This window comes from Pleurodeles waltl, chromosome 10 (genome assembly GCF_031143425.1).
Source record: "Pleurodeles waltl isolate 20211129_DDA chromosome 10, aPleWal1.hap1.20221129, whole genome shotgun sequence".
Lineage (NCBI taxonomy): Eukaryota > Metazoa > Chordata > Amphibia > Caudata > Salamandridae > Pleurodeles > Pleurodeles waltl.
The window spans coordinates 358561376-358633464 of NC_090449.1; positions in this window are offsets into that span (position 1 = coordinate 358561376).

Consider the following 72089-nt stretch of genomic DNA (forward strand, 5'->3'; position numbering starts at 1 on the left):
CTCCACAGCTGCTACAACACCACCATCTGGACCATCCTCCTGCAGAAAAGGCACCTGGCGGCGCAAAGCCAGGTTGTGAAGCATACAGCAGGCCACGATGATCTGGCACACCTTCTTTGGTGAGTACATTAGGGATCCACCTGTCATATGGAGGCACCTGAACCTGGCCTTCAGGAGGCCAAAGGTGTGTTCGATCACCCTCCTAGTCCGCCCATGGGCCTCATTGTAGCGTTCCTCTGCCCTGGTCCTGGGATTCCTCACTGGGGTCAATAGCCAGGAAAGGTTGGGGTACCCAGAGTCCCCTAATAGCCACTCACGGTGCCTCTGGAGTTGACCCATCACATACGGGATGCTGCTATTGCGCAGGATTTAGGCATCATGCACAGAGCCAGGGAACTTGGCATTAACATGTGAGATGTACTGGTCTGCCAAACAGACCATCTGTACATTCATCGAATGATAACTTTTCCTGTTCCTGTACACCTGTTCACTTTCTCTGGGGGGTACCAAAGCCACATGGATCCCATCAATGGCACCTATGATGTTGGGGATATGTCCAAGGGCATAGAAGTCACCCTTCACTGTAGGCAAATCCCCCACCTCAGGGAAAACGATGTAGCTCCGCATGTGTTTGAGCAGGGCAGACAACACTCTGGACAACACCTTGGAAAACATAGGTTGAGACATCCCTGATGATATGGCCACTGCCGTCTCAAGCACCGCTGAACTGATGAAATGGCCACCGCCGTCTCAAGCACCGCTGAACTGGGCCCTTCATCTCAAGCACCGCTGAACTGGGCACCGCCGTCTCAAGCACCGCTGAACAGGGCACCGCCGTCTCAAGCACCACTGAACTGGGCCCTTTCAAACAAGCACCGCTGAACTGGGCACCGCCGTCTCAAGCACCGCTGAACTGGGCACCGCCGTCTCAAGCACCGCTGAACAGGGCACCGCCGTCTCAAGCACCGCTGAACGGGGCACCGCCGTCTCAAGCACCGCTGAACAGGGCCCTTTCAAACAAGCACCGCTGAACAGGGCACCGCCGTCTCAAGCACCACTGAACAGGGCCCTTTCAAACAAGCACCGCTGAACAGGGCACCGCTGTCTCAAGCACCACTGAACTGGGCCCTTTCAATCAAGCACTGCTGAACAGGGCACCGCCGTCTCAAGCACCGCTAAACAGGGCACCGCCGTCTCAAGCACCGCTGAACTGGGCCTTTCATCTCAATCACCGCTGAACTGGGCCCTTAATCTCAAGCACCGCTGAGCTGGGCACCGCCGTCTCAAGCACCGCTGAACAGGGCACCGCCATCTCAAGCACCGCTGAACAGGGCACCGCCGTCTCAAGCACCACTGAACTGGGCCCTTCATCTCAAGCACCGCTGCACTGGGCACCGCCGTCTCAAGCACCGCTGAACTGGGCCCTTCATCTCAAGCACTGCTGCGCTGGGCACCGCCGTCTCAAGCACCGCTGAACAGGGCACCGCCGTCTCAAGCACCGCTGAACAGGGCACCGCCGTCTCAAGCACCGCTGGCCCATTGGCGGAAGGGGCAGTGCCGCATCTGTGTCGGGCAGGGCTGCACGAAGCACTCTGGGCACCAGTCCCCCTCCAGAACCAGTGGACACTGTCATCCACTTGAGAGACTGTGGCTTTGCACTCCAAAGGATGGCACAGTGGGCAACCCACCCACTGTAGTGACTTGAGAGACTGTGGCTTTGCACTCCCCAGGATGTAACAGGGGGCAACCCACCCACTGTAGAGACTTGAGAGACTGTGGCTTTGCACTCCCCAGGATGTAACAGTGGGCAGGCCACCCACTGTAGAGACTTGAGAGACTGTGGCTTTGCACTCCCCAGGATGGAACAGTGGGCAAATCACCCACTGTCTGGATTTGAGAGACTGTGGCTTTGCACTCCCCAGGATGGGACAGTGGCCATGGAGGCCCCTCGTGGATCTGGCGTTGTGTACTCATGTGGCTGGGGTGCCCCCCCTTCCCTTCCCCCTGAGGTGCCTGTAGTTTTTCTATCTGATGCCCCTGCAGTGTTCTCTCCGTTGGTGTCAGGTATCTTGTGTGGGCCTTGCCCATGTGATTTGGGCCCAGTGTTCCACGGACAATGACAGCTAGAATTATCGGACTTTTAATATTTATGTATATATTAGTTTTAAATGTGTGATATTTTTATAAGGCAATACTACAATATATTCGACTGTTTATGATCTATTCCTTTTGTCTTTGCATTCGTTCGGGGTGGTTTGGGGGTTGTAACAGTGATGTATTGCTATGCATTGACGTGTGTGTTGTAGTGGGTGGGGGTGGGGGTGGGTGTGTCGCGTATGTGTGTCCCCGTAATATTTTCTCCTCCCCCCTCCCCTGTGTCGTAGGTGCAGTACTCACCGTTGTCTTCTGCGCCGGCGTTCGTGCTCCTGGTAGAGGAGCAGGAATACAATAGCTGGTAGGATGTGTAATTCGGGCTCCATGCTGTCCAGATTCCTCGTGGGGTGTATGGAGGTGAGCGTTTTCGGTTTGAAATGTCTGTTTCCGCCGTGTTTTTATCGGCAGGGCTACCGCCCCGGAAAAGGTGGTGGATTGGTGGGTTGTGATAGGGTGGGCGGTACATTGTCTCCCGCCTGTCTGTTGGCGGTGACCGCCGCGCTGTTTGTTTGTCCCGCCGTGGCGGTCAGAGTGTTAAAGTGGGGGTCTCTGTTGGCGGTTTCCGCCAGGGTCAGAATTCCATTTTTTTAACCGCCAGCCTGTTGGCGGGTTAGCCGCCGCTTTAACACCGACCGCCAGGGTTGGAATGACCCCCTAAAAGTCTAAACTTTGACAAAAGTCTAACTTTACTTCTAGTAAAGTTAGACTTTTGTCTAAGTTTAGACTTTTTCTCTGTTTGTCTAAATTTAGACTTTTGCTCTGAACTAAGGGGCATATGTAAGAAAAGTGGTGCTGCACACAGTTTAGTGCCATTTTTCTTGCACCCCTTAGCGCCCCACTTAACCCCACCATGTGTGCACCATTTTAAAAGTACGGCACAACATGGCAGTAGTTAGGGGATGTGAGAAAGTAGCCTCTTTCTAGCATGGTTACCCCCATTTTTGGCCTGTTTTGTCAGTGTGTTTTGACTGTGTCACTGGAATCCTGCAAGTCAGGACCCCATTGCTTATGATTGTGGCTTATTTGTTAGTATATTTCACTGTTTTCGTCAGTTTGCTCTACTGTGTCACTGGGATCCTGCTAACCAAGACCCCAGTGCTTCTTCTCTCTCGGGTTTCAAATTTGTCCTTACATACTGGTAACCCAGTATTTCACTCAAAATTGGCATACTGGATGCCCATTATAAGTCCCTAGTATATGGTACCTAAGTACCCAGGGCATTGGGGTTCCAGGGGATGCAGCATTTCTTTTGCCACCCATAGGGAGCCCATTGCAAGGCATCTACAAGACTTGCATTGCAGCCCGTGTGAAATAGTGAATGCACTTTTTCACAGCCATTTTTCACTGCACCAGGTCACTTATAAGTCACCTATGTGTCAGGTATTCAGATCCTGAAGGCTAGGTGCAAAGTACCTGTGTGTGAGGGCACCCCTGTAGTAGCAGAGGTGCCCCCACATCATCCAGGCCCATTTTAAGTGTGCACTGTACATAGGTCAATACCTATGCACAGCTTCACAATGGTAACTCTGAATATGGCCATATACGGTGTTTAACAACTGGGATTTGAACCCCAATGCTGATTCCAGTATTGGTTGCACAATTGCATGCACTCTGGGGGCTCCACAGTGGACCTCCAGTACTGCCATACCAGTCTTCTGAGGTTTTCACTGCAGCCCCAGCTGCTGCCACCTCACAGGCAGGCTTCTACCCTTCTGGGGGTTAAGCAGCTCAATCCCAGAAAGGCAGAACAAAGGATTTTCTTTAGGAGAGGAGTGTTATACCCTTTCCCTTTGGAAATAGGCATTGCAGGCATGAGAAGGGTATCCTCCTAGAGTCTCTGGAAATGCTTTGAAGGGCACAGATGGTGCCCTCCTTGCATAATTCAGTCTACACTTGTTCAGGGACCCACAGTCCCTGTTCTGGCGCGAAACTGAACAAAGGAAAAGGGAGTGGCCACTCCGTTGTTCATCACCACCCCAGTGGTGGTGCCCAGAGCTCCTGGGTTTTGCCATCTTGGATTCCAAGGTGGTGGGGCACTCTGGGAGCATCTGGGTTGCCAGTACCAGCAGGTGACATCAGAGACCCCTCCTATTAGGTGCTTCCCTGGTTAGGTGACCATTCCCTCTCTCAGGGCTATTTAGGGTCTCTCTTCTGGGTGTTTCTTTCAGATTCGGATTGCAAGACTCCAGCGGGAATCCCCTGCATCCTTTACTTCATCTTCTACCAACGGATCAACCACTGACTGCTCTAGGAACTCTACAGAACTGCAACAAAGAAGCTAAGACGACTTCTGCAACATTATGGGGGTCATTCTGACCCCGGCGGTCTCAGACCGCCGGGGCCAGGGTCGGCGGGAGCACCGCCAACAGACCGGCGGTGCCCCGCAGGGCATTCTGACCGCGGCGGTTCGGCCGCGGTCAGACAAGGAAAACCGGCGGTCTCCCGCCGGTTTTCCGCTGCCCTTGGAATCCCCCATGGCGGTGCAGCTTGCTGCGCCGCCATGGGGGATTCTGACACCCCCTACCGCCATCTTGTTCCTACCGCCAGGAACAGGATGGCGGTAGGGGGTGCCGCGGGGCCCCTGGGGGCCCCACTGTGTATTTCAGTGTCTGCAATGCAGACACTGAAATACGTGACGGTGCAAACTGCACCCGTCGCACCCCTGCAACTACGCCGGCTCAATTCTGAGCCGGCGTCCTCGTTGCAGGGGCATTTCCTCTGGGCCGGCGGGCGCTCTTTTGGAGAGCGCCCGCCGGCCCAGAAGAAATGTCTGAATGGCCGCCGCGGTCTTTTGACCGCGGTGCGGTCATTTGGCGGCTCCCTCCAGGCGGGCGGCTCCCGCCGCCCGCCGGGCTCAGAATGAGCCCCTATATTTTCAGCTCCTGCCAGCACCTGCAACAGTTTCCAGATCATGCATCCTCCGAGGACTGCCTGTCTGTAGCCCCCACCAGAAGAACCAAAGAAATCCCCATTTGCACCTCCTTTGTCCCCGTGCTGTGGTACTCCTGTGCACTCTCCCTGGTCTTCTGAGAGCTTTCTGAATTGCTGGGAGCCTCCTCTGTCTCCCCCTCCTGGGTAGAGGCCACCGGGTTCCTCCTGGTCGATGCCAGCACCATTTTCTGCTAACCGCAAGCTTTGCGTGTGCCAAGGCTTGTTGGCAGAATCCAGGGACGCAAACCAGACTGCAGTCATCCATCCAGCGTGGGACATCTTCTACACCAACCAGGAACCCGCATCTGTGTTCTTTGGTGCAATAATGACTTTGTCTTCTCACTGGTGGTTCTTCATTTGCAACGTCATCTGGGTTAGCAAGGGCTCCTGTCTCCCTGGACTCTTCAGTGCTTCTTGGACTTGGTCTCCTTCTTCCACAGGAATCCATCATTGGTGTTTTGCTGTCTCTTCTCGTTCTTGCATTATCTTCTATCACAACTTCTATTGTGTTTTATGAAACTTGCTGTGTTTTACTCCTGCTTTCCTGGGCTCTGGGGTGGGTTATTTTACTTACCTTTGGTGTTTTCTTGCACTCCCAGTGCCCCTCTACACCATACTTTTGCCTACGTGGGAAACCGACTTTTGCATTCCACTATTTTAGAATATGGTTTGCGTCCCCCCAGGCCCATTGCAACCTATTGTGATTTTCACTGTTTGCACTATTTTCTGACTATTTACTTACCTGTTTTTGGTTATTGGTGTATACATTGTGTAATTTACTTACCTCCTAAGGGAGTATAGCCTCAAAAGTATTTTTGGCATTGTGTGACAAAAATTAAGTACCTTTATTTTTGTTACACTGATTATTGTCTTTCGTGTGTATTGTGTGACTACAGTGGTATTGCAAGTGTTTTGCATGTCTCCTAGTTCAGCCTTGGCTGCTCTGCCTACAGCTACCTCTAGACAGCCTGGCTTCTAGACACTGAATACATTTCACTAATAAGGGATAACTGGACATGGTATAAGGTGTAAGTACCTTTGGCACCAACTACAAACCAGGCCAGCCTCATACAGGAGATTAGCCTCAAAATGTTTGACACTAGTCCACGTGCTTTGCAGGATTAGCGTCAACAATTTTTACGTTAATCCTGCAAAACACCCAGATGCCCATTGTAACCAATAGAAGCCTCCTTTTAACACCTGCTCCATGCAGGCATTAAAAGTCCTGAAAAATCTCTCTTAGATTTCTTTGCGTCATTCTTTTGCCCCGCCCCCAAGCAGGGAAATGCCCCCTTTGCATACATGATGACTGGTGCAGGCATAATGTAGCGCAAAGGGTTACAAAGTGGTGCAATGCATGCACTGTACCACTTTGTAAATATGGTGTGGCGTTTTTTGCCTTCTAACGCCACATTAGTGTAAAAATGACTCTAATGTGGCCTTGGAATGGCACTAGGGACTCTTAAATATGCCCCTTAGACTTTTGTGAATCGAGCCCTATTTGTTTATTTCCCTTCTTGTAGAAATACCATGTCAAGCTTTGTACAGTAATTTCTGCCTTTTTCGTTCTAAGCACCTGGAGCAGGCAACTAACAACTTACATATCTCTGCACCAACGCCACTTGTTTCGGCTATTTTATGGCATGAGGGCCTGGAGATGTCAAGTAGAAACTCAGTATACTGGGGATATCTGAAAGAAAAGAGTACCTATGTGATACTGTAAAACTGGGGTGACAAAAGCAAACAAACACAAATGATGGCAGGAACGCAGAACCAATCAAACATTCACCCCAGTCCCAGATCTGGGTTTAATCCAGCATTCCTTTTGCTAACCATGCAACCCAAGTTTGGACCCAGCCATATGCAAATCAGTCTTGACCCTGTTCTCCATGGGAACAATCCAGCCTGAACTGCCAGGCCAGGTCCTCCCCTGACCGGAAACAAGAACCTGGGCCCTGTTTCAGAGTATCACACTTCATCAGCCAGGCTAGCTTGAATCAGCCAGGCTAGCTTGAATCCAGTGGCATAGTGAGCACGGGACCCATGTCTGGGCATACCCGGTGAACTTACAGCGACAAAAGCAAACAAACACAAATGATGGATGGAATGTAGAACGAATCAAACATTCACCCCCAGTCACACATCTGGGTTTAATCCAAATGTATTTGCTCACCATTCCACCCCAGTTTGGACCCAGCCATATGCAAATAAGCCTTGACCCTGTTCCACATAGGAACAGTCCAGCCTAATCTGCCAGTCCAGGTACTCTCTGGACAGGAAACGATCATCCTGGGACTGGTATCAAGGTATCACCCTTCATTAGCCAGGCTAGCTTGAATCCAGTGGCATAATCTCTTAGATTACTTTGCTCCATTAAAATCAAATGGAATACATTCAGATCAACAATGGTTGACAAAATCCTCTAAATAATTTCAATTTAACCAAATCATAAAGTACTATGCACTCTAAAGTTACAGTACAAATCAATAACTACGGTTTTGTGGAGTAATTTGCTCTCTAAAGAGTCGGCTTATATATGTTGGAAGAAATCACTTACTTTTTTGTTTGATGCAGTTAAATCGGCCGCCTTGAGGAAGAATCACTATTAAACGATTCATAGAGCTTACATTTCTCCTAAGAAACTGTCTAAAATGAAAGGAGGGGAGGAGGTGAAATGTCCAAAATGTGGCTCAATACAAGCAACTGACATTCATATGTTCTGGGAATGTCCGGATATTTGCCTTATTTGGGAAAAGGTATGTGAGACTGCTTCGAGCATATTGGAGTGGGATATTGTAGCATCTCTCCCTTTAGTAATATTTGGTCAACTACAGGGTCAGGAGGGGAGGAGTAAAAGAGGCACAATTTTAAAATTTAAATTTTTATTTTATGTAATTTTGTTAGGGAGAAGAGAAATATGTAGAAAATGGATGTTGGCTTCCCCTCTAATATATTCGGAGTGGCTTAACGCTGTGTTTCGTACTGCAGATTTGGATTTAATGTTACGGAAGAGTAATAGGACTGGGGGGAACCTTTGGGCCCCATTACTGGCTTGGAAACATCGATTTAGGTAATGGCAAAATGCTGCAAGCATAATGTAATAATAAGCTATTTTTTCTTTGTCATTGGTCCAATGATTTTACCCCCGCTCTGAAATCCTCACGGAAATCTTGGTAGATAGAGGATTGTTTGAGAGTTAAGGGCGTCCCCTGGCCTGGACTACTCTATTGCTGGTTAAGTCAGAAGGGTTGGTTTAACGGCCACGGTGAATGAGGACAAAAAAAAATAACACAAATAATTGTGCAATAAAAATAGCATACATTTCAATTCAGCAACTGAGTAACATCAATTATTTATTAATAACAACCTACTACCATTTAGGCTCATCCTTCACTAACCTTCTGATCAGAATATCATGTTTGGACTTCATGCAAAACAATTTAGTCAACATAATATTGGAAAACATCTAGCTATGGCTCTATCAAAATAGCGGTTGGTACCTAGAAACAAAAGACAAATTACTTTAAAACAATAGTATTTAGTATACCTAGTTGGATCAGCAAGCTGTAAATGTCTTCGTTAATTGGACATCTGTTCTGTCAGCATCAGCATTGGACCATGAGAAGGAATGGTTTAGAATAGGGGTCTCATAGCTATCCGAACCATTTGTAAGCAAAGTCAAAGGATCACCATTCAGCATCAAAAGTTTAAGCAACAAAGTTAAAGACAGAATTCTCTAAGTAAAAGAATCAAATAAGAATGAGCCCACCTCTTCAGCAGAAACTGAAAAATCAAATGGGCGTGAAAGATGAGAATAATTGCAATGACGTGCTTTTCTTTGATCAGTCGGGCTAAGTTAAAAAGCATCTAAAACACTTCCCAAGTTGACTTTGGTAGAGAAATTGTACGTTTACATTTCTTCGAATGAAAGCAGAACTTCAAATCTAAGTTATAACTAAACTGTCTTTCACATGTCGATGATTGGCTCCTCTTCTCCTGTTCCCATTGTCGGACTCGTCAGGTACCAATTTTGTATCTCTCTGTCCTTCAGTCAGTGCTTCCATTGTTAGTTCCTGGGCACATTGCTTTCTCACACACTAAACTTTACATTGTATCAGTAACTATCAGTGGCGGTTGGTGAAGTTTGAGAGTGGTGGGGCTGGGCTTGGCCCGGGGTGGGGGGAGGAAGAGGTTCACATTTTGGGGGGTGGGGAGCATGGCAATTTTTGGGATGCTAGTTACCATTTCAGTGTTTTCAATTTGGCACCAACCCATTTTTCTAAGTACAATCGATGTTATTTCCACATTATTGTGGGCTACTTAACACTGATCAGCGGATGGGGACTAGTGAAGAATTAGCCTTCCTTTGCAATATTACGTGATTACTTTAGTGGTTGAGTCCTTCTCCACCCCCACACCCCCTACATGTTATCGTATAGCGTATTATGTGCACTACAGTGGCTAGCATGGTTTTAAATCACATATATCATGTTAATTGTACTGTCTGTTTTTACACCAACACTAAGATGGTGTCTGGAGAGAATCTGTCTCCCTGGCCACACAACATGTTTGCACTAACAGATGAATCCATCACTGCCCCCTAAACATGTTAATGGGCAGTTTCAACATATACCGTGTTTGGCCTGCGTTTCGGTCACAACTGTGCGCACACTTGGCACCTTCCCCTGCAGGAGTTTTAATGGGTTTGCATGCCCTTTGGGGACTTCTGGCCCAGCGTTAACTATATCTGCTCTGTGGCTGGTTCAAGGGAGAAGCCAGAAAATTGAAACACCACGCACTTCGAACAAAAGCTCTTACTATATGGCACCAAGCAAACAAAGCAAGTCATCACATCCCTTCCCAAAAGAGCGCTCCTGTTTTAATTGTATCCATTCCCCATTTCCTCCTTCCATTCGCCTGCTGATATCCACCATTTCATTCTGTCATTTATTCATTCTTTCATCCATCATTCAGTCTTTCACCATTCTGTCTGTCCACCCATACATTTCCAGTCTATCCATTCATCTCAATATGTAGACATCAAACCTATCCATCCACGCACCTATCATTCATCCATCCTTTCACACATCCATCTTTTCAGTCACTCACTCATTGATCCATCCACCCTTTCATCAATCCATCGACCCTACCTTTCACTCATCCATCCGTTATTTCCCTCATCCATTTATCCATCCTTTAATCCATTTATCAATCCACCTTCCCTTTCACTCATCCATCCATACTTTCACTCAGCCATCCTTTCACTCATCCATCCATCATTTTATCTCTCGTAATCTTTCCACCCATCCCTCATCAACCTATCCATCCACCTTTCACTCACCCATCAATTCACTCTTTAATCCATCTATCTACCCTCCCTTTCAATCATCTATCTATTTTTTCACTCATCCACCCATCCACCCTTTAATCTATGCATCAACCCACTTTCACTCATCAATTCATTCGTCTACTCATCCATCCTTTCACTCATCCGTGCATTCCTTCGTTCATCCATCTATCCACACTTTCACTCCATCTATCCATACCATCACTCAACCATCCATACCTTCTCTCATCATCCATCCACCCTTTCATTCACCCATCCATACTTTCTCTCATCATCCATCCACCCTTTCACTCATCCACCCATCCATACATTTACCCTTTCACCCTCTCTTTCATGCATCTATCCATTTTTTCACGTATTCATCCATCCACCATTTTATCCATCCATCCACCCATCCACCCTCTCTTTCACTCATTCATCCTTTCTTTACTCACCAATCCATTCTTTTACTCACCCATCCTACATCCATCCTTTCACTCATATACCCACCCACCCGTTTACTCACCCATCCATCCACCCTTTCATTCATCCATCCATCCTCCCTTTCACTCACACATCCATCCATCTGACTTTTCACTCAACCATCCATACTTTCACTCACTCAAGCATCCATAATTTCTCTCATCATCAATCCACACTTTCACTCATCTATCCTCCTACCCTTTCACCCTCTCTTTCATTCATCCATCCATCATCCATTCTTGAACTTAATCATCCATCTGCCCTTTTACCCATCCATCCATTCTCTCTTTCACTCATCCATCCATTCTTTTACTCATCCATCCTACATCCATCCTTTCACTTTTACCCACCAACTGTTTTACTCACCCATCTATCCACCCTTTCACTCATACATCCATCCACCCACCCTTTCACTCACACATACATCCATCAGCCATCCATCTATTCACTCACACATACACCCATTCACCCTTTCACGTTATTTATGACCCCCAGCTGACATTTTTGTTGCCTCACCTGGTGACATGGAGGGAAGCTTCAAGCCAGGCGAGTCGGGACTCAGGGATGCTGACTAATTCAAATAAACACACGCACATGCAATGTGCAACAACTTGCTCTTTGCTTCACTGTCCCCACGAGTCTGCTTGCTGGCAGTAAATATAAGGCATACCAGAGCTCAAAAGGCATCCAGCATGAACTGCAGCGTGGGAAGCAGCACCTCGAGTCTGCGCAGTGTGTCTTCAAAAGTCCAGCTCACACACTGCGCACACTCAATTTCGTGGCTTCCTGCTTGTAGTCTCTACCCCACTCGTCACAGGGTCTGGTACCACCCCACACTGTGACGAGTTGGAAAAGGGTGTGGTGACAATGGTCTCCTCTCACTGATTGACGTGGAGGCCGAGAGCTGCAGGGCTTGAATCTGAAACGCCCAGAGCTAACTCTACCTCCACGTCATCACGGGGTGGAGACTGAACCTTTGATTTAGTGTCTTTGCCGAGTTGTGACTTCACAGGCCTCAGTGCTGTGAGATTGTCGGCCCAGGAAAATTCTCTAGACTTTGTGCCTGCCCAGGAAAGCGTCACTCCACTGTCACCACTGCAAGGAGTACGGTCATTCTGTAGTGTAGAGCAGCCTCAGAAAGAGAATTCAACATGTATATACACTGTGTTCATTAAGTTGTTTTAAGGAAGCAGTTTCAGATTTGCTTCCATGCATTATTTTTCACCGAGAATGTAAAGGGGGCGGAGCCCCGACGCCCTTGAAGAGAAACCGCCACTGGTAACTATTACACAATGTTTTAAAAAGCAGTTCTCTTGGGAAAAGAAAAACATTAGCTAGCGCTTGGTCAATTCAGTGGAAAAGAACAATTCATGTATTAATTTCTTCAAGTGAACATTTTCTCACAGCCTTATCTTAACAGTGCATTTTAACATGAGGCTGTGCAACTAGGCCCAAGACCTCGCTAACCTTAGGCCTACAATTAATAAAGCAAATACATGATGTGAAATCATCAATATAACCTACTACTACATTAATCTACACATGAGTACATCAATTCATTTTAATGAGCAATGAATAAGGACACTTCTTGAGTAATTGCAGCCACTCAAAAAGGCACATTTTCCAAGTCGTGCATTATTTTCCATATTAAGTCAAACTTCCTTGCAGATTCAACATTCAGTATACATGAATATTTATTAGTAAAAAATCAGCGTTCTCACATCATTGTGCCACTTTGTAAATTTAGCACCATGATTTTGGCCTCTTTGTGCCTCATTAGCATAAAATAAATGATGGTAATGAGGCGCAAGGAGGCGCTAGGGGCTCTTAAATCTGCCCCATTGTGATCAGAGCAGTTCAAATTGTGTGTAGGTATTTGAGTGTTTCCTTTCTGTTCATTATCAAAAGCACCCACTACTGGCTCCACATCTGTTTGCACTCTTCTTTCTCTATGCGAGCAGCCATTGGCTGGATTCATGTTGCTTGCATCCATGCTCTCTGCCCTACTGTTTTTGTCTTCCTGTTGAGCTAAGGACCAGCACTTATGTTCTCATGGAAATTCTGCAGAAGAGAAATAACTCCCCCAGCTACACCCTTTTAATTCAGAGCACCTCTCATGCTGCATAATTGAACACAGAACAGTTTTTTCTAGTCAATGTATTGCACCATTACTTCCACGAACGAGCCTGTGTGAGAAACAAGCCGCAAGAGGCCTTTGTGATGTGTAACCATGCTGAAACATTTTAAAAGGTGGTTGTAAAGTATGGTTCAAACTGCGATTTCAAGCTACTCTCATGAAACCAAGCAAGATTTACCTTTACAGAATTGCAGTTGCACAAGTGCGCTAAGCAGTTAGTTTTACGCGAGTGTCTGAATGTGATTTTCCCCTATGTATACTTGATACACAAAACAATCATCCTGTAAGGCAGAGTTTAATTTGTAAAAGGAAACACATACATAATAAACCCTTGTAGAAAGCCCTTTACAGGTGCTGCCAAACACCTAGCCTGATTCCACTTCATGCCTCTTTCTTCCACTGTCCTACACTTCAGGTAATTTTTCTCTTACAGAATCGTTTTCACCATTTACCACAGTTTCTATTTTTCTTTTCTTTCCTACATTTCGGTCTTGCTCTCTTGCTCTGGTTCAAGCTCTGATGAAAATGGCGGATCTCCAAGATCGCAGGTGTCCACCACATTCAACCACTGGCACAAACTTTACAAGGGGAGGATGGTGGCAGTGCAAGTGATGCACAGCCACATTGCAAACTAAAGAAGCAATGTTTAATACTCTTTTTTGATATCCAAGACTTGTTATAAACGGCAACAGGAAGGGAAATGGGCCTATTGATGTCAACACCACAATGGATCTCCATGTGCATTATTTGGGGAGTGCCTTTCTCTTGTCTTACAGGCTGGCCCCTGATATACTTTTACCTGGGGTGGTTCCTCCACAATGGTGAAGGAACATCACTCCACTGGATAAGCACCAGCAGCTGAAAAAAACAACATTTCATTATTCTTTTGGTTTTCAGCTGCTGGCTGAGCCAGCATTTGCAGGGAGGGTGGAGCTGGGCCATGGGAGGGGGAGAGGGGACGGGGAGTGCAGTTCTCTTAAGTGCCATTGTCAGTTTGGCCGGGCGTCTTAGGCTGGCCAAACTGACATGCACACTTAGGTCTTTCCAACCTGGCTGTGTTGCACAGTCGGGTTGGAGAAACCTTTCAGACTCCCATGCACTGTCTAAGAGGCAGACCAATACTGGTGTGGCTCTCATGCTAGGTGTAGCATGAGAGCTGCACCAGGATTGCATGGGGGGCCTGCGCTGGTGACCCAGGAACTGCTGGGACACCATCAGGAGAGGAGAGAAGACGAGTGAGGTGTCCGGCCGCGGCACAGGGAACTGTACATTTTTAAAATTATTTAAGTATTTTCACTGTCTCCGTCGTTGTTCCCCCAACCCGGCCTTGAGATTTGTGGCAGCTGCCACTGAATTTTACCCCCCATTTAAGGTTCCCTCGTTTATCCCAAAACTGTTTCAGTGCACAGTGGAAGCTAATTAATAAAGAGAAACTATTTGTAATTTGTGTGCCTTGTGTCTTCCTCTACTGCAGTCCAATGAAGATGGAGAAGGAAACAGAAGGGGTTGTGCTTAGCCTGGTGTAGTCCACTTGTAAATGAGGGATTAGACTTTCCTTGTACTGGCCTCATGCTTGGTCACTCCTACAGTTATTGTTTGTGCAGGCAAATTTCATAAATACAATTGCACATATGCAGCACATTTGTCCCTCATGCTAATTTAGTTTGTGCATTAGACCACATGTATAAGTCAAGTGCACAAAATACCGCCCACCATATCATGACACAGGAAACCATCACGATTTACGGGGCGGTACCAACGCCATCAAAAGCCCGGCTTAAACACATCACAGAAGACGAAAGACTCACCATCGCAGACACAGAGAAGGACAAAGCCGCCATGGAACCGGAACTGCAAGTCTTCCCCATGCTCATCTACGCCATGCTCCACCTGGAACACCAACAGCGATGAATACAACGACGGTGACTACAGCCACCTAGCACACAAGGGAGGGAGGGAGGAAAAGGAGAGTGACACACACACGCACAACACACACCATTCACACACACCATACACAGAACCAGCTGCAGACGAAAAACAATGGCACAGGACACACGTCATAATAATGCAAGGACAATCAGAATAGAGTAATGAGAATGTATTGAATGTGAACAGCTACCAAATGAACCAATTGTATGAAATACAGATATGTACAAATGTACACAAAGGGCGAATACCCAGTCCAAAGTACATCATCCGGATAGAACTCTACAGGGGCATCAGTTTGCAAGTAGGCATGCACCTCAGGGGGTGGGGGTGGGGGCACCTCAGCCGAATACGGGAACATGCCCACTGGTTCTGGAGGGGGCTCCACACCCATTTCTTACTGCCGGGGAATGCAAGGTCACAGTCTCTCAGGTGGATGACTTGCCCACTGGTTCTGGAGAGGGCTTCATGCCCATTTCTCTCTGCTGGGGTCACAGTCTCTCAGGTGGGTGACTTGCCCACTGGTTCTGGAGAGGGCTCCATGCCCATTTCTCTCCTGGGGAGTGCAAGGTCACAGTCTCCCAGGTGGGGAACATGCACACTACTTCTGTAGGGGGCCCCTTGTACAGCAGTCCCTGGAGGGTGGCCTATATGCCCTCCGCTGGTGGTGAGGTCTGCACTGTCTCATCTGGAGGTGAGGGCTGCACTGTCTCAGCAGGTGAATGTGCCTCCTGGGCAGCCTCAGCTGGTGGGGAGAGCACTGTGACCACTGGTGGTGGTGGTGCCACCCTGACAGCCTCTGCTGGAGGTGAGGGCTGTGCTGTGTCAGCAGGTGAAGTTGCCTCCTGCGCAGCGTCTGCAAGAAGAGTGGGCTGCACTTTCTCAGCTGGTGGTGAGGGCTCTGTGACCACTGGTGGTGGTGGAGGTGGTGTCACCCTGACTTCCTCTGATGGAGTCGAGGGCTTCTTCCCCTTCATGGCAGGAGGTGTGGAATCCTTATCCTTCCTGGCAAGGGCTGAGGGCTTCTTCTCCTTCATGGCAGGAGGTGCGGGTTCCTTACCCTTCCTGGCAGGAGTCGAGGGCTTCTTCCCCTCATGGCAGGAGGTGTGAGCTCCTTCCCCTTCATGGCAGGAGGTGTGGGATCCTTTACTTTCCTGGATGGTGGAGTGGGATCCTTCACTGGCTTGCCTCCACGACTAGGAGGTACCTCCACTGTCCGCGTCAACTGTTTGGATGAGGTGCTGGGCTGGGTCATTGGGACCCTGCTGTTACGGGCAAGATGGGGGGAGGGGGAGGGAAGAGTTCAAGTTGGGCAAGGAAAAGCTTCCTAGGAACGGTGGGGTGGGATTAGGGAGGAGGGATGGGAGTGGAGGTTGAGGGAGTGGTTGTTGGAGGTGTATGTGTGCTGGACTTGGGTGCTGGTGCATGGGAAGTGTGCTGATGTGAGGTGGATGGCTGTTGGGTGTGTGAGTGCTTGCGTTTATGTCCTTTAGACGGGGTAGACAGTGTGGGAGATGACACAGGGGACACGTGGATGGATGTAGTGGAGGTGTCTGCTTGTGAGGTGTGTGTGCTGCTTGGTGTGGTGATGCTGGTGGTGGATGTTGATGCAGTGCATGCAGGTGTGAGTGACATGACTGTGAGGGAGGTGGAGGAGGAGGAGGGGGAGGCAGTGGAGGCAGTGGATGTGGTGTGTCTGCAACTATCTGGTGTTTGCGTGAGTGCTTGTGGGTTGAAGTGTGGTACCTGTGTTTGACTGTGCCACTCATGTGTGTTGTCTTGTGTGCATGCTTGTCTGTATGTGTGCATGGGATGGGTTGGGGTTGAGGAGAGTGGGACTGGGATGTGGTAGATGGAGGGGAGATGGTAGGAACCGGGACAATGGCTGCCATCAGAGAGGAGGCCAGAGCCTGAATCGATCTCTGTTGGGCCGCCAATCCACCATGGATGCCCTCCAGGAATGCATTACATTGCTGCATCTTGGATGCCAGCCCCTGGGTGACATTCACAATGGTTGACTGCCCTACAGAGATGGATCTCAGGCGGTTAATAGCCTCTTCAGTCAGGGCATCAGGGCTGACTGGAGCAGGGTGTGAAGTGCCAGGGCGAAGGAGATGCACACCCTCCTGGGTGAGCGGGCACCGGCAACTCGCTGAGGGGCTACTGGAAGGGTGGTTCTGGTACGGGGGTGGCGGCTGTACCTGCAGCTGAGGTGTCTGCCACCACCAGGGAGCTTCCATCGGAGGAGGTATCTGAGTCTGTGTTGTCACCTCCTGTCTCTGCCGTGTAGCTCCCCCGGTCCTCCGTCCCACTGATTCCCTCTGCGTAAGTGGACTTTGCCTCCAGGGTCCTGTGGAATGCAGCTCCATCTGTCGCCGGTGCCCCTGCTCCTCTGCCAGATGATGCTAATACACACATAGACAGGACGACAGAAGAAAAAAGTGGGGGAGAGAGAGAGAGGAAACACTTGGTCAATTACTGTATCAACACCATAGTTGGCATATACAGCACCGTCACACACAGGGATCAGGATTGTGCACTATGCATTGCACTGCCAGTGATTTGGCTAGATGCCACAGCAAGATGAGGGCCACACATCGCCAACTGCACCCCTCCTGGGACCGACAAAGCTTTGACCGACATGGAATGCTAACAAGCTAGGTTACCTGCATTTGCCATACACCCATTACCCTTGAGCTGGATCATGCTGCAATGTCTGACCTGGCCTTAAGGGGCACCCACTAACTCACACCCACCATCCAGATCCCATGCCACCTGCCAACTATAGTTGTAACGCCCACTGTACTCACCCCCTTGTGGCTGATGTGATGCCCTCAAGCGCCTATCCAGCTCTGGGTAGGCCACCACCAGTATGCGAGCCATCAGGGGGGTCAGGTTCCGACGGGTACCCCTTCCTCATTGGGAGGCCATCCCCAGCTGGTCCTCCGCAGTCTTTGGGGCCCAGCGACTCAGGTCCTCCCACCATTTCCAACAATGGGTGCTCCTCCTGCCATAGACCCCCAGGGTCCACATGTCCTTGGCGATGGCACGCCAAAATCCCTTCTTTTGATGGTGCTGACCTGCAGAGGTAATACAGACAGAAGGACACAATTACATATACAATCCAGCCTGTCTTACATATGGCCACCAATCCCGTTTCCATCACCATTGTCACACACATTGCCAAGCGCACACCATGTACACCACCACAAGACATCCCTCCGATGACACAAAGCTTGCACACACGTCATCATGTATCCTTCACACATGCATTGTGTCAAAGGTGTACTCACCTGTTGGTCTGGAGGCCCATACAGCAGTATGTACTGGGGTAGGACCCCATCCACCAATTGCTCCAACTCCCCCACAATGATGGCAGGGGACCTTTCCCCGGTCACACAGGCCATGGTAGGTTCCAGACACAGGCCACAGCAGCACACGCAGTGTAGGAGTTCTCCTGTTGACGGTCAGGAAACAAGTGAGGAATCTGATGGAAAATGGCGATCACGTCAGCGGCAGTATACACCGTCACTGACGTCGCTGATCCCCATTGGCCACTGTACTCCATAGAGCCACATATCATCCAATGAGGAATTGTATGGCGGTGCAAGACTGCCTTCCGCCATGGCGCCCAGTTTCGGCAGCGTTACCTCACTTCCACTTATTTCTACATACAGGACAGGCGGTCGCCATTCCATGGTGGTGGACAATGATCATATCAACCTTAACTGCATCACAGCCTAGATTAGCACATACCTCGCCATTTCCGCTGTCACATCACATAAATGCACTATTTACACTGAGGTGGTGGTTCCATTGTTCAAATTGTGACAGCCTACTCACTCTTGTGTCCCTTAGATACCTACCGCTGTGGATGAATAGCAGGAGGAGACAACCCCCCATGTACATAGCCCTTGTGGACTTGGCTACACTGGAGGACAGGCACATTATACTCACCTATAGACTGGACAGGGCCACAATCACAGAGCTGTGTGCCCAATTGGAGCCTGACCTGATCTCAGCTATCCGTCATCTGACTAGGATCCCCCCTCTTGTGCAAGTGCTATTAGTGCTCCATTTCCTGCAACTGGTTCTTTCCAAGTGACAGTGAGCTTGGCAGCAGGAATGTCACAGCCAATGTTTTCAATCGTGCTGGCAAGAGTTTTATCGGCCCTGGTGAAACACATGTGCAGCTACATAGCTTTTCCCCAGGTGGAAGAATTGGCCACTGTGAAGGCCGCATTCTATGCAGTGGGACATATCACCAATAATGTTGGGGTGATTGACGGGACACATACAGCATTTGTCCCCCCCGCCAGAATGACCAGGTGTTCAGTAATCGTAAGAGTTTCCACTCAATGAATGTGCAAATGGTGTGCCTGGCAGACCAGTACATCTCCCACATCACTGCCAAGTATCCTGGGTCAGTGCATGACGCCTTTGTCCTGAGGAATAGCAGCATCCCAAGTCTGATGGCCCAACTACAGAGGCATAGGGTGTGGCTAATAGGTGAGCCAGGGTCCCCACCCACTGTATGTTAGTGTATGCCTTCAGGTGTCATCCCCATAGCATTGTGTGAGACTAAATGTTGTCCCTCAATACTTGCAGGTGACTCTGGCTACCTAAACCTATTGTGGCGCCTGACCCCTGTGAGGAATGTCAGGACAGGGGCTCAGAATCGTTACAATAAGGCACATGGGCGATCCCATCAAGAGGACCTTCAGGCTCCTGGAGGCCAGGTTCAGGTGCCTCCATCTGACAGGTGGATACCTAGGCTACTCACCGAGAAGGTCTGCCAGATAGTAGTGCAATGCTGCATGCTGCACAACCTGGCCCTCAGACAGCATGTACCTTCCCTGCAGGAGGTGGAGGAGACTGGATATGCCCCTGTGGCAGCAGTGGACCCTGAGGACAGTGAGGATGAGGAGGCAGAGGATGAGGATGAGGACAACAGAACATCAGTTATATGTCAATACTTCCAATGACACACAGATGAGACAGTACAACTGACCATTCCTCTGACTATTTATGTTTTCTGTGCGGCTGTAGCATGAGGGCATTACATTCCTTTGCATCTCATCTTACTGTCACCTATGGCTTGTCATTTTACAGATGTTGGTGATATAACAATTGTGTACCAATGTTATGACTACAGACAGCTACAGGTCATTATTTCTATGCTCTCACAGTGCTCAGCACATTTGCACTAGATGTGACTGTTTCCATAAATGCACATTTTCGACACATAAAATACTAGTAGTCAAGTTGTGTTCAAGGCTGTTTATTGTAGTGCTATGAAATTAAGGGAAAAGTGCAATGGAATGGGGTGATGATGAAAGAATGTTCAGGGTATTGTTCTAGTCTGTTTGTAGCACAGGTCCAGTGTTCAAGGGGCCATAGGAAAGGGAGCAAAGGCAGTTCAAAGTGGACAAGGTTATAGTTTAGGAAACAAGGGGGACAATCAGGAGAGTCTCATTTCCTGGTGGTGGTCTTGGCAAGTGTCTCTGGCTTCAGTCTGGGTTGCAGGGAATGTTTGCGGGGTGGTTCACCTTCTGCAGGGGGAGGGGTGCTGGTGGCCTGTTGGTCCTGTGGTGGGGCCTCCTTGTCCGCTAGCTGCAGCAGAAATGGAGGGCTGTGCTGTTGCTTCCCTCATGCTGTTGGCCATGTCTGTCAGCACCCCTGCTATGGAGATCAAGATGGTGTTGATGGCCTGCAAGTCCTCCTTGATCCCCTGATACTTTTCCTCCTGCAGCCGCCAGTTCTACTGCACGTTGTCAAGGATCTGGCCCATCGTGTCCTAGGAATATTGATAGACTCCCAGGATCTCGGTGAGTGCCTCCTGGGGAGTCGGTTCCCTGAGCCTGTCCGCCCTCTGGTGCACAGCGGTCCTCCCAGTGTCTCTGTTGCCCTATGCCTCTGTCCCCTGAACGGTATGCCCACTGCCACTGACCCGAGGTCACTGATTATCTTGGGGGTGAGCTGTGGACTGGGGTCCCTGTACAGGTGGGCATACTGCTGATTGATGTGTCCTGGGGACAGAGGTGTGGGTACACTGGGTGGGTGCAGTGGCGTTCGATACTGATGGGGGAGGCTCTGTGGTGGACTGTGAGTGTGCTGGGGTGACCGACTGTCCAGTGGTCCCTGATGGGCCAAGTTGTTGATCCAGATCCTGAAGTCCAGAGTTACTGTCATTACTGGGGGCATCTTCTCTTGGGGGACTGGATGGACATAGCACCTCCACTCCGCTGACATTGGCTGGGGCACCTGTTGGGATGTAAGTGATGTATTGTGCTTCATGTCTGTGACATATTGTACATCCCTTGCTTCCCCTCTATCATTACTGTTGCCCTGCTACCTTTGTTTGTGTATTGTGGTGTATTGTGGGATTGTTCGTTTCCCTATGTTGTGCACACTGTGCATGCTTTAGTGATGGGTGTCCATGCCGGGCTGGGGGGGGCTGTCCATGCATTGGTATGGCATGCAGGGTTGGCATTGGGGTTAGTCATATGTGTAGGTGCAGTGTGTGGGATGGAGTGAAGTGATGGGAGTGAGGGTGAGGGGGTGTGATGGCATGCAGGTATTGGGGGTGATAAGTAGTAAATATTGACTCACCAGTCTCCAGTCCTCTGGCTACCCCAGCGAGTCCCTCAGGATGCAGTAATGCCAAGTCTTGCTCCTCCGATGCTGTGAGATGTTGGGGAGGAGATGGGGGTCCACCGTCAGTCCTCTGTATGGCGAGCTGGTGCCTTGCTGCCACGGAACGCACCTTCCCCCGTAGGTCATTCCACCTCTTCCTGATGTCGTCCCTTGTTCTTGGGTGCTGTTCCAAGGCATTCATCTTGTCCACGATTCTCCGCCATGGCTCCATCTTGCTGGCAATGGATATCTGCTGTACCTGTGCTCCAAACAGCTGTGGCTCTACCCTGACTATTTCCTCCACCATGACTCTTAACTCCTCATCAGTGAAACAGGGGTGCCTTAGTGGACATGGGTGTTGTGTGGTGTGTGTTGGTGAGAGTGTGTTGAGTAATCTGGTGGGGTGTGTGATGTGGGGTGCGTGAGGGATCTATGGGTGTATGTGAGGTCTGTGTCTAGTCATCTCTGTGCTGTTCGTGTCAATCTCCTGGCAGTAACTGTTGTTCGTAAAGGGCTGTGGGTAATGTGGGTGCGTGTTTTATTGTGCTGTGGGTGTTTGGTTTTGGTGGGTCTATGGGTGTCAGGTGTGTGTTTTTGTTATTGGCCAATGTAGTGTTTAATTTGGATTTGAGTGTCCATTCTGAGCGTGGTGGTATGTACTGCCAATGGTTTATTGCCATTGAATGTCCGCTGTGGTGATTCGTGGGTCATGATGTGGTGGGTGTTGTTTTGTTGGCATAACGAGGTGGGTGTTAGTACCGACAGTTTAACACTGACCATTGGGTCGACGGATTTGTGTATGTGCCAGTATTCTGTCAGATTGGTGTGTGTGTTCATAGTAGCGGGATTTACCACAAATGTTCAAATGAGGGCTGTAGTGTTCTTCAAAGATATGCGTTTTCAGCTCTTTCCTAAATTGAAGCAGAGTTAGGGCAGTCATGATAGATACAGGGGATGTTGTTCCACTCAAATCCAATGCTAATAACTAGTGCCTTTAAAAAGCTCTGCTGTACTTATTAATTGAAAAGCAGAAAGAATGCAGACTCAAACCTGTTAACTGTTAGTTTTACAAAGATCTCTACCTGGTTGTTTTGTCCAAATGAGCCTCCTTATTTATTTATACAACACTGCTATCAATCTGCTTTAAGGTACAATCCAGAGTCATTCCCACCCCTTTATGTGTAGCTCTTTTGCCATTCTCACATTCCACACCATTGAGGAACATTCTTTCGATGATATGTGAAAGCCGTGCGTTCAAAGTATGACTCATAAAACTCATGCTAAAATATTTCATCAAACTATATAATTTTAAAAAAACATACAAATCTCACCGTCCAGCAGGTAGTCTAACTTGAGCCACCTAGTAGCCATTTGAAGTCATGAGCCATCTTCTGTGCCAGGGGGATGAAACTGTTTGGTGTAAAGCACCTAGGTTGTTTCCTCCATTTCTAGATTGACTGGCAGCCTTGCTCCACTCGTGGGAGTGGATCCAGGTCTGACTCAGGCTCTTCTGCTTGGATATATGCTCAGCTGTGATTTAAGACAGGCCTTAATTGCCCCACTGACGAGAGAGAGTGAACCTTTTAACCAACTAGCTGAATGATTTGCTATGACAATTCTGCCAACGTGCTTTCTCTTAATTTGCCATAAATCAACCCTTCAATAAATCATTAGTATAATTACACTTGCTCGAGTACTTCTACCCTAGCACATTAGATCTGCGCAGGAAGGCCCCTTTCTTATTCCTCTGCTCGCAGCCTGGATGCATCTGGCCCAGTTGGCTGCACGTTTTTCCTCCTCTGTGAGCCTTGCAATATTACGGACAGAAACTGTTAATTATTCATGGTTCTGAGAGTTTGCTCAGGTCTGCTTTTCTGTCTCACTTCAGTGCTCCTGCTCCAACTTAAAATAAACATTGGAGCAGCTCTGACTGCTTAATTTCTCCAGCCTTTTTTTAATCATTTTTATTCCCTTACTGTGCCACTTTTCTAATTACAATATCTCCCCAGGTGAGCAATAATTCCCTTATCACCATATATCTCAAGCACAGATTATTAAAATAATATAGCTTCTGTCATATAAATGTAGCACAAAGTATCTTAAAGATGGTTTATTGAAAGCCAGTAAATTGCTTCAAAAGAATAATGTTTTTGGGGTCCTGTGTTCAAAGTGTTGCAGGAAGGGTAATTCACTGATATATTGCAGAGCATTTCTTCAAATGTGTACCATTATTTTCAACTCCTTTCTAAAGGAACTAAGGCTTGTGCCATGTATTCCTAGAGCATGAGCTATTAAAACAAGATTTTTTTCGTACGGTCATCCAAAGGGTTTCCTCAAAATCTCAGAGATTTTTTCAAATCAGACTACATACAGAAATTATGTGTAACTTTCTGATTTATAGTATGCCCACCTAAACCGGCCGCGAGAATTCCAAGGTTTGCTGGAGTTTTTCCAACGAAACCAAATCCAGACGTGTCAAAGTCTCCTATTTTTCTTTATTAAATAGAGAGTGAACTTGGTCCAAGGACATTAGCGCCCTTCGCTTGACAGCCAGATTACAATACATGTTTTCAGGCATGGAGAGATTCAGTGAGGTGCCTAGAGTCACCAAATGTTGACCCAAGAAAGTTACATGATCTTGGTTCCCCAGTACAAAAGAGAGCAGCCTTAGGTAGTAGGCTATATTTCCTGTAAAGAACGATTGTATCCACTTCTGATATCAAATAGAAAAGTTAAACTCCTAGGGCCGGATTTACACTTTTTTTACACCGCATTAGCGTCATTTTCTGACGCAGAAGCAGCGCAAACTTACAAAATACCATTATTTTGTACGTTTGCCCCGCTTTTGCATCAGAAAATGACGCTAATGAGGTGCCAAAAAAGTATAAATCAACGCCCTAGTCTTGTAAGCAGCATGGGTGAAGATAGGAAGCAATCTGAACAATCCTAACAATCGAAAACATTGAGGAGATAAAGAAATCAAAACCCAAAGATAAATTAAAAAATAGCTAACATTTCGGACCATATTTTGCCCGCAGTGGAGTTGGCAGTCACACCTCCGTGTGCCCAGTGGAGAAGACCACCATATCACAAGTTCTGGGCAGGCACTTGCAGAACACAGCCAAGTTACCATTCGGACTACCAGTGCGGAGGGGCCGGCGTGGCTGGCGGCAGCCATCTCCAGGCAGGCAGTCAGGCAGTATCCCACTACCACATTACAAGGTAGCACACTGTTAGAAATGTTTTTTTTTGGTTGGCAGTCAGGTTACCCCCTGTCCAAGCAAAAGCCCTCACTCTAGTCAGGGTAAGTCACACACAATCCAAGATTATCCTGTGCCCACCCTCTGGTAGCTTGGCACGAGCAGTCAGGCTTAACTTAGAAGGCAATGTGTAAAGTATTTGTGTAATAAATCATACAATACCACCATATAGCACCACACAAATACACCACACATTGTTTAGAAAAATATATAATATTTAGCAGGATAATTGTAGGTCAAAACGAATAAAGTTGCAATGTGAATTTGTAGAGATATCACTGAAAAGTGATACAAAGTTTCTTAAGTCTTTTAAAAAAACAAACAAAGTCTCTTTCAAGCACAAAGTACCTGGTTTGGAGTGGAAAATCTCCTCAGAGGGCCACAGAAGAAGAGATACGTGGAAAAAGGGTGTGTGCGTCGATTTCTCCCCAGCACACACAGACTTGCGTCGTTATTTTTCATGCGGGGAAGTCATGCGTCGTTTTCCGGCGCGCGGACAGTCTCTTCCTGTGGATCACGGGGATTACCAGATGTCCCAGGTCTGTGCGTGGATTCTCCTGCTTGTTTACCAGCTGCGCGTCGTTCTGCTGCGCTGTGTGTCGAAGTTTCGCTCTCACGGCAGGCGTCGCGTCGATTTCTCCTCTGGAGGTCGGGCGGCGTTGTCCTTGCGAGGCCGTGCGTTGAAGTTCCAGTCGTCCCGAAGGCGTTGTGTCGATCAGCGCCGGTGTGCGGCGTTTTTCTCGCCGTGGAACAAGCTGTGCATCGAAAATTTCAGCGCACGAAGCGTCCAAGTGAAAAAGAGAAGTCTTTTTGGTCCTGAGACTTCAGGGAAAAGGAGGCAAGCTCTATCCAAGGCCTTGGAGATCACTTTTACAGCCAGACAAGAGTTCAGCAAGGCAGCAGGGCAACAGCAAGGCAGCAGTCCTTTGTAGAAAGCAGTCAGGTGAGTCCTTTGAGCAGCCAGGCAGTTCTTCTTGGCAGGAAGCAGGTTCTGGTTCAGGTTTCTTCTCCAGCATGTGTCTGATGAGGTAGGGCAGAGCCCCTGTTTTATACCCAAATGTGACTTTGAAGTGGGGGAGACTTCAAAGAGTGGCTAAGAAGTGCACCAGGTCCCCTTTCAGTTCAATCCTGTCTGCCAGGGTCCCAGTAGGGGGTGTGGCAGCCCTTTGTGTGAGAGCAGGCCCTCCACCCTCCACCCTCCCAGCCCAGGAAGACCCATTCGAAATGCAGATGTATGCAAGTGAGGGTGAGTACCCTGTGTTTGGGGTGTGTCTGAGTGAATGCACAAGGAGCTGTCAACTAAGCCCAGCCAGACGTGGATTGTAAGGCACAGAAAGATTTAAGTGCAAAGAAATGCTCACTTTCTAAAAGTGGCATTTCTAGAATAGTAATATTAAATCCAACATCACCTATCAGCAGGATTTTATATTACCATTCTGGCGATACTAAATATGACCTTCCTACTCCTTTCAGATCAGCAGCTACCACTTCAATACTGTATGAGGGCAGCCCCAATGTTATCCTATGAAGGGAGCAGGCCTCACAGTGGTGCAAAAACAAATTTAGGAGTTTTACACTACCAGGACATGTAAACTACACAGGTACATGTCCTGCCTTTCACCCACACAACACCCTGCTCCAGGGGTTACCTAGGGCACACATTAGAGGTGACTTATATGTGGAGAAAGGGGATGTTTAGGCTTGGCAAGTACTTTTAAATGCCAAGTCGAGGTGACAGTGAAACTGCACACACAGGCCTTGCAATGGCAGGCCTGAGACAAGGAAAAGGGGCTACTTAAGTGGGTGGCACAACCAATGCCGCAGGCCCACTAGTAGCATTTAATCTACAGGCCCTAGGCACATAGAGTGCACATTACTAGGAACTTATAAGTAAATTAAATAGTCCAATCAGGTATGATTCAAGGTTACCATGTTTTAAGGCAGAGAGCATATGCACTTTAGCACTGGTTAGCAGTGGTAAAGTGCGCAGAGTCTAAAAGCCAGCAAAAACAGTGTCCAAAAAGTGGAGGGAGGCAGGCAAAAAGTTAGGGGTGACCACCCTAAGGCTGTCCGGTCTAACACACACCACCAGGGTTTCCGGGGCAGATCTACCGCCACAAAAAGCCTGACAGAAACGAACAATATAAAAGGGAACACCCAAGTTCAGGAACACAGGCACATGCGTAGGCGTCATGGCACATGAATTGCACTCTTCCCAATGCTCTAACTGGCCATGCAACTCCTGGACTAGCAAGGGCGACTAAGACACCAACCGTAAGTACACCAGCCTTGCACACACTGGAGGGAACAACGTCAATACACACACACAACACACACATGACAAAGGAAGCCATGCCAATACACATATGCAAACAAACACCCGTACCTACACACACACATACACACACATACACGCAAATACACACAACCGCCACAAATACATGTGGAAGGAAAGCCAGTACAAAGTAGGTCCCATCAACACCAATGGTGTTGTGGCACATATATATAATATAATATCGTAAAATCAGAAATACAACTGTGTACACACAGGCCCAAGGGCCAGTACACTGGGCACAAGGTGACGCCCAACTTGACTCCTGACTGCAATGTGCAGGCCTCTACAGGGCAGGGACATCAATGGGGTATACAGGCACCTCCAGGATTCAGGGGTTTGGAAGCAGGGAGGGAGCTTTGGGCTTGGAGGGGGGGGGCTTGGGCCTGCCCTTGGAGGGGGGGCCTTACCTGGGGGGTTGGCTTTTCCTTGGAAGTGGAGGGAGAGGACTTGGCCTTGGAAGTGGAGGGAGTGGGCCTGTCCTTGGAAGTGGGGAAAGCAGCCATGGGCTCGGGTTTGACAGGAGGAGCAATGGACGTGACAGGGGCAGAAGTGGTACGTGGTGGAGAGACATGGCGAGGGGGAGTGGTGGACTGGAAGGCAGAAGGCAGGAGCCTTGGTAGGGTAGCAGGGCGCTTGAGGGGAACAGGGACTTGGTCATTGGTGGGAAACAGGGAAAACTCTTAGAGGAAATGTTTTTTGGGGACACAAGGAAGGTCAAGGTAAGGATGTTTGGGAGTGGCGGGAGAGGGTCTGGTTGTGAGGTGTGTATGTTGAGGTGCCATGGGTGCAGGTGCATGGGTGGATGAAATGTGTGTGTTGGTGGGTGAGTGCAGGCATTTAGATGTACTGGGAGGAGGTGGGGAGGAGATGCAGGCAGATGGTAGGGGGGATTTGTGTGTATGATGGGGTGGTGTCTGCAGGTAGGGTGGATGAGGTGCATGTGGGTGTGTTGACAGTTGTGGTGTCTGCACCAGTGGAGTATGAGGTGCATGAATGGGAGTCAGATCATGTGGTGACAGTGGCAGTGAGGTCACACGTGGCAGGATAAGTGATTGATGTGGTACTGACTGTAGGTGTGAGTGGTGTACTGACAGTGAGGGGGGAGATGGTGGGGGGTAGGTGCAGGGTGTGGATGTTGTCATGTCTGCAAGTGTCTGTTGTGTGTGTGCATGGTGGTGGTGGAGTTGGTACTGCTTATATCTGTCCCTGAGTACCGTGTCTGTTAATGTGGATGCATGTGGGTGAGTGGGTGTGCCTTCGATGGATGAGGGAAGAGGGATGTGGGTATGGGAACAGATAGGTGGAGGGGGATGGAAGAAGCAGGTGCACTGGCTGCCGTCAAGGAGGAGGACAGAGCCTGAAAGGATCTCTGTAGGCCAGACAAGGCACTGTGAATACCTTCCAGGAACGCATTTATCTGTTGCATCTGGGATGACAGTCCCTGGATGGCATTCAGGATAGTTGTCTGCCCCACAGAAAAGGACCTCAGGAGGTCAATAGCCTCCTCACTGAGGGCAGCATGGCTGACTGTGGCAGGGGCAGAGGTGCTTGCAGTGAAGGAGATTCTCACTCTCTTGGGTGAATTGACACGGGCAACTAGGTGGGGAGCTACAGGGAGAGCAGTGCTGGTGGGGGGGTGGCAGACAAGGATGGTGCTGGGATTGTCCCAGATGGGTCTGCCACCGTCAGAAAGCCACCATAGGAGGAGGAAGCAGAAGATGTAGTGGCCGATCCGGTCCCCCCTGTGGCACTACCCTTGCCCTTGACCCCACTGGTCCCCTCAGCTCCACTGTTGTCAGCCTCCCGGGTCCTGTGGGCTGCAGCTTCCCCACTCACCGGTGCACCTTCTCCTTCACCAGATGATGCTGATGTACACAAAGACAGAGGAGGATAGGGAGGGAGAGAGAGAGCGAGAGACAGGGTGCAGTCGGTCAATGCCAGCACAACAGTAACACAGGGTCAGCATTTGATTCCATGCCATGATAATCTATGTTCACCCCTGCACATCCTACAGCTAGGGAACACCATGGGGGAAACCACAACAATGCTCATATCAACAGCTGATGGTCTGACTGATGCAAACATGTACATGAGGAGAGGAATACCCGCCACACCTGCCCAGTACCTGCCCACTACCCATGGACATGGAGACAGGCATGTAATGGACTGCACACCCAACAGAATCCTGCATGGCTAGTTGGCAGGCCTAGTTGGCTATTGACAATTAGCACTGTGACCACCTGGCGCACCCTACCCCACTACACATGCAGAGCCTGCCAGCTGATTGAGGTCCCGGGATCCACCCCTGGCACAGTGGTTTGCAAGGACTAATCACAATGCCTGACACCCCAGGTCCAATCATCCTTTTGCCATTAGCTGGTAAGCACTTCCAGCTTGTAGGTGGCCTTACAGTTACATCAGAGGAAGCTGCCCCGCTACCACTAACAGCATGGCATTACCCACAACTGTGATGCCATTCCTGCCCAGATTAACACTATCCATAGTGGACACCAGTGTACCAAGCACCCATGCCACAGCTACTCAATGGTGCCCAACCTGAGCCACAATGGCAACACATGTAGCAGTGAAAGTGGGTACTTACCCCCACATGGCTGCTGTGCTGCACTCAAGTGCCCATCTACCTCAGGGTAGGCCACCACCAATAGGGAGATCAGGGTCCGACGTGCACCCCTCCATTGTTGGGAGGAAGTCCCCAGCTGGGCCTCTGCGGTCTTCCGAGCCCAGCGTCTCCCCAAGGGTCCACACTTGCTTAGCAATGGCACACCAAATCCCCTTTTTTCTGGTGGGAACTCACCTGCCTTTTGTGACACAGACAGAAGGACACAGTCATGTAGAGTGGCATCCCTGGGACAGCAGTGGACAGCACACATCACACCTCCACATCCACACGTTGTCACCCAACGTAGCATTAGGCCCCTTCATCCATGTCCTTGCTCCGGACACACTGCCACCTACCAAGACCCGCATCAACATGCACACCACTCATATGCAGGACAATGACACTGGGCTCACCTGCTGCTTTGGTGCCCCATACAACTGTCCATACAGGCGTAGGACCCAGTCCATGAGACACTCCAACTCTTCCTGGGTGAAGGCTGGGACACCTATCTCCTGAAGGATGTGGCATCTTGGCTACCAGAGTCAGAACATAGCAGCACACACAGTGGAGGTCTTCAGTGCACGAGGTTCAGGAGCCAAGTGAGCAGGAGCACATGAACTGGCGGTCACGGCTGCCACGGACATCACCATCATCGCCGACGGCAATCACCATTGGCAATTACCATTGGCTCCTGCCTCCCATGACAACAGTGTTAACCAATGGTGAGTCGCATGGCCGTCATGACCACCTACCACCATGATGTGTGATGACTTCACTACCACCTGTCCCATGTATGCAGGACAGGCGGATGCCATTTTACATTTCTAATGTGTATTGTGGGTGAAATGTTAGTGAGTCATAGGTGACATTTGGTGACCTGTGGCCACATCAATACCGTCAACACAGTCTACGGTACACAACATAATACCAACTCTCTCCTGTTCCCAGGTATGATGGAAGGTTGAGGATGAGGAATGCAATGGTGTGCAGGCCCCTAGTCGACCTTGCCACCCTGGAGAAGTGCCACATCTTCCAGACCTATCCCCTGAACTGTGAGACCATCACGGATCTGTTGCTTGCCATTCGCCATCCCAATGCCATCCCTCCCACAGTGCAGGTGTTGTCAGTCCTCCAATACCTTGTCTCAGGCTCCTTCCAAATCACAGTGGGACTCTCAGCAGGGATGTTGCAGCCCATGTTAAGCAACGTCCTGAGGGATGCACTATGTGCCCTGCTCAAACATCTTGGCAGCTACATCCGGTTTCAAGAAACGTGCAGATTTGCCCACTGTCAAGGCTGTGTTCTACAGAGTGGCACACATCCCTCATGTCATTGGGGCAATGATGGCACCCACATTGCCCTGGTGCCACCCAGGAGGAGTTAACAGGTCTATTGGAACCACAAAAACTTCCATTCAATTAATGTGCAGGTGGTGTGTCTCGCGGACCAAAACATCTCCCAGGTGACAGCCAGGTATGCAGGCTCTGTGCATGATTCCTTCATCCTGCAGAACAGCAGTGTCCCACACATGATGGCACCACTTACGAGGGACCGGGCCTGGCTCAACAGTATATATCCCTGCATATGTGTGCCCCTCAGCTCTATGCACTCTTGTGTCCTGCCCTATTGTCCTCCCAGTCTTGACATGCCTTCTACCTCTGTGCACACAAGTGACTCTGGCTATCCCAACCTGCTCTGGCTCATAGCACCCGTGAGGCATCCAACTTCAGATGCAGAGGACCGTTACAATGAGGCCCACGGTCATACCAGATGGGTCATTTAGAGGTGCCTCGGCCTGCTGAAGGCCAGGTTCTGGTGTCTGCATATCTACGGGGGTGCCCTGCTCTACAACCCAATGAAGGTGTGCCAGATCATTGTGGCCTGCTGAATGCTGCACAATCTGGCCCTCAGGTGTCACATCCCTTTGCTGGATGCAGAGGAGAGGGTAGCTGTACTAATGGCTGATGATGGGGAAATGGGGAGTGATGAAGAGGAGGATGATGAGAATGCAGCTGCCTCCATGGGAGAGCTGATTCGACATTACTTTGACTGAGATGCAGGTATGTGTCAACTGTCTGGTATGTGTCCTCTACAACTGTCTGCCTTGTCCCTGCTACCACCTGTTGTCTGTGACCACTGCTGTTATTGGTTGCAGTAGCTATCTGGGTGGGTTGGGGGGTGTCACATGTGCCCATGACTTAGGTAGTCACAGTGTACAGGTCAGACCTATGGTCAGGCAGTTGTTGTGCTGGTGCACTAGTGCCATCAACGTGTATGTACAATGTTTCCTGATAGCCAGTTCAAGTGCTATGTGTGTGCCACACAGGGTTGTTGTAGCATCTATCCTGGGAGTCAATATTGGTTGGCAGTACTTCATTGTTGGTGGTGGCAGTCGATATGGGGTCAGGTCTGGTGCTGGATGCTGTGAGGGGGGACCATTGGGTTGGTATGTGATTTTTTGTGTTTTGGTACTGGCCTTTTGGTTGTGGACTTGACTGCCATTTATGCTTTGAATACTTGTTCCTATATTTGTCTCCAAACATCACAGGAGACAGACTGTTTCAAAGTTTGTTCTCAGAGCTCAAATAGACCTAAAAGGTGAATTAATGGTACATCTGTGACTCCTACAGTGATTGTTGTCCCTGTTTTGCTCTCTCTTTCATGCCTTGTTGTGGTGTAGTCTGGTCCCTGCCTGACCTGTTGCCTCCCTTCACACATATCTCCAGCCACTGGATGTTCCACAATCAACAACACAGCATTTTGCTCCCCTCTCCTTCCCCCTCCCATGCATAAGCTGAGCGATGGGTTGCCAGTTGCATATGTATTGGCAGTTCCATTCGTACTAATGATAAATAAAGGCGTAGGTAGTAACTGTGCTCACTGGTGTTTATTTGGGAGGGACAAGTGCAAGGGGTGATGAGTGGGGTCATGGCTGCTGAGATCATCAGAATGGATGGGTTATGGATGGTTGTTTGCATTGCTGTCATTACCATGTGTTGGGACGAAGTCGTGGCAGCCAGTAGGTGTGGGCTGTGGTATGGTTGCCCATGCAGATGTTCCACTGTGCATTGGGTCTGTGGTGTGTTGCTGTGTGGGTTGTGCTAGATTGTGGGAGCTGTGGTTCTTCACATTGTGGTTGTCATCCTTGCACTAGGAGGGAATGAGTAGGGAATGGTGGGGTGGGGTGGTATGCAGAGGATGGGTGTGGGGTGTTTGGGATGGGTGCAGTGGGGTGGCTTGTAGTAGGTTGTAGAGTGGTGGGTAGTGGTGGGGCATGCTGGGCAGGGGTGGTTGGTGCTTGGGGGTATTGTTGACTTACCAGAGTCGAGCCCTCTGCTGATGCCAGTCAGGCCCTCGGGTTGCATGATGTCCAGGACCTCCTCCTCCCAAGATGTCAACTCAAGGCAAGGAGGTGGGGGCCCACCACCAGTCCTTTTGATGGCTATCTGGTGCCTGGACGCCAGGGAACAGACCTCCCCCTGAGGTCGTTCCACCTCTTTCTGAGGTTCTCCCTTGTGTGTGGAAAGGCGCTGACTGTAGTGATCCTGTCAACAATCCTCTGCCATAACTTCATTTTCCTGGCTATCGATGTTTGCTGTACCTGGGCTCCCATGAGCTGTGGCTCTACTCTGATGATCTCGTCTACCATGACCCGCAGCTCATTGTCGGTAAACAGTGGGTGCTTCTGGCATGACATGTTGTAGGGTGGGTATGTGTTGTGCATGTCGGGTGCAGTGTGGGGTGTGTGGTGATGTGGGAGTGTTTGGCTATGGGTGCTGGTGGGCTGTGGTGGTAATTTGTACAATGTGTGCTGTGTGATTGTTTGTGTTGTGTTCAGGGTGAGCTTCGTGTCGAGTGCGTCTGTGGCTGCTTCTAGTTGTCGATAGGAATTGTGGGTGTTTGCAGGTGTGCGTGGTGTGTGTATGAGTTTCAAGTGTGTGATATTCAAACTGGCCAATGTGCTGTTGGCTACTTTCAGCAGTACATCTTTGTACCGCCACAGTGTGGATCACCAACGGTTTACCGCCGTGCATGTACCACTGTGCTGGAGGTTCCCTATAAATATGACGGTCGGAATGGTGTCAGCATGGCCGTTCCTGTGTTTGCACAGTCACTCTTTCACCATTGGTTGTGACTCATAATCTAGTGGCTGCTATACCGCACCATTGGTGGTATGGTGGAGCCATTTCGAATGGCAGTCTTGCCCGAAGTCCGCCAAAGTCGTAATGAGGGCCGTTAGTCTTTAATACTTATGGCTGCATTTGAAGTAAATCTTAAAAGTCATAGAGAATTTTACCAGCATTAATTTCAAACTGAGACAGTCAATGATTCCCAGGGTTGGTATGAGTGCTTTTTTAATTTAAAGTAATGCGTAAATGCATCAAAGTGTAATTGCAAATAACTTTGTTTCTCAACTCTCCACATTAATTTTGTGTGTCTTATCCCGATCCCTACCCTGGATAGGGACAGAAGTAAATCTCCAAACATTTCCAGGGTGCAAATGCACAGTGTAGGAGCTTGTGAGAACCTGTTTCGGCAAATGTTCCTGGCAAAATCTGCAGTCTTTTTTCTTTATTATCAAAATTTGAGAGGACGACTATCTAGAGAATGCTGAAACAGCAAAAGTGTGCCGTCCTGCCCCCCTTTCATCGAGCCTTGAGCGGGAAGACCTGTTCTTGCCTGTGCCTAGCCCTAAAGGGATGCTTTATTAACCCCTGCCCCATCCCCCACAAGTGGAACACTGGATACTGACTGACCATTAATAGCATTTGGATTGTGTTACTCCACCTGCTGGGAAAATTGCCTGTTAAGAGGTGCAGATGATAGGGTCCATCAGATGCCCTGTTATGTATACATTTTTCTTTCAAAAATCTTGTATGAACTTTGTGCATGGCCATCACTGGTGTAACCCTGTTAGAATATTAGTGTATAGGGGTTTGGATAGCAGTGCAATTACTTTTATGATTACCCATAAGTGATGGTTAACATTTAGCATCTAGCATGAATGGCAGTTGCAAGACAGAGTAAATGCTGCTCGCAGAAGATGCCCCAATCCCCATGTCTTGCTGCTGTCCTTTGTTTAGCTAGATTGTAAGAAACTCACACAGCTTCCCTGGAGAAGTGCCTCCGGGGGAGTTCACCTAAGCCTCTTCATTTGCACAGTGGCCCTGCTATTGAACGCTTCTCTTACGAGGGCAACCTACCTACAGCTTGATTAGTGGCAGACACTTTGAGGCTGCACCTCTCACCCCGAGATGGTGAGGACCCTGAAGTTTTGAAACATGTTTTGGGCCCCAGCTACTCTGCCCAGTGACACTAACCAAGAGAGCAACCCGTTGCAGTATATTTCGGATGGTGTCACTCAGCTTTGAAACCATGCCACTCTTTACATTACACTTTTTTATGCATTCTATCCTTTTCAGCATTCCTTCTTTGACCTTGCTGAGTGCAGCACTTACTAACTGCAGCAGTTCATTTAAGTAGCCAGCTATAGGAATCCAGGGATAATTGAGGTCCATTTTGATAAGTGCCCCAACCTCCTGCCCCCAACAGTACCCTTGGCACTGATGATACTGTTGTGCTTGTTTTTCAGATTTTTATTCTAATGTTCACAAACAATTAGATGTGTTACCAAACATTAACTGTAAGAGAAATGACAACACATCACTTTGTGGCTGGCTCCTCTATTTTCAGTGATAGCAACTTCATTTGCAGGGTTTTGTAAACATTAGCAACTTGCAAATCATCCGACATCCCGTACTATATTGTACCATTCTTTTGCCTTTTAGGTCTATTTGAGCTCTGAGAACAATCTTTGAAACAGTTTGTCTCCTGTGATGTTTGGAGAAAAATAGTTGAATTTCCAACATGCATCTGATTCTTAAGTGTTAAAGAGAGTGGTGACGAAGGGACCTATAAATCATAATGGGGGTCATTACAACAATGGCGGTAAAAACCGCTTACTGCCGTGCAGAAGACTGCCAACACACCGCCACGGCTGCAGAATTCCGCCAAAGCTATTATGACCCACATCTCGGAACCCGCCAAAATTCAGACACCCACACAAGACCGCCACACCAAAGGTCAATGATAAAATGGCGAAAACAAAACCTCCACCGTCATGCCAACCGAAATACGCCCACACTATCACGACACACGAATCCACGCGGCGGTCTTTCAACTGCAGTATTCCATTGGCGGTACACACCGCCGCGCTCAAAATACACACACATTTACAAAACACAACCACATTGGACAATTCAAAATACACACACCTGAGACACATACACACACCAATCCCACACACCCAATACAATATAAAACACACACCCACATCACCCACAAATCCCTACGACAAAAACTGAGAATGAAGCACAGAGAGAGACACCACCAGCAAGTACAACAGCATCCACAGGCACATAACCCCATCACCCACACAACTTCCACGCACCTCACTCAACACACCACTACATATCACCACACTTTTCACCACACAAACCACCCCACACATCACCTACACCACCCCATGGCACGGGGGTTCTCAGAGGAGGAGCTCAGGGTCATGGTGGAGGAAATCGTCCGGGTAGAGCCACAGCTATTTGGATCACAGGTGCAGCACACCTCAATTGCAAGGAAGATGGAGCTATGGCGAAGAATAGTGGACAGGGTCAACGCAGTGGGACAGCACCCAAGAAATCGGGAGAACATCAGGAAAAGGTGGAATGACCTACAGGGGAAGGTGCGTTCCGTGGTCTCAAGACACCACCTGGCGGTTCAGCAGACTGGCGGCGGACCCCCACCTCCTCACCCACAACTAACAACATGGGAGGAGCAGGTCTTGGCGATTCTGCATCCTGAGGGCCTCGCAGGAGTAGGTGGAGGAATGGACTCTGGTAAGTCAAATCTTAACTATTACATCCCCCACCCTACCTGCATGCTATCATATACCCCCACCCTCGCCCTCACCCCTATCACTCCAACTCCTCACAAATGTACCAATATCACAAAACAGCCATCCCAACACCAAGCCCTGCATGCAAAAACAAAGCATGGGCACCCATCACCAAAGCATGCACACTGCACATAGCCATACACCCCCCTAAGCCATCATCACACAAGGTCCCACACAGGAATGCCAGCACTGGTGTACACGGTCACCCACCCATTGCACACCATGACACACACAGATGCAATAATCATGCCTTTCCACCCCTGCAGGACCCCTACCCAACGTCACCAGACAGGACGGTCCAGCCATGTCCACTCCACCCACAGAAGAGGCCGACAGTGATGACAGCACCTCTGTCCAACTGGATCTAGATGACCAGCCCGGCCCATCGGGAGCCTCGGGACAGTCGGTTCCCCTCACACAGGCACAGGCCACCACAGACCTTCCCCCCTCTGGAAACACCAGCACAGCACCCGCCCAGCGGGCCCTTACCTCCGTCCCCAGGACACGTCAGTCAGCTGTGTGTCCACCACTATAGTGAACCCAGGATAACCCACCACCCCAACAACAACAGGGAACTGGGGGCAGTGGCAGTGGGCACACGGTCCAGGGGACGGAGGCCCAGAAACACAGGGGAAATGGGAGGGCTGCCGTGCGACAGGGGGCGGACAGGCCAAGGGAACCCACTCTCCACGAGGCCCTCTCCTCCATCATGGGAGGATACCACCACTCCCAGGAGACAATGGCAACGGTACTGGCCAAGTTTCAGGAGACCCAGCGCATGCAGGAGGAACAGTATATGAGCTTCAGGGAGGAACTCAGAACCATCAGCTCCACCCTGGGCACATTCGTAGGGGTTCTGAAGGAAGTACTCAACACCAGGAGGGACACTGCGGCACTCCAAGGGGCCCCTGACACTTGCATGGATGATGAAGTGCCCACCACCTCCGCCGGCGCTAGTGGACAGGACGCCCCACCACAGGACCACCACACCAGCACCCCACCCCCTGCAGAGGGAGAACCACCCCGCAAATGGTCCCTGAGATCCAGGAACAAGACAGAGCACAATGCCAAGACCCCCGCCAAGAAATGAGACCACCCTGATTGTCATCCCACTATCCCACTTTGTCACTCTGTCCATAATTAAACTGCCCCAGCTCCACTTCCTATGCCCATATGGGCAATGCACCTGTGAGACTAATAGACTGGACTCTGCCATGGACACTCCTCCGCCATCACCCCTCACCATTTAACTTCCCCCTCCAATAATTTGCATTTAAATAAACACACCTAAAGCACAAAATTATCTGTCTGTGATTTCAAAATAGTGTATTTGCAATTACAGTGACAAAATGTTCTTGAAATAGTAATGTCAACATGCATATGTCACACAGCTCTAGTCCATGAGGAATGTAAGCAGATGACACACGTTGGGACCACATCTGTGAAACCGTAAGGGAACGTGACAACTCAGTGACCATGCACTGGGTGAAAACAACAGACAGGATAGAGGTAGTAGTGTAAAAGTACATGTAGTAGGCAGGAATGTATTCTCACCTGTGTTTCACTGGAAATATTGCTGGATCACTGTGTTCTGCATGTCTTCTTCCTCTGCTTCCTCCTCATCACTGTCCACAGGCTCCACAGCTGCCACAACACCGGCATCTGGACCATCCTCCTGCAGAAAAGGCACCTGTCGTCGCAAAGCCAAGTTGTGAAGCATACAGCAGGCCACGATGATCTGGCACACCTTCTTTGGTGAGTAGAATAGGGACCCACCTGTCATATGCAGGCACCTGAACCTGGCCTTCTGGAGGCCTAAGGTCCACTCGATCACCCTCCTAGTTCACCCATGGGCCTCATTGTAGCGTTCCTCTGCCCTGGTCCTGGGATTCCTCACTGGGGTCAGTAGCCATGACAGGTTGGGGCACCCAGAGTCACCTGCAAATGGCGAGGGACAACTGTTAGACACACACTAACCTGTAGGGATAACCCCAGACAACCATTCCCACTGTCTTGCTTCCAGGGGCTCCAGCTTCCAGGGGCTCTCCTAATTGCCATACACGGTGCCTCTGGAGTTGACCCATTACATAAGGGATGCTGCTATTCCACATGATGTAGGCGTCATGCACTGAGCCAGGGAACATGGCATTCACATGGGAGATGTACTGGTCTGCCAAACATACCATCTGTACTTTCATAGAATGATAACTCTTCCGGTTTCTGTACACCTGTTCACTCCTGTGGGGGGGGACCAAAGCCACATGGGTCCCATCAATGGCACCTATGGTGTTGGGGATATGTCCCAGGGAATAGAAATCACCTTTCACTGTAGGCAAATCCTCCACCTGAGGGAAAACGATGTAGCTCTGCATGTGTTTCAGAAGGGCAGAAAACACTCTGGGTAATACGTTGGAAAACATAGGCTGGGACATCCCTGATGCCATGGCCACAGTTGTTTGAAAAGACCCACTTGCAAGGAAATGGAGCACTGACAGCACCTGCACTTGAGGGGGGATTCCTGTGGGATGGCGGATTGCTGACATCAGGTCTGGCTCCAACTGGATACACAGTTCCTGGATTGTGGCACGGTCAAACCTGTAGGTCCTCCATTGTCGACAGGTCCACCAATGGTCGGTACACCGGAGGATACCGCCATCTCCTCACATGTCCCAGCGGACGTTGCCTATGAAGGACAACAGCAACCACAGAGTCAAACAACTCAGAGGTACGTACCCACAGTTTACACAGAACACCAATCATACACAAAAGGTGGCCTGTATGTGTGTTGAGACTAGGCCTAGGTATGTGTGACGCAGTATAAAATGAGGCCATGTGGGCCCCTGAAATGGCGGCTGCCTGACCTCTAAAGTGGGACAATGGGATGTGAGGTAACTGCGCTGGCTTTGTACACCGTCGCGGTAGGCGGTCGGAGACCGCGTCACAATGCTGCATTGGTTAACATTGGACCCTATGGGTCGAAGGAGCCAATGACGATGTATGCCGGCGGTGATGGTATGCACCGCCGTGGACGTAACCGCCATTTTGTATCTGTTCAATCACTCGATACCTGATCTTCGACAGGAGAAGACCTACACTGCAAGTGTTGCCGTGACCTCAGTCTGGAAAAGACAATGGCTCGTGCGTCTGGGGAAAGAGCCCCTGCCTTCACATCAGAGGAATTGGAGAAGCTCGTTGATGGGGTCCTCCCCCAGTACACCCTATTCTACGGTCCTACAGACAAACAGGTAAGTACACAGGGAGCATGTTGTATGGGCTATGCCTATGTGGAGAGGGCTGGATGTAAGAAGGAAGGGGGCAGAGTGCTGCGTGTATGAACGACAGTGGGTGCATGTGCCACATGGCAAGGGTAGGGATGGGGGCCACTCACTTTGACGGTGCAGTTGGTAATGACTTCTATTCTTCCCCTGTACATTTCATGTAGGTCAGCGCCCACCAGAAGAACGATATTTGGCGTGCCATCGCCAAGGACGTCCGGACCCTGGGGGTCAACCACAGACGGAGCACCCACTGCCGGAAAAGATGGGAGGACATTCGCCGCTGGAGCAAGAAGACGGCGGAGGCTCAGCTGGGGATGGCCTCCCAACGTTTGAGGGGTGCCCGTCGAACCATGACCCCCCTGATGTTCAGGATCCTGGCGGTGGCCTACCCGGAGTTGGATGGGCGCTTGAGGGCATCACAGCAGACACAAGGGGGTGAGAACACTCTCAGTCAGCAGACTTTGAGCGCAGTGGAGTTGTCTGGGTGGGGGAGGAGGGCTGTGGGTTTCCCTAGGCCAGGACGAGTTCCGTAGGCTAGGCCCCTCCGTAAGGCATGGCCCTGTGGCCCCCACCCCACCTCTGTAGAGTGCCAAGTACGGCTATTCATGCCCCTGTGTCATCTATGTGTGCAGATGTTGTCCATAGCCTTGTAGGCCATTTCCCAGGAATTGCACTGTAGAGCCCAAGAGCGCGGCATAGTGCAGGGGGCTTCTGTGACTGTCTTGTCCGCTAACGGTAGCGGTAATCCATGCACTCAAAATGTCTTTATTCTGTCCCCCCCCCTTTTTGTGGTCTACCTGTTCTTGTGTGCATTAGCATCACCAGGCGGAGGAGCAGTGGCACCGGAGCACGAGGGAGCTGCATCCCACATGGCCATGGAGGGCCACACTAAGGACTCTGAATTCACCAGTGGGACGGATGGCAAGGGGAGCTCCACGGCGGGGACAGGAGCTGAGACCAGCGACACAGACTGTCCTCTGATGGGAGCTCCATTGTGGTGGCAGCAACATCTGTGCCCCCCGCATCTACAGGTACAGCTGCCACCCCCCCTACCAGCACCACCTTCCCAGCAGCCCCTCAGCCTTCGCCCGTGCCCTCTCACCCAGGAGGGTGGCCATCACCTTCGCCCCAGGCACCAAAGGCCCTGCCCCAGTAACCCCTGCTGCCCTCAGTGAGGAGGCCATTGACCTCCTCAGGTCACTCACTGTTGGGCAGTCTACCATTTTGAATGCCATCCAGGGTGTAGAAAGGCAGTTGCAACAAACTAATGCATTCCTGGAGGGCATTCATTCTGGTCAGGCGACCCTTCACCGAGCTTTTCAAACTCTGGCCTCAGCACTGATGGCAGCCATTGTCCCTGTGTCTAGCCACCCCCTCCAACTTTCTCCACCCAGACCCAATCCCCTGTACCTCTGCCTATCCCAAGCACACCATCAGACCAGCCTGCACACACCTCACCACATAAGGGAAGCTCAGGCAAACATAAGCACCACACATCCCACAGGCACTCACGTAAGCATCACACACATGCAGACACACTAACATCCACTGCCTCCACTGTGTCCCCCTCGTCGTCGTCTCCCTCCTCCCTCCCAGTCTCGTCTACACACACACCTGCATGCACTACCTCCACAGCCACTACGTCCCTCACAGCACACCCACCACCACACCCCGCTCACGTGCAGTCACCACCCCCACTACCATTCACACGTCCCCTGTGTCCTCTCCCAGTGTGTATGTGACACCCCCTCCGAAGATACACAAACGCAGGCACACACCCACCCAACAGCCATCCACCTCACGACAACCTCCAACGCATGGACCTACACCCAAAGTCACCAAACGTACACCTCCTACTACCACCACCTCTTCCTCCACTCCCAAACCACCTCCAGCTACCCGTCCCAGTGTGTCCAAAATAATGTTCCTGTCCAGCCTTGACCTTTTTCCCACACATCCCCCACCCCGTCCATCTCATAGGTCCTGAAGTAGCACCTCAGCCACAACATCTCCGGGACCAGTGGTGCCTGTAGTCACTGGTATGTGGAGTGCACCAGCCACCAGGACAGCCAGTGTGGCACGGAGCCACAGCACAGCCAGTCCCCCCTCCTGTGAAGCATCAGAAGTTAGCCAGTGCCCGGCGGGAGAGGGGGAAGACTCCAGCCACCAAAGCCGCTCCCAGGGGTCCCGTTGAGAGTGTGGAGTCAGCTGTTACACCTCCCAAGGTGGGGAAGGGCCACAAGAAACCCGGCAAGTCTGGGAAGAGCTGCATGGCGGAGAAGACCGCCATCATCCCCGCTGCCCAGGAGGCCCCCGCCAGCCCCATCCCAGCTGCCCAGGAGGGCCCCGACAGCCCCAGCCAGGAGGGCCCGCCAGCCCCAGCCCAGCTCCCCACGAGGGCCCCGCCAGCTCAAGCACCGCTGAACAGGGCACCACCAACTCAAGCCCCGCTGGGCCATGAAGGACCGCCAGCACAAGCCCCGCTGGGCCATGAAGGACCGCCAGCACAAACACCGCTGAACAGGGCACCGTCAAATAAAGCACTGCTGAACAGGGCACCGCCAACTCAAGCACCGCTGAACAGGGCACCGCCAAATCAAGCACCGCTGAACAGGGCACCGCCAAATCAAGCACCGCTGAACAGGGCACCGCCAACTCAAGCACCGCTGAACAGGGCACCGCCAAATCAAGCACCACTGAACAGGGCACCGCAAACTCAAGCACCGCTAGCCCATGAGCGGCAGGGGCACTGACGCAACTGACGCAACTGGGTCAGTCACGGGGTGAGTGATGCACTCTGGGCACCAGTCCCCCTCCAGAACCAGTGGAGAGATCCATTCACTACCTCTGTCCTTCACAGGATGAAGCTCTCTGGGCACCAGTCCCCCTCCAGAACCAGTGGAGAGATCCATCCACTACCTCTGTCCTTCACAGGATGAAGCGCTCTGGGCACCAGTCCCCCTCCAGAACCAGTGGAGAGATCCATCCACTACCTCTGTCCTTCACAGGATGAAGCACTCTGGGCACCAGTCCCCTCCAGAACCAGTGGAGACTGTTATCTACTTGAGAGACTGTGGCTTTGCACTCCCCAGGATTGAACAGTGGGCAACACACCCACTGTAGAGACTTGAGAGACTGTGGCTTTGCACTCCCCAGGATTGAACAGTGGACAACCCACCCACTGTAGAGACTTGAGAGACTGTGGCTTTGCACTCCCCAGGATTGAACAGTGGGCAACCCACCCACTGTAGAGACTTGAGAGACTGTGGCTTTGCACTCCCCAGGATTGAACAGTGGGCAAACCACCCACTGTAGAGACTTGAGAGACTGTGGCTTTGCACTCCCCAGGATTGAACAGTGGGCATTGAGCCCCCTCGTGGATCTGGCATCGTACACTCATCCGGCTGAGGTGCCCCCCCCCCTTGCCTTCCCCCTGAGTTGCCTGTTGTATTTCTATCTGATGCCCCTGCAGTATTCTCTCTGTTTTGATCTGGTATCGAGTGTGGGCCTAGCCCATGCATTTTGGGCCCAGTGGTCCACAGACTATAAATGGTGCAATACCTGGACTTGTATTATTGGTGTATATATTTGTTTATAGTGTATATATATTTTGGAGTGCTGTATTTTAATAGATTACAATTGTTACAATAATTTCCTTTTGTCTTTGCATTCTTCCGGGGGGCTTGGGGGTGTAACTGTTATGTATGAACATGTATTAGTGTGTGTGTTGTAGTGGGTGAGGGTGGGGGTGTGGCGTGTGTTTTCCCTCCCCCTCCCCTGTGTCGTAGGTGCAGTACTCACTGTGGTCTTCGCCGCCGGCGTTCGTGCTCCTGGTACAGGAAGGCTATTGCAGGTAGAATTTGGAGTTCCGGGTCCATGGTGTCCTCGTTCCTTGTGGAGTGTGATGAGATGAGCGTTTTCCCTTCAAAATTCCTGTTTCCGCCGTGTTTTTATCTGTGGTGAATCCACCCCGGAAAAGGTGGCGGATTGGCCTGTCATAATAGTGTGGGCGGTACATTGTCTCCCACCTGTCTGTTGGCGGTGACCGTCGCGCTGTTTGTTTGTTCCACCGTGGAGGTCTGAGTGTTAAAGTGGCTGTCTTGGTTGCCGGTTTCCGCCACGGTCGTAATTGCACATTTTTTACCGCCGGCTTGTTGGCGGTCTTACAGTCGCTTTAACACTGTTCGCCAGGGTTGTAATGAGGCAATATTTCTTTGGTGCAAGGACATTTGAGCTATGGCTTTTATGTATTATCCATGCAGATCGTTCTAAAGTCATGACTTTCTTTTATGTACTACTGGTAACCCTACCAGGTGCACTGAAGTGATCACTACTAGTAATCTTGCATATGGTTGCTGCTCATGTAATCTTGTCTGATGTGATCACTATTACAATGCTAATATTAGTAGCTTGTGATGATTTTTATTGATCATAAGTAGCTCTTATTACAGAAAAGGTTGTAATCATCTATCTATCTATCTATCTATGTATCTATCTATCTATCTATTTCCTCTGAAAAGGTTGTGTTTTCCCAGCAACATCTAGTGCCTTTTCGTAGGGAATAAAAAGCTCCCTCCAAGAGAGAATCTTGACTCTCAGTCAACCTTTCGCTTCCGCTGACACCTCTCCTCCTCTCATTCCAATCCATATTTGGGGATACACTGATTTCAATGCTTCCTCCAATAAAGTTGTGGTTTAGTCTGTGTGCACCAAAACACAGATGGTGCTTTGAATAGTGCCACTGCCAGCACCTTTAAAATACCATACAACCTCCCGAACTCCCATATGAGAGGACAAGGCACTCGGAGTCAGGTGACATTTAACCTGTTTAATGAATCAGGCCACTCCAGACACAGACATGCAGAGAGACACATTTCGGCTACGCAACAGCCTTTTTCAGTCTAAAAATCTCAATTTTTTTGAATTACGTGTACTGAATGCAATAAACATAGACAATATACTATAAAATTCTAGTTTGAGGCATTAAAACAATTCAAATGTCATGTTTCATATTTTTGTCTGGAACAGTTACTGTTTGTAGAAACATTTCAGCTCTTTACCGTGTGTGCGGTACATTTAAAATACCTAACAGCTCAGATCACTCACTAGCTCACATGCAAAGTCTAATGAGCAACTATAAAATAATAAATGCCTCTAAGGTCAACCAATAAAATAATGTGTGTGCATAATGTGTGTATGTGTCTGTATACATGTGTGTTCATATATATATACAAAAAGATATATATGTCAAAAGTTAAAACAGTCATCCCTGGGGCACTCAGCAGCTGGTGCCTGCATCACGGAAGGACCATTTCCCTATGAACAATGCACCACCAAAATGCATCCACAGCACTCCAAGTCAGTGATGGTGATTGTTGATTGTTTACTCTGATGAATGTGAATAGTAAACGAGTATTAAGTCTCTTGGAGTGCTGCGGTTTCATTTTAGTGGTGAAAAAAAAAATATATATATATATATATATATATATATATTACCAAAGTTATAGTTAGGACCTAGTTTCCATAGAGCGTTTTTTGTTTTGTCAATAACTTTGGCACCACCTAACAAATCTTCATGAAATTTTCAAAACGTAGAATTTGGTCAGTTCAACTGCTGTCTTGAAAGTTTTTGCTGATCTGTCAAGCGGGGGGGTGAGTAAAAGGATGGCATCCCAAAATGTGTGTTCCCCGTTCATTATTCCATAGGACTTTTGGACACGTCTACAGCCCGAACCACTGAACGGAATTACACCAAATTTGGCACAAAGCTAGAATACGTTCTGCAGATTATGCTTTTGGTGGTTTGATACAAATCCGTAATGTAGTTTTGGATTATTTTAAGGCCAAAAAATATAGACATCTAGGGACGCTGATCCTCAGTGGATCCAACTGTCCCCGTGCTGATATCTGATTGTCTTCTTGGGACTCGGCTTCAGGATGCTTGTTTCCGGTCCAAGGAGGACTTGGCCTGACAGTTCGGGGCGGACTGCTCCCATGGAGAACAGGGTCAAGACTGATTTGCCTCCTAAGTTAAGGCCATCTTAAGTTAAGGTTAAGTTAAGGCTGATTGCTCTGTGCCAAGCTACCAGAGAGTGAACACAGGTTATTTTAGGGTGCGATTGAGACATAACCTGACTAAAACTGTGGTTCTTGCTTGGACAAAGTGCATAACTCTGCCAACCTGAAACCCAATTTATAACAGGCCTTGGCCTTTTTTTGTACTTTTCCTCCTATGATCTCACAAGACATTTGCTGGATTACAAGACACCTTGTGGCAGACACAGTGATTTTCCATGCAAGTCTTATGAGATGCTTGCAAGATTGTAACTTTTTTTTTAAATAAAAATTAACCATCTACTCATCACTGCACTTACCTCTTAAACACCTTCTTTCAAAAACAAGCACCACAAAAACCATTCCTACTAATAACATGTATTGTGAACTCATGTACTAATTTTTTGCATTCACGATCCAGCTTGAGTCTAGTGAGATCGTAAAAAATAGTGGAAAAATATATACATTTGTAATCATCACAGTAGTTATCCCTTAGGTACCTCCTCTCTAAATCTAGGGGGACAGCATGCACTTTTGCTGCCTGCCCATATAGCTTTTTTACTTCATTTCTCTTCAGATTTTCACAGTATACAGTAATGGTGACCATTTAATTTCTAACGTTTCAACATCCAGCCAACCAGAGCGCTCGCCTTTGTGGTAGCCTCTCACTCCTTCAATAGCATGAAGGTTCACTGGAAAAATGGGACTTTCGACCAATCACAGGCCTCAATTTTTAATTCACACTTTTGCAGGAGGCTCGCAGGACTCTCACGAGCCCAGCCATCCAAATATACAATTATATATGGCTCTTAATTTCTCAAAAAACTACTGGACAGATTTACACTAAATTACAAAAAGCACAATCTTTTAACCAAGATCTATTTTTTTGCTGAATTTGATGTAATTCGGTTCATCAGTTTTTGCTGTAGTCGTCTCCTAAAGAAGTGTGGGGAAAATGAATGGGGATTTAAATTTTGGGATTCCCATTTTTTCTCAGCCCCTGCTTGATGGATCACCCTGACATTTTCCAGGAAAGAGTTGAGCTAAAGTTGATGAACTTTTCTTTTGGAAAGTTTGGAGAATATTTTTCAAACGTGGCTAAAGGTAACAGTAAAACCAAAAACGCCCCGTCTGTGGAAAAACAGACCTACAGACCTAACTATAGCTACCTACTGGCCTACTGGTGATTACCAGAGTGCGGTAGTTTATATATATACCTATATCTAACTATCTATCTATCTATCTATCTATCTATCTATCTATCTATCTATCTATCTATCTATCTATCTATCTAAATATATATATCTATATATATATATATATATATATATATATATATATATATATATATATATATATACATATATATATATATTTTTTTTAAACGTACAAAACTATAGACATTCAGCTGTTAGAGTTATTTCAAGTAACTGTAACTTGCCCCTTAGGGTAACTATAACTCGAGCCCCCGCCATGCACAGTTATCTGATCAATAATTTTATTCGACATGCTCCAGTCATATTACCAATGTTGTTGTTAAATATTTCATGAGTGCTGTAATTTGCGGATTAATTAGCAGTGCATGGTGAAGGCACAAGCTAAAGTTAATTGAAATAACTTTAACAGCCGAATTTTACAATAAAATGTGAGTCTCTATAACCTTTGCTTTTTTGAAAAATTTCTATGATTTTTTTAAATTCTATTTCCTAATTATAAAATCCCTGTAACTTTAGTTTTTAAGTGAAGTTCAACGTTTTTTTAACAGTAAGAAATTTCATTACTATAGGTTAATTCATCCACCACTGTGCACTGTCTTTGGCCTGCGGCCAGCCCCTGCAACCAACCCCTATATCCCACCTAACCCTGCACTGTGCATGGCCTTTAACCATGCGCATCTGGGGCTGGCCACAAGAGCTGGCCAGTGGCCAGGCTCTGGAGCAACCCGTATAACCACCCAATGCTGTGCTGCACACAGCTGCATAGCCCCCCTCTCCACAGTTCATCTCGGCTCCGTAGGACACACCTCTGGGACTGGCCAACAATTTTTTTTTCTTTTTTCGGGGGAGTGGGGCAAATCTTGGCCCCTTGGGCACCATCCCTGGGGCCTAGTTATGTGACCTGGGTGCCCCAGGGCACCCAGTCACAATATTGGGTACCGTGGGGGGAGCATGAAAGCCTCAGTGGTCCCAGTCGGCTCTCCACCTCCTATGGAAGCAGTCATTGCTGTCACTCTGTGAGAGCAGTTTCCTCTGTTTCCCTGCCTGCATCTCACAGGCAGGGAAACAGAGGAAAACCTCTGCTATGAGTTAGCAAGAGCTGTTTGACAGCTCTCACGTACTCAGAACGGGGTGTTTGCTCTGGCTTGGTGGGAGCTGTCAAAGATCCCGACAAGTCAAAGTAAGCAGCTGTGTCCTGGGGGTGGGCATCCCAGGACATCGCAGGATCTGAACCTGGTGGATGGCGGTCCCGCGGGCCATCATTGGCCCCTCAAAGGGGGCTGCTTGCCCGCTCCAATATTAAATAGCCCCAGAAAGGTGGTGGTCTCTGGGAGCCCCTAACAAACCCCCCATGTGTTTTTCAATTAGCCCCAGGGAGGTGGCAGTCCCAGGGGCTGCGGGGGGCAGGCAGCCCCCCACATTTCATCAGCCTGAAGCCCAGAAAAAGTGGTGGTCCCTGAGGCTGCAGGGAGGCTAGAAGTCCTCCTGCATTTCTTAGGTTTCAAGCCACAGGAAGGTGGAGGTTCCCGGGGCTGCTACAGTCCAGGTGGCCCCCATTTGTCATTAGTTTAAAGCCTCGGGTAAGTGGTGGTCTGCTGACCATTTCTGCTGGGGCTTTTATTTTCTAAAGCCCCAGGAATGTGGGATTGATAATATGAATGTCCCAGGGACCTGGCCCACCTGGGGGCACTAGTTTCCCTCTGGGACCCCAGCACCAGAGCTAACGGGTCAGGGTGTCCTTACCCAGGACCTTTTTTTTCATCTTTTTTTCTGGGACTCAGCAGAACCCGAGTCCTAACATGGCTGCAAACACTTCCTTGTTTCAGTGTTGGCAGCCAATCAGATATCAGCACGAGATCAAGAGGGTTCATGAAGCCTTTGCATCCCTATATATATATATATATACACATTTGGATTTTCTTTAATTTCTCAAAATGTACTGAATGGATTTACACCAAATAACAAAATGGAGACTTTCTGGACCAAGAACTCCCTTTCTGATGAATTTGGTTTAATTCCATTCAGTGGTTCAGGCTGTAGGCCTGTTCAAAGTCCCTGTTGAAATTATCAGTGGAAACGCACCTTTTTTGACCCCCTCATTTTTCTCAGCCATCACTTGACGGATCACCCCAAAAGTTTCCAGACAGCAGCTGATGTGACTATTAAATATTTTTTGAAAGTTTCCTGAAGATTCGTCAAATGGCACCAAAGATGAAGGGACGTCAAGAAATGCTTTTACATTAGAAACTAGGTCCTAACTATAACTACCTAGTTACCTAGTGGTGACCTCCACCTGGTAATATATATATATATACACACACGTGTATATATATGTGTGTGTGTATATATATATATATGTATTTATATATATATATATATATATATATATATATATATATATATATACACCGCTCCTCTTATCCAAAGAAAGAAAAACGCCTCGGTCACAGCTGTCTTGGAAACCCCAATTTAATTAATATGGCACAAGATAAACATCCACCCAATGCATTTCGGGAACTGTTGTTCCCTTGTTCACGGGTATTACATTTTCCATACCTTCATTTCTTTTTATTTACATATGTAGATAACAAAAAAACAAAAACATAAATGACAGGCCTTAGAAGCCAAGAAGGACACCACTCCATACCCTTCACAAGACCTTTAGTTGCGTGAAGCAAAAAACAGAATACTTTATGGCACCAAGTTCAGAAACACATTCTGTTTTTTGCTTCATGTAAATAAAGGTCTTGTTAAGCGCACAGAGTGTTTTTTTCAGTGAATATATATATGTAAACCCACAAACAAACAAAAGAAGTAGGGCATTCTGGGTAGTTCCCAAGTTTATATCGAGCCCCCTACAACTGTACTGACACTTTGAATCTGCTCACTTTAACTTTCTGTTTCTCTAGAAGAGTTTTTAAACATAGGGTTAGCATAGTGACATCCATACCATTTTGGAGAGTGACAAAGCCTTTTGGTAAACAGCCCTGTCATTGTTCAACTCTGTGTGATGACACTTGCTAATCCTGTGCTATGGTGTTTTACGCTTTTGATGGCTCTTGATCAATTTTTGTGAAACCTTCAATCAAATAACGTAATTGAGTGCACTTTAGTATGAAATTGTTCCTGCAGATAAATCAAGAGGTAAACAGTAAAGGGGAGACCACAAAATGTGTGTTTAGTGTTACTGTCTGTACCATTTTCTGTTCCGTGCTTCAGCAAAAATTGCTCATTGATGCCTGTGTTGAATCTTGAATGTTACTTAGGCTAGTGTTTTGTCTTGGTTTTGTGTAGATCTGTTCAGTAGTTTTTGACATACTTGAACTATATACAGGTTCAGGACGGGATTAAAAGTGCAAATATAAGTACCCCCAGATCTTTCATGTATACTCATCCTTGTATTCTCCTGGGATAATACATATGAAAAATAAATTAAATTAAGCTTATTGAAAATGGGGTCTTACTTTCCTGTCATTAAGTAATGAATCTTCAGAGCATGAAGGCATCTGGAGGGGGTTTAAAGGAATTGGGGAGGATCCTTAAACTATAGGGTGCCCGGGGGTGGGGCGGCAGACAAGTAACATGGGATTGCACTATTTTCATTAAGAGACTTATGTATCCAAATTAGGGTTGATCACATCAGCAAATTTGACCAAGCCCTTGGACAGATACGCTTGTGGATGGCCAAAGGCACTGCTGAAGGCCACAAGCAGCTAGCTCAATTTCTACAGGGCCTTTACGCAGAACCAACTGTGCATGTCTAAACACTCATAGATCTGCTAATAGTTCAGCATGGACTGGGTGTGTAGCCTGTGGTCAACCTTCACTGAAGTCAGGTTGGATGCATATCAGCTTGTGTGCAGAGGCTCAAGATAGGAGAACAAAAGCTCTTCGTGGCAGAAGGCCATAGACATCATGGATTGGGCATGTGGAGGTTTGGTCCAAGGCCTGACCATCAATGAAGTAATTTAGTAACCAAGAGTAGGGCTTTGTGACCTGGAGATGCATCTAGTGGATAGCATTCTTTTCTAATATGACTACTGTTAGAAATTGGGTCTTTGGTGGCAGTCAGTTTGCACTCTGTCCAAGCAGGGACCTTCACTCTAATCAGGACAAAAGAGATACACACTTTGATAACCCTTGCTCACCCCCTTGGTAGCTTGGCACAAGCAGTCAGGCTTATCTCAAGGGCAATGTGTAAAGTCTTTGTATCAACATAAACAGTAATACAGTGAAAAGACTACAAAGTGGACACCACACAAGTTTAGAAAAATAACATACACAAGTCAAGGTATGAATTTTTAAAGTAAAAAGAGTCTTACTCCATAGAAAGCCATGGAAACATGGTTGTTACAGAAAGTACTTGGTATGCATCAAAAATAGAGCCGCATGGGCGAGCATGTGTCGAAAAAGTTAGCGATGGGTCGATTCCTTACCCACAAGTGAGACTGTGTGTCATTTCTTCTTCTGTCAGGTAGGCAATGCATTGTTTTCTCTCCCAAAAGAGAGTGATGCATCGATTTATGGACAGGGCACATTGGATCTGCGCAGGCTTGCATTGATTTTTGATGCCCCACAATGATGGTTGAGAAATCAAGTCGCACAGGTTTGCGTCATTATCAGCAGCCCAAGCGGGCGTTGCATAGTTTCTATAGCCACGATACATCAATCTCCCAGCCACAATGCAGGTGGAGTGTCGATTTTAGCTGTGAAGTGGGTGGCGCATCATTTTTCAGCCACGTTGCAGTTGGTGCATCAACATTTTCCCCACACAGTGTTCTGTGCGTGGATTTCAGTCCTCGTTAGGCCAACTTCACCTCTCAAGGGCCCAGGGACCAGATAGGGCATCACTTGGCAGAGCAGGAGTCTCAGCAGAGAGAACAGATGCTGGCAGAGAAAGTCTTTGATGGCCCTGAGACTTCAAAACAGGAGGTAAACTCAGCCTCAGTCCAGGCCCTTGGAGATTCTTCATAAGCAGGAATATACCACAAAGTCCAGTCTTTGTCCTCTTTCAGGCAGAAGCAGCAACTGCAGGCCAACCCACCAAAGCTCAGGCAAAGGGGCAGTACTCCTTATCAAACTCTTCAGCTCTTCCCCTTGGCAGAGGTTCCTCTTAGTTCCAGAAGTAATCTGAAAATCTGGAGTTTTTAGGTCCACTACTTATTCCCCTTTCTGCCTTTGAAATAGGCAAACTTTAAAGAAAATTCTCTGTTGTTTACAGAATCCTGCCATGCCCAGGGCTGGCTCCAGGCACACACCAGGGAGGTTAGAGACTGCCTTGTGTGAGGGCAGGCACAGACCTTTCAGGTGTAAGTGACTACTCCTCCCTCCAGCCTAGCCCAGATGGCCAATCAGGATATGCAGGTTACACCCCAGCACCCTTTGTGTCACTGTCTAGTGGAGATGCACAAACTGCCCAACTGTCAGTCTGACCCAGGCAATGAATCCAGAAACATCCAGACTCACAGAATGGTTTAAGCAAGCAAATGCACATGTTCTAAAAGTGGAATTTTCAAACGAACAATCTAAAACCCATCTTCAGTAAAATATGTAAAATATGTAAAACACATCAGTACATGTCCCACCTTTAATGCATACTTCACGCTGCCCATGGGGCTACCTAGGGCCTACCTTAGGGGTGCCTTACATGTATAAAAAGAGACAGTTAGGACCTGGCAAGTGAGTACACTTGCCAGTCGAATTGTCAGGTTAAACCTGCACATACAGATACTGCAGTGGCGGGTCTGAGCCATGTTTACAGGGCTACTCATGTGGGTGGCAGAATCAGTGCTGGAGGCCCACTAGTAGCATTTGATTTACAGGCCCTGGGCACCTCTAGTACATTTTACTAGGGACTTACTAGTAAATCAAAATATCCCAATCATGGAAAAGCCAATCACCAATACAATTGATACAGAGAGCATATGCACTTTAGCACTGGTTAGCAGTGGTAAAGTGTCCAAAACACCCCCAGGACATAGCTGCTTACTTTGACTTGTCGGGATCTTTGACAGCTCCCACCAAGCCAGAGCAAACACCCTGTTCTGAGTAAGTGAGAGCTGTCAAACAGCTCTTGCTTACACATAGCAGAGGTTTTCCTCTGTTTCCCTGCCTGTGAGATGCAGGCAGGGAAACAGAGGAAACTGCTCTCACAGAGTGACACAATGCCTGCTTCCATAGGAGGTGGAGAGCCGACTGGGACCACGGAGGCTTTCATGCTCCCCCCACGGTACCCAATATTGTGACTGGGTGCCCTGGGGCACCCAGGTCACATAACTAGGCCCCAGGGCTGGTGCCCAAGAGTCAAGATTTGCCCCACTCCCCCGAAAAAAGAAAAAAAAATAGTTGGCCAGTCCCAGAGGTGTGTCCCACGGAGCCGAGATGAACTGTGGAGAGGGGGGCTATGCAGCTGTGTGCAGCACAGCATTGGGTGGTTATACGGGTTGCTCCAGAGCCTGGCCACTGGCCAGCTCTTGTGGCCAGCCCCAGATGCGCATGGTTAAAGGCCATGCACAGTCCAGGGTTAGGTGGGATATAGGGGTTGGTTGCAGGGCCTGGCCGCAGGCAAGCAGGGCATGTTTCTGCAGGCTAGTAAATTACATTGTGCTGCTCCAGGTGGAGTGTAGTACCACAAAGTCTACCGAGATAGACTGTATTGATTCTTCCCTGTCCAATGTGGTCTCTAGTCTCTTCGTCTTGTGACTAGGTCTGTGACTCTACTTGGTAAAGTATTTTCACAAACACAGGGGATTTGAAGTCTGTAATCAGCTAGTTGTCACATGGATCTTCACTTGGGCATCTTTCTCTGGACAAAACAAAAACCCATCACCAAAAAAAGATGACTACACTGATTCAAGCGGTGTTCATTAGAGAAAAAGAAAACTCAATCAAAAATAACACTGACTGCAGATTGGATATATGTAGATTGGATATATGTAGGACGCCAACCTTTCAAAGGTGATTCATTTTCGGTTTATAAAGTCACCAAATGCCAACATGATCTTTCAACAGCCTTGACCTATAATAAAGACTTTGGCCCTTTCAGAATCCACGAAATGTTTGCAATTCTTCACAAGGACCCATTACAGGCTCCTTGTTTTCTGAGGACACTAGAAGGGCGCTGGGATCTCTAGGTCTCTCCAAATAGCAAGCACACACCACCAGTGTTTAATCTAAACTCTATCATGCATCCTATCAATCAATCAGTCAGTATTAGTAGAGTGCAGCACAATCACCCATGGGTACCTGGCCTTTGGTTCTAGGTTTCCATCGAAAAGCCAGGTCTTGAGTTTCTTACTGAAGTCCATGATGCAGGGTGCTGTTCAGAAGTGGATGGGCTAGTGGTTCCAGGTCTTGGCAGCAATGTAGGAGTAGAAATGGCCACCGCTGTGGCTGTAATGGATTCAGGGTGTGCATGCAAGGGCTACTGAGGAGCAGCACACATAGCTGGTGGGTTAGTGGAAGTTCAGTCGCTGGTTGATGCAGGCCGGGCCTTGATCATGCAAGGCCTTGTAGGCATGGGTGAAGATCTTAAACTGGTATCTGTTCTGGATGGGGAGCCAGTGGAGGTTTTCTCAGGTGAGGGGTAACATGGGCCTGTTTGGGGAGGTCCAAGGTGAGTTTAGCTGCTGCAATCTGTATGGTCTTTTGAGGAGTTGGGTGGAGATGCCAGCATAGAGCGCTCATCTCTAATAGAGGAAACTGGTGACAATGTCCTAGTTGACAGTTTTCCTGGTGTTGACTGGGATCCATTTGAAGATTCTGTAGGCCATCCAGAAGGAGTGGAAGAAGGGGGAAGTGACTCCGTTGACTTGTCTCTTCATGGTCAATTTACTGTTGAGGTTGGCTGGCCACCAGCTGTGATCCCATATGGATGTGTTTCTTCTGAAGAGCAGTACTTCTGTTTTGTCGGGGTTGAGTTTGAGGCAGATTGTTTTCATCCAGTTGGCTACGTTGGTCATGGTATGGCAGTCATTTGTTCTGGTGGTGGAGGGCCCTTCGATGAGTGAAAGGTTGAGCTCTGCATCATCTGTGTAGGAGATGATGTTGAGACGTGACATCTGAGAAATGATACATGAGGCACGCAACATATGAAGTTTTTGGGTTCAAAGTTGATCCTATATCTGGTAGAACTTGTTTTCGAGGATTGGCCTGTCCATTACATTTTTCAAAGGTAGAGCACCATGTTACCAAACATAATATGGCAATTCTGAAGTTCCATACATAAGGTGAATACTAAGGGCATCATTTCAATCTCAACGGTCTTTTTCCAAGACCGCTGAGGTACCGCTGTGCTGAAGACCACCATTGCAGGTGGTTTTCCACGCAGCGCATTATGACTGCTTGCAGCCCTCTGTCCTTTTTCGAACGGAGAGCCGCCAGCAGCTACTGTATACTGGCCGCCGGCGGGGGAGTGGAGGCTACTCCACCTCCACCGCCCCGTCATCAGAACGCCACCCACCGAATCCCAACCCAGGATTCAGTGTGGCGGTGTTCTGGTGACGGGGAACTGGCAGCGGAGCAGCCGCCATGGATCCCGTTCCCTTGCGGACGATCACCGGACAAGGTAAGGTGATTGTCCATTAGGGAAGGGGGCAGGGGTGTTGTGTGTTGTGTGCATGCATGGGGGGGGGGTGTGAGTATGTAGAAAGGGTGTGTGAGTGCGTGTATGCATGCGGGGGTGTTGTGTGTCTGGAAAATGTGTGCAGGTCGGTCTCTTTACATGTCTGTATGTGTGCGGGTATATGTTGGTGTAGTGTATGTGTGCATGTAGGGGGTGTGTGTGTTAATGTTGAGGGTGGTGTGGGGAGGTGGGTGGCTGTTAATTGTGGGGTGGGGAGGGGGTCCTGCCACCTTTGTGGGGTAGCAGGGCGATCAGGGTTGTGAGGGGAGGACTTGGGGGTGGGTAAGGGCGGTGGGGGAGACCCCTATCAGTGCTAGGGAAGGAATTCCCTGGCACTGATAGTGCCTACCGCCATGGATTTCGTGTTGGTTCCAAACCACCCGAAATCCATGGCGGTATGCAGGGTCCTGATACCGCCGGCGGTCTGGTAACGGCCGCCGGGCTGGAGACCGAAGTCTCCAGACAAGCGGTTGTCACCGCCCTGCCGGTCGGTGTGGAGAAGTGGCGGATGACCATGGTGGTCATAATTCCATTTCTTTTCCGCCAGCCTGTTGGCGGGATTACCGCCACTTCTCCCCCACCCGCCAGGGTCATAATGAGGGCCTATATGTCCTTCTTTTTGTCCAATGCATTTCTTATGTTGGTGATTGGATGTTATTTGGTAGAATATTGGGCTGCCCTCATCACCACAACAATTTTGTGTGAAATGTTTAACAGTAATATTTAAGGTGGTTTGAGAAATTTGCAATGAAAGGGATTATGAATGTATGCAACCCTGAAATAAAAGGGGATAACTATCACTTTCAAAATGACAATATTTGTTGCTACATAAATGAAATCGACAGCCCCTCCCACTTCATTTATTTTTATGCAAATCACTTATCTTCAAAAATGAAGGGACTACAAATACATATAATGCTTGGAATAAAATAATAACGTTTCTACTTGTAAATAGGTGCCATTGGTCAATTTGATTTATGCTAACTGGGGTGGTTCAAACAGTTGAAAGTATTTTATTTGTGTTTGTAATTTTGCAGCTCAGAAAAAGTAACAGATGTTGCAAAACCCTTTTTTTCCGCTCTGTGTTTCGACACATTGATGTTGGAAATGTCACTTGTCTTATCCAGGTGACTGGTTGACACCTGTTCGGTATAAGTCAATAAGGACACTCAATGAAGGACCATATGCCAATTATAAATACAATTTAGCTTTACTAGAATTTCAGGTAAATGTAGGCATTTAGCACATTAACAATAGTAGAATAAGAATAGCAATGAAAAGCAACTATTTATATATAAGTACACTACAAAGAGCATCTATGCATATATGTAAGCAAAGAGTTCATTGACAGATATAAGTTTTGATTAATTGTATACCAAAATGCATCACACTACGATGTTCAGGAAGCATCACTTGGCAGAGCAGGAGTCTCAGCAGAGAGAACAGATGCTGGCAGAGAAAGTCTTTGATGGCCCTGAGACTTCAAAACAGGAGGTAAACTCAGCCTCAGTCCAGGCCCTTGGAGATTCTTCATAAGCAGGAATATACCACAAAGTCCAGTCTTTGTCCTCTTTCAGGCAGAAGCAGCAACTGCAGGCCAACCCACCAAAGCTCAGGCAAAGGGGCAGTACTCCTTATCAAACTCTTCAGCTCTTCCCCTTGGCAGAGGTTCCTCTTAGTTCCAGAAGTAATCTGAAAATCTGGAGTTTTTAGGTCCACTACTTATACCCCTTTCTGCCTTTGAAATAGGCAAACTTTAAAGAAAATTCTCTGTTGTTTACAGAATCCTGCCATGCCCAGGGCTGGCTCCAGGCACACACCAGGGAGGTTAGAGACTGCCTTGTGTGAGGGCAGGCACAGACCTTTCAGGTGTAAGTGACTACTCCTCCCTCCAGCCTAGCCCAGATGGCCAATCAGGATATGGAGGTTACACCCCAGCACCCTTTGTGTCACTGTCTAGTGGAGATGCACAAACTGCCCAACTGTCAGTCTGACCCAGGCAATGAATCCAGAAACATCCAGACTCACAGAATGGTTTAAGCAAGCAAATGCACATGTTCTAAAAGTGGAATTTTCAAACGAACAATCTAAAACCCATCTTCAGTAAAATATGTAAAATATGTAAAACACATCAGTACATGTCCCACCTTTAATGCATACTTCACGCTGCCCATGGGGCTACCTAGGGCCTACCTTAGGGGTGCCTTACATGTATAAAAAGAGACAGTTAGGACCTGGCAAGTGAGTACACTTGCCAGTCGAATTGTCAGGTTAAACCTGCACACACAGATACTGCAGTGGCGGGTCTGAGCCATGTTTACAGGGCTACTCATGTGGGTGGCAGAATCAGTGCTGGAGGCCCACTAGTAGGATTTGATTTACAGGCCCTGGGCACCTCTAGTACATTTTACTAGGGACTTACTAGTAAATCAAAATATCCCAATCATGGAAAAGCCAATCACCAATACAATTGATACAGAGAGCATATGCACTTTAGCACTGGTTAGCAGTGGTAAAGTGTCCAGAGTCCTAAAGCCAACAACAACTGGTCAGAAAAAATAGGAGGAAGGAGGCAAACGATTTGGGAAAGACCTTGCAAAAAGGACCAGGTCCAACACCTACTATCAGGCTAAGGAGGGCAGAAAAATATGGCAACAACAGAATGTAGTGGCAAGGCTGCCTTCTTTGTCTGTCTCCTGCCTCCCTCCCTCTTGGTTTTCAGTCCCCTGCTACTGGGTTCTTGGCTCCATCCATGTAGGACATGAATGAAATGTATGTTAACCGTTATGTGTGCAGTAGGATGTCTATGGAGTATATATGATTTTAAATTTGTGTCAGACCAGGAAATTGTTCTCATTGCAATTATTTGAGTGTACATAAAATCGAGGTTGGACACAGAATTCCAGATGGCAATGTGACTCACAAGGCTCCTTCAAAACATTCCTGTGGTACTTATCAGTGGATCAAACTCTAAGGTGTGGAGGGTAGGAGACTAAGGATACCTTTGAAGTGTATGAAAATTTCTTGCACCCTTCTTGCTCCTTTCTTCCCCAGAATTTCTACTCACAACAAGGTAAGAGGTGTTTAAAAGGGGAAGCTACTCCCTCTTTTGCTTCTCTGTTATAGACTTTCCTTTGTCATGGTATCCCGTGCCCAATCCTACTTCATGATGACCCTAAAGGACTGTGGGGCAGATTTATCGGAAGTGGCGCTGCACCGAGTGCAGCGCCAATTTCCCTGCGCCCCTTAACACCCCCTACCGCCATCATGTGTGTGCCATATTTAAAAAACTATGCACCATGGTGCAGGGTAGGAGGCAATAGCGTTATATTTCATGACACTACTGATGTACTCTGTAAAATATTGGTGCCACTCCTGTAGAGTACATAGGGCCCCATTCTAAAGAATGGGAGCACCCTTTTAACGCCTGCTCTTGAGTATACATTATGCCTTGTGCCAGCATAATGTAGGGCAAAGGGTTAGAGAGTGGCGCAATGCATGCATTATACGACTCTGTAAATACAGTGCAGGATTTCAGCCTCGTTGGGCCACATTAACGTAAAAAATAATTATGTTAATGTGGCGCAAGGTGGCGCTAGGGCATTATAGACAGTAGCTTGGGAGGAATACACAAAAGTTACACATTGCCAGAACTCTGAAAAAACAAGGCACTTTTAGAGATTTTTGTCCAAATCAAGGTTCTCTCTAAGGTGATAGTAGCTTCCGTATCAATCAACAATATGGGAAATTATTAAGCTGGCTGTAAGAGGCACCCAAAAATAGCAATCTAACATGCAGTTACATAATATTTTACTTATTTATTTTAAATGATTCATTATAATACACATATGTACAGATTACTTGCAATTGAAAAAATAACATATCATTTTTTTAATATAATCTTCTTAGTTCATAAGTGAAGAAATAGAGCAATCAATGTTTTTTTAAAATAATAAGTGGTGATCAGTATAGGGAAAGGTGCGTAAGACATTGTGACGCGAAGGATTAATTAGCTTGACCAGTGTAGATGAGTTTTATGCCTGCTGAAACCCCCCCAAACAACGTGGAAAAGTTCATGATATTATTTTCAAGCTTGTTTGTGTAGAAGACTCCGTCTCAACCTTGAGAACGAGAGTACAGGGAGAAGATGGAATGAAAACAAATGCTGGAGAAGGGCAGATCAGCCAAGTACTGATAACATAGCTAGAAAATGCCAGAAAGACATAGAATCCAAGCTTCGAGTTATTTAAGCACTGAAGTGTGGGTGAGGGACTGGAAGCTCACAGATGGAGTTGTGAAAGCTGCCATGGCCCAGCGCTGCCTCCCTGTTTTGCTGACCGTGATGCTTGAGGGGGAGAGAGGTTCAAGCAGGCGGTAGAGGGCTTCCCAGCATTTCGTCGACTAAGTTAAGTTCCACACAGGGATGAAAGTCCTTTGTTTCTGTGCTCTATTATTATGACTGATTATTTATGCTTGCACTGTGTTTATAACCTGAAGTATTCAGCTTGTTTATATTTTGCTTTCTAAACCTCGTAGTGTGAACCTGCTACAGTAACTGAAAAATGCATTTTGGTGTGCAGTAAATCAAAGCCTATCTGAAGTATTCAACTCATTTATATTCTGCTTCCTGAACATCGTAGTGTGATGCATTTTGGTATACAATTAATCAAAACTTATATCTGTCAATGAACTCTTTGCTTACATATATGCATAGATGCTCTTTGTAGTGTACTTATATATAAATAGTTGTTTTCATTGCTATTCTTATTCTACTATTGTTAATGTGCTAAATGCCTACATGTACCTGAAATTCTAGTAAAGCTAAATTGTATTTATAATTGGCATATGGTCCTTCATTGAGTGTCCTTATTGACTTATACCGAACAGGTGTCAACCAGTCACCTGGATAAGACAAGTGGCATTTCCAACATCAATGTGTCGAAACACAGAGCGGAAAAAAGTGTTTTGCAACATCTGTTACTTTTTCTGGGCTGCAAAATTACAAACACAAATAAAATACTTTCAACTGTTTGAACCAACCTAGTTAGCATAAATCAAATTGACCAATGGCACCTATTTACAAGTAGAAACGTTATTATTTTTTTCCAAGCATCATATGTATTTGTAGTCCCTTCATTTTTGAAGATAAGTGATTTGCATAAAAATAAATGAAGTGGGAGGGGCTGTTGGATTTCATTTATGTAGCAACAAATATTGTCATTTTGAAAGTCATAGTTATCCCCTTTTATTTCAGGGTTGCATACATTCATAATCCCTTTCATTGCAAATTTCTCAAACCACCTTAAATATTACTGTTAAACATTTCACACAAAATTGTTGTGGTGATGACGGCAGCCCAATATTCTACCAAATAACATCCAATCACCAACATAAGAAATGCATTGGACAAAAAGAAGGACATATAGGCCCTCATTATGACCCTGGCGGGTGGGGGAGAAGTGGCGGTAATCCCGCCAACAGGCCGGCGGAAAAGAAATGGAATTATGACCACCATGGTCATCCGCCACTTCTCCACACCGACCGGCAGGGCGGTGACAACCGCTTGTCTGGAGACTTCGGTCTCCAGCCCGGCGGCCGTTACCAGACCGCCGGCGGTATCAGGACCCTGCATACCGCCATGGATTTCGGGTGGTTTGGAACCAACACGAAATCCATGGCGGTAGGCACTATCAGTGCCAGGGAATTCCTTCCCTAGCACTGATAGGGGTCTCCCCCACCGCCCTTACCCACCCCCAAGTCCTCCCCTCACAACCCTGATCTCCCTGCTACCCCACAAAGGTGGCAGGACCCCCTCCCCACCCCAAAATTAACACCCACCCACCTCCCCACACCACGCTCAACATTAACACACACACCCCCTACATGCACACATACACTACACCAACATATACCCGCACACATACAGACATGTAAAGAGACCGACCTGCACACATTTTCCAGACACACAACACCCCCGCATGCATACACGCACTCACACACCCTTTCTACATACTCACACCCCCCCCCATGCATGCACACAACACACAACACCCCTGCCCCCTTCCCTAATGGACAATCACCTTACCTTGTCCGGTGATCGTCCGCAAGGGAACGGGATCCATGGCGCCTGCTCCGCTGCCAGTTCCCCATCACCAGAACACCGCCACACTGAATCCTGGGTTGGGATTCGGTGGGTGGCGTTCTGATGACGGGGCGGTGGAGGTGGAGTAGCCTCCACTTCCCCGCCGGCGGCCAGTATAGCTGATGGCGGCTCTCCGTTCGAAAAAGGACAGAGGGCTGCAAGCAGTCATAATGCGCTGCGTGGAAAACCACCTGCACTGGTGGTCTTCAGCACAGCGGTACCTCAGCGGTCTTGGAAAAAGACCGTTGAGATTGAAATGATGCCCTTAGTATTCACCTTATGTATGGAACTTCAGAATTGCCATATTATGTTTGGTAACATGGTGCTCTACCTTTGAAAAATGTAATGGACAGGCCAATCCTCGAAAACAAGTTCTACCAGATATAGGATCAACTCTGAACCCAAAAACTTCATATGTTGCGTGCCTCATGTATCATTTCTCAGATGTCAGTCTCAACATCATCTCCTACACAGATGATGCAGAGCTCAACCTTTCACTCATTGAAGGGCCCTCCACCACCAGAACAAATGACTGCCATACCATGACCAACGTAGCCAACTGGATGAAAACAAACTGCCTCAAACTCAACCCCGACAAAACAGAAGTACTGCTCTTCAGAAGAAACACATCCATATGGGATCACAGCTGGTGGCCAGCCAACCTCAACAGTAAATTGACCATGAAGAGACAAGTCAACGGAGTCACTTCCCCCTTCTTCCACTCCTTCTGGATGGCCTACAGAATCTTCAAATGGATCCCAGTCAACACCAGGAAAACTGTCAACTAGGACATTGTCACCAGTTTCCTCTATTAGAGATGAGCGCTCTATGCTGGCATCTCCACCCAACTCCTCAAAAGACCATACAGATTGCAGCAGCTAAACTCACCTTAGACCTCCCCAAACAGGCCCACGTTACCCCTCACCTGAGAAAACCTCCACTGGCTCCCCATCCAGAACAGATACCAGTTTAAGAACTCACCCATGCCTACAAGGCCTTGCATGATCAAGGCCCGGCCTGCATCAACCAGCGACTGAACTTCCACTAACCCACCAGCTATGTGTGCTGCTCCTCAGTAGCCCTTGCATGCACACCCTGAATCCATTACAGCCACAGCGGTGGCCATTTCTACTCCTACATTGCTGCCAAGACCTGGAACCACTAGCCCATCCACTTCTGAACAGCACCCTGCATCATGGACTTCAGTAAGAAACTCAAGACCTGGCTTTTCGATGGAAACCTAGAACCCAATGCCCAGATACCCATGGGTGATAGTGCTGCACTCTACTAATACTGACTGATTGATTGATAGGATGCATGATAGAGTTTAGATTAAACACTGGTGGTGTGTGCTTGCTATTTGGAGAGACCTAGAGATCCCAGCGCCCTTCTAGTGTCCTCAGAAAACAAGGAGCCTGTAATGGGTCCTTGTGAAGAATTGCAATCATTTTGTGGATTCTGAAAGGGCCAAAGTCTTTATTATAGGTCAAGGCTGTTGAAAGATCATGTTGGCATTTGGTGACTTTATAAACCGAAAATGAATCACCTTTGAAAGGTTGGCGTCCTACATATATCCAATCTACATATATCCAATCTGCAGTCAGTGTTATTTTTGATTGAGTTTTCTTTTTCTCTAATGAACACCGCTTGAATCGTTGTAGTCATCTTTTTTTGGTGATGGGTTTGTGTTTTTTCCAGAGAAAGATGCCCAAGTGAAGATCCATGTGACAACTAGCTGATTACAGACTTCAAATCCCCTGTGTTTGTGAAAATACTTTACCAAGTAGAGTCACAGACCTAGTCACAAGACGAAGAGACTAGAGACCACATTGGACAGGGAAGAATCAATACAGTCTATCTCGGTAGACTTTGTGGTACTACACTCCACCTGGAGCAGCACAATGTAATTTACCAGCCTGCAGAAACATGCCCTGCTTGCCAAGGACTAAAACAAAACACAATACTTTATGAATTGAAACAGCTTCAGCTGATACTAACTCGTTCCCTCAAATACTCACTTCCTTGGTGTCTGTGTATCATATTGTTGGCCTCTGATAATCATTTACAGTATCATGTTGTGTATTGAAAGTAAAGCATTTTTTCTTTAAAGAGGGGGCTCTAGCTGAACAATGATTTATTAACTGTTAATTCAAGTCCAATTTAGTTGTGTGTTTCTACCCACACCACCTCCTTGAGTAAGTCTTGGATTGTTAAACTTGGCTATCTTCACAGCCAAGAGATGAAGAGGTGTACTTTGTTCTCGGATTCTGGCACAGTATTGAAGAATAGCACCAGGTCATTTGTGGGGATAAAAGCTCTCAGTTTTACAATCTGAGTAGCAAAAATCCTTGTATGTATTGAGACTTCTGAAAAAGCTCCCACTATAGTATTATTAACAAATGAGATTCATTTAGGAGTGTAAATGTATTTTGTTTTTTAATGTTTACGCCAATAAAAGGAAACATTTGCATGTCAAGGCCCAACCTCTGTTTAATAATTGCTCCCATAATAGCTTGATACCAAAGAAAGATCACGATCCAAGTAGTAATATAGGTCAAGATTAAACAATAGTTTTTAGAAAGGGTGTTTAAAAAAAAGAAGTCACGCTCTTCATTCAGATGCTTTGCTCATAACCTTTAAAATACATGTATGATTCCATCGCAGTCCATAACTATGCATGAGAGTCCAGGTGGTAGTCCTTCTCTGATCAAGTTTTCTCAGTTGAGTCAGGCTTGGAGCAGTAATAGTCGAGCAACAAAGTTAATTCCTAATGGAGCTGAGACTCCTTCAGACTTAAAGCCTAATTTAAAAGATTATACTACCAGAACATCTATGAAAAATTGGCAGATGTCTATCTGCCAGTGTTTTGGTTTTCCTGTCCCATTTAAAGGCTAGAGAAATACTGTGCGTCCAAATGTGTAGCCACAACCCGTTCTTCCATCAGAAACACATTTCACAGTGCCCAACAGCCAGATGGAATATGTTCAACCCCTTCGGAGCCATGGATGTTATGGTTACGTCCATGGCTGTGCCCGCGTGTCTACATGGACATAACCATTACGTCCATTTACCGGCCATCGGGGGAAGCGCTAGCGCTCCCGCCGAGGGCCAAAGGTCAGGGCTGGAAGGGGAATCGCTTCCCCTTCCAACCCCGACCCCCGACCTCCCCAGTGACGTCTGATGATGTCAGCACGCAAAAGCATGCTGACCTCATCAGAGGTCACCTCCCATCACGCTGGAAGCATGCTTCCAGCTCGAATGCGGAAGAGAAATGCTTAGCATTTCCCTTCCGCTCAGGAGGAAGGGGCCAGCAGAGACATGAAAGGAAAAAAAAGCCCTTTCCTTTGATGTCTCTCCAAGCATTTCTGCTGCCCGATCGCGATGCAATTGGGCAGCAGAAATGCCCACTAGACACCATGGAATTTTGATTTTGGGCTAATGGACATAAGGGGAGAGGCCCCTTGGGCAAGGGCCACTCCCCAGGGGGGGGGGATCATTTTCAGGCCATTTCTGCCCCCCTGGGGCAGATCGGCCTACTATAATTAGGCTGATCCGCCCCCGGGGAGGGGGCAGAAAAACCCCTCAACACCAGGATTTATTTTTTTTCTTTTTTTCTTTACCACTTCAGCAAGGGTCATTCCCTGGGGGGGGGGGGGGGGGAATTGTTTCTAGGCCATTTCTGCTCACCCTGGGGGCAGATCGGACTAATATAACTAGGCCGATCTGCCCGGGGGGGGGCAGAAACCACTAGACACTAGGGAATTGTTTTTTTTGGATAATGGACATAAGGGGATCGGCCCTTTGGGCAAGGGCCCCTCCCCATGGGGGCAAATCATTTTCAGGCCATTCCTGCCCCCCCAGGGGCAGATCGGCCTACTATAATTAGGCCGATCTGCCCCCGGGGAGGTGGGGCAGAAATCCCCCTAGACACAAGGGATTTTTTTTTCTTTTTTCTTTCTTTTATGTTTAGGAGTGACCCCTTCAGCAAGGGTCGCTCCCTGGGGGAGGGGTCAAATTGTTTCTAGGCCATTTCTGTCCCCCCGGGGTCAGATTGGCCTAATATAATTAGTTTGGTCTGCCCCCAGGGGGGCAGAATCCACTAGACACCAGGGATTTTTTTTTTTTTTTGGGAAATGAACATAAGGGGAGCTGCCCCTTGGGCAAGGGTCGCTCCCCATGGGGGCATATTACTTTTGGCCATTTTTTGGAAGGCCCATCTGCCCCAAGGGGAGCAGAAAGCCCACCAGAGACCAGGGAAGATTTCTTTTTCAAAATAAGAGGGTGGGGGTATGGACATACCCCCTATCCAAATAAATAGGGCCAAAGTTGTTCTGCCCACCAGTGGGCAGATGGGGCAATTACCCCCGATCCACACCCCAGGGGGGCAGAAAGTCTACTAGATGGCATTGCATAAAAAACAAAAACAACAAATAGTGGGTGGTGGCTACCAACCAGTATGTGCCTGGTTATGCCCCGCCGCAACTGAAGGGGGTAACAGTCTTTCAGCTCTCCCCCACACAATTAAACATTTTATCCCACGGCAAGCAAGAAGACATTTGATTATTTTGGGTTTTGGTTTTACATTTGGCCCATGAGAGCTTGGTAACTCTCAAAATTGTCCAACTTGGAATGGTGAGGGCTGCACTTTTTTGACTTTGGGACGCTGTCATGTAGACAAATCCAGACACATCTGAAAACTAAACATCTGGTTGATTCCAGGGTGGTATGCTTTACATGCACCCCACACCATTTTCTTACCGATAATGCCCTGCAAACCTCCAACTTTGCTGAAAATTACAAATTTTTCCCACATTTTTGTAATGGAACCTTCCCGAATCTGCAGGAATCCACAAAATTTCTACCACCCAACATTGTCCCATCTATACAGATAAAAATTCTGCTGCACCTGTCAGCCTAAAAATGTTTTTTTTTTCAAACTGCGCTTTTGGACCCGCTTTGGTTCCCCTCAATTTTGACATGTTTTTGGCTCTTCCCTGTCAAAGGCAATTGGCCCACCTACACAAGTGAGGTATCATATTTACTGGGAGACTGAGGGGAACGTTGTTTTTTTAGCTAAATTTGAGGTTTGCTGAGGATTCTGGGTGAGACACCATTGGGGGATCCACACGTCACACCTCCCTGGACTCCCTTGGGTGTCTAGTTTTCAGAAATGTTTGGTAGGTTTCCCTAGATTGCTGCAGAGCTCAGGACCAAAAACGCAGGTTACCTGCCCCCCAAAAAACAGGTAGTTTTGTATTTGGTCATTTTGATGTGTCAAGATAGTGTTTTGGGGCATTTCCTGCTGTGGGCACTAAGCCTACCCACACAAGTGAGGTATCATTTTTATCAGGAGACGTGGGGGAATGCTGGGTGGAAGGAAATTTGTGGCTCCTCTCAGATTCCGTGACTTTCTGTCACCGAAATGTGAAGAGAAAGTGCTTTTTTAGCCAAATTTTGAGATTTGCAAAGGATTTTGGGTAACAGAACCTAGTGGGAGCCCCACAAGTCACCCCATCTTGGATTCCCCTAGGTGTATAGTTTTCAAAAATGCATAGGTTTGGTAGGCTTCCCTAGGTGCGAGCTGAGCTAGAGGCCAAAATCCACAGGTAGGCACTTTGCTAAAAACACCTCTGTTTTCTTTGGGAAAAATGTGATATGTCCACGTTGTGTTTTGGGGCATTTCCTGACACGGGCGCTAGGCCTACCCACTCAAGTGAGGTATCATTTTTATCGGGAGACTTGGGGGAACGCGGGGTGTAAGGACATTTGTGGCCCCTCTCAGATTCCGGAACTTTCTGTCACCGAAATGAGAGGGAAAAAAAAATTTGGGGCCAAATTTTGATGTTTGCAAAGGATTCTGGGTAACAGAACCTGGTCAGAGCCCCACAAGTCACCCCATCTTGGATTCCCCCAGGTGTCTAGTTTTCACAAATGCACAGGTTTGGTAGGTTTCCCTAGGTGCTGGCTGAGCTAGCGGCCAAAATCCACAGGTAGGCACTTTACAAAAAACACCTCTGTTTTCTTTGGGAAAATGTGATGTGTCCACGTTGTGTTTTGGGGCATGTCCTGTCGAGGGCACTAGGCCTACCCACACAAGTGAGTTATCATTTTTATCAGAAGACTTGGGGGAACGCTGGGTGGAAGAAAATTTGTGGCTCCTCTCAGATTCTAGAACTTTCTGTCACCGAAATGAGAGGAAAAATTGTTTTTTGGGCCAAATTTTGAGGTTTGCAAAGAATTCTGGGTAACAGAACCTGGTCAGAGCCCCACAAGTCACCCCATCTTGGATTCCCCTAGGTGTCTAGTTTTAGAAAACGCACAGATTTGGTAGGTTTCCTTAGGTGCCGGCTGAGCTAGAGGCCAAAATCCACAGGTAGGCACTTTGCAAAAAATATCTCTGTTTTCTTTGGGAAAAAGTGATGTGTCCACGTTGTATTTTGGGGCATGTCCTGTCTCGGGCTCTAAGCCTACCCACACAAGTGAGATATCACTTTTATCGGGAGACTTGGGGGATCGCTGGGTGGAAAGAAACTTGTGGTTCCTCTCAAATTGCAGAACTTTCTGACACCAAAAAGAGAGGAAAAGTGTTTTTTTAGCCAGATTTTGAGGTTTGCAAAGGATTCTGGGTAACAAAACCTGGTGTGAGCCCCACAAGTCCCCCCCAGCTTGGATTCCCATAGGTGTCTAGTTTGAACAAATGCACAGGTTTGGTAGGTTTCCCTATGTGCCGGCTGAGCTAGAGGCCAAAATCTACATATAGGCACTTTGCAAAAAACACATCAGATTTCAATGTAAAAATGTGATGTGTCCATGTTGCATTTTCTGTCGCGAGCATCAAGCCTACCCACACAAGTGAGGGTCCATTTTTATCGGGAGACTAGGGGAAACACAGAATAGCAAAACAAGTGTTATTGCCCCTTGTCTTTCTCTTCATTTTTTCCTTCCAAACGTAAGAGAGTGTGTAAAAAAGACATGTAATTGAGAAATGCCCTGTAATTCACATGCTAATATGGGCACCCCAGAATTCAGAGATGTGCAAATAACCACTGCTTCTCAACACCTTATCTTGATTCCATTTTGGAAATACAAAGGTTTTCTTGATACCTATTTTTCACTCTTCATATTTCAGCAAATTAATTTTTGTATACCCGGTATAGAATGAAAACCCATTGCAAGGTGCAGCTCATTTATTGTCTCTGGGTACCTAGGGTTCTTGATGAACCTACAAGCCGTATATAACCCTGCAACCAGAAGAGTCCAGCAGACTTAAAGGTATATTGCTTTAAAAAATCGGACATTGCAGGAAAAAGTTACAGAGTAAAACGTAGAGAAAAATGGCTGTTTTTTCCCCTCAATTTCAATATTTCTTTATTTCAATTGTTATTTTCTGTTGGAAACCCTTGTAGGATCTACAGAAATTACCCACTGCAGAATTTAGAATTTTGTCTACCTTTCAGAAATGTTTAGGTTTCTGGGATCCAGCATAGGTTTCACACCCATTTCTGTCACTGACTGGAAGGAGGCTGAAAGCACACAAAATCGTAAAAATGGGGTATGTCCCAGTAAAATGCCAAAATTGTGTTGAAAAATTGGGTTTTCTGATTCAAGTCTGCCTGTTCCTGAAAGCTGGGAAGCTGGTGATTTTAGCACCGCAAACCCTTTGTTGATGCCATCTTTAGGGAAAAAGCCTTCTTCTGCAGCCCTTTTTTCCAATTTTTTGGAAAAAAACAAAAAATTCACTGTATTTTGGCTAATTTCTTGGTCTCCTTTAGAGGAACCCACAAAATCTGGCAACCTCTAGAATCCCTAGGATGCTGGAAAAAAGGACACAAATTAGGTGTGGGTAGCTTATGTGGACAAAAAGTTATGAGGGCCTAAGCGCAAACTGCCCCAAATAGCCAAAAAAAGTCTTGGCACCTGAGGGGGAAAAGGCCTGGCAGCAAAGAGGTTAAAAAATGGCATGTTTTGGGGTGCTTCTGAAGCCTCTCAGGTGTGTTTTTTTAGTCCAGTACTGATAAACACCGCACAGTGGTGATGGAAACAGAAACAACTAACAATATCACGTGCATAATGGGAGAAATCACCCATTATGAATTTTTTATTTTTTGGGGGGGTTGGGGGATTTCCAGAAGCAATCCCTGCTTTTGATATTGTTCTCTGGGGGAAACGCATTGACAGGTCTGGCATGCTGATATGACTTGGTGGAACTGCATACATTGGGACAGGTTTACAAGGCCTTTTTGCCCCTTATCACCACATTTGCGGCCACATTTTGCTGCAAATGTGACGCTAATTGGCCACTACCATAGCGTCATATTTACATGGTGGAGCAAACTAGGTTAGCGCCACTTTGTAAACACTTGGGGGCATATTTATACTCTGTTTGCGCCGAATGTGCAAAAAAAATTTGACGCACATTCAGCACAAACCTTGCACCATATTTAAACTATGATGCCCGACCCCGCGGACGTCAAAATACCTCAGTGTGCGCCATTTTTGTGATGCGGGAAACTGCCTTGCGTTAATGACATGCAAGGTAGGCGTTCCCGTCCAAAAAATTACTTTAAGGCCTGTGCACCTTATTTATACTCATGTGTCATTTTGATGCACAGGAGAGGGCAGGCCTTAAAAAACGGCACACAGCCTGATGTGTGCCGTTTTTTAACGCCTGGGTGAGAGCAGGCGTTAAGGGACCTGTGGGCTCACTTCCATGGTCTCAGACCTTGGAAGCAGTTCAGAGGGGCCCTTCCCTGCCCCCAGGGACATCCCTGCCACCCTTGTCCACCCCAGGAGGACACCTAGGGATGGGGGGACCCATGCCAGGTAAGTACAGGTAAATTGAGTTAAGTATTATTATTTATTAATTTGTGCCCCCCTACATGCCACTGTGCCCAATGGCAATGACAGAAGTCCCCTGGGCATGGCCATTGGGCAAGGGGGCATGACTCCTGTCTTTGCTAAGACAGGATTAATTTCAATGGGGGTTGTGGGTCAAAAAATTTAGTCCGTTTTGAGCCATGATTTTTTACTCAAACCTGACTTGGACCATTTATTGACGCACAACCCCCATTTTCCCCTACGCCGGCGTTGCCTGGTTTGAGTCATTTGTTTTTTACTCTTATCAGCCTGCAGTGCCGGCTAACGTCAATCCTTAAATAAGGGGCCTGCCTGGTGCGTAGGAATGACGTTAGCCGGCGGTAAATTTTCTTACGCAAACCAGCGCCAGCACTGGTTTGCGTCAAAAAGCATAAATATGGACCTTTGGGCCACATCATGCATTATATATGCATGATGTATGCAAAGGGGGTGTTCCCTCGCTAGTCTACTAGATTCCATTGCACCATTTCTACCCTCTTTTAAAACACCTGCTTAAAATGAGGCTCCCATTGATTTCAATTGGCCTCTTAACACTATAAACAATTAGCATCATTTTTTTACGCTAATCCAGTACAGCATTACAATAGCATAAAAAAATGATGCTATGGCCCCTAACATGCGCCATGGTACACTGTATTGTAAATACAGCACTATCATGGTGGTGTTAGGGGTGTCAAGGGGGCCACAAGAAAAGTGGCACATCATTGGTGATGCAGCCCTTTTTTGTAAATATGGCCCATTGTTCCCTTTTGTCCAGAGTGATCCTTCTATGATTCAGGAGGCTTATCAGTAAAAATAAAACAAGCAATGATGGACGGACGGGTCATGCAGCGAAGTGGGAGGGGGTTAGGGCACAGGCAAGCAAGGGCGGAACATTAACACAAGCATTTGCAATGCAATGGGTGTCGCATTTGCTTGACTTAGAACAATTAGTTTTGTAAAGTCTTAACCGGACTTTTCTTGCCACATAAACTGAAAATGAAAAGTAATACAGTTTCACATAAGCGAGCTGACGGCCGCCATGATTGTGAAGTAGCACATAAAACAAAACAGAAGTTAGCTTGCAGTGAAACATATTGGCAAAAGGGCCAATTATCCGTGTAACTGGCAAAAGTGCAATTATCCATGTAACAAGGTC